This window comes from Tyto alba, unplaced genomic scaffold (genome assembly GCF_018691265.1).
Source record: "Tyto alba isolate M040663 unplaced genomic scaffold, T.alba_DEE_v4.0 Super-Scaffold_10, whole genome shotgun sequence".
In the NCBI taxonomy this organism is placed as follows: Eukaryota; Metazoa; Chordata; class Aves; order Strigiformes; family Tytonidae; genus Tyto; species Tyto alba.
Window position 1 is genome coordinate 28429058 of NW_024881262.1, and position 72089 is coordinate 28501146.

The window sequence follows — 72089 nt, forward strand, 5'->3', positions numbered from 1 at the left end:
GAAAGGTGACGCTCATAGTCTGACAAATAAATAAATATAGATACAGACAAAGCATTTTTATTTCAGGCTGGGCCTTTTGAGCCAGCATGTTCCATGGGGAGTTGCTCTCTGGGTGCTGCAAGCTCGATGCGGGGTGGGCATGGAAGAGCTGTGGAGATCCACCTCGGGTTGTCACAGGTGGCAGGCTCTGTCTCAAGAAAAAAAAAAAAACAAGGAGACCAAGAAGTGACTCCAACAATACCAGCTCCATCGGCGTGTCTTGTCTAGAACATAAATTTTATTCAACTGGGGTTTTTTTCCTGTTGTTTTATGGACTTCTTCCGCTCTGCTTCCCCAGATAAAGCAGCTGCTTGTGTACCTCTTTTTAGAGTACTGTCCTTTCCTTGATGACACCGAATTGGGCCATAATGTTGGGTACCCGGCATGAGTCCTGCACACACTGTCGCTGCCAAGTGCTCGTGCAGTGCTGCATGATGCTGCACCAGCGGACAGCAGCAGGGATGCTCCCGGAGCAGGCAGATTACTGCAGCCAGGGGATTGCAACACAAAGCAAAACAAAACAAAGCAAACAGAAAGCACACAGTGGAAAAGAAAGTCAGAAGTGCAAACGGGGACTCTTGCTCACAGCCAGGGTAAAATAGGCAGACGGGTGTCCTGATACTTCCTTCTCACAAAGATTTCTTTGTGACTGCATTAAGGAAACAAATTCGCCTTCTCCTGCAGCAGAACAAGGGAGCAAGAGCCGCCTCCAAAATTCATTTCCCTCGCCCTATAGAGATGAGATGCTGCAACGCCACAAGGCAACGCAACTTGGTGAGGAGCAAAAAGAGGCTGCTGCAGGCAGAGGTGGCCCCTGCAAACCGCAGGCATCCCGGCCCCGTGCTGCCAGCACTTCTCAGAGCCTGCCATCGCATCCCCTCCCTCTCAAGCCTTCGCACTTGCTCCTCAGGTGGAATCCTGCCCGCCGGCAGGCTGTGGCTGTGCACCGCCAGCCTGCTGCTTGCTAGCGGCTGGTGGAGCGGGCTCGGCCCCTGGTCCGCAGCACACACGCCTCTCCATGCTGCTGAACACACAACGGCTTTCCCTAAAAAGCTAAGAAGACCCCTGAAGTTTTGTTAAATGATGGAAGGTGCAACCCCAGCATCTTGGTGTGATGCGGAGGAGCGGGGCCTGTCCAGTACCCAGGCTTTTTCCTAGGCATGATTTTACCTTTCCTTCAGTGCAAGCAGCCCAGTCCTCACCCCTCTGCCCTGACCTGTGTCCCTCACCCAGGCATGTAACCCCATCCCTCCCATAACCAAACTGCTCCCCTTAAATTCCCACAGGACTTTATTTTCCTGCTCCTAATTTTTCAACCTTGTCTTCAGTTCAGCACAGCACGGAGGGTTTTTCCATGGTCTTCACCAGTTGTTGACACCTCGTTTCTCCTATCAGAAGTGACTCCTTTGGCCTCATCCTCTCTGGAGTCTCTGGGACCAGTAAAACAAGTTCAGAGCCAGGGAGGTAAAGAGCTAGTCAGTTTAATGAAGGAGAAACCACGCAAATGAGGATTTCCCACTGAAAAAGGACCTTTGCGCTGCCATGACAAATCAAAGGGCTGTTTTTTGCAAGCACCATCGCAGTGGATGCCTCACAGCCAGCTTCCAGCTTGCAGGTACTGTATCAGAGCCATCCCATTTAGGACATCCCTGGGGCGTGGGCATGACCCCCTTCCCATGGGGGCAAAGCAGCCCAGCTACACTGAAATCGTTGGTCAAGCCCTTGCCAAGAGTTTAATGCTGTTTGAGTCTCATGTTCTTCAAAATAATATATTATGTGTTTTGTTTTTCTCAATGACTTTTGTCTTCATCGGGCTCTGGTTATTGGTAATTCTTTCATAAAGCATGGATATGCATGGGACAATTCGTAGATATTCAAACCACAGCACTAACAATCTCTGAACACAGCGCAACTCTCCCAAGTAGTACCAAGCTGAAAAAAAAAAAATATAAAGGAAAAGAAAAATCCTATCAAATTTATTCAACTGGAATATCTCACCCAGAGAGCTATTCTCCTATAATATTTGGGGCAAGCACAGTGTCATAAATCTTAGTGCTATTAATCCGTAGACTCATTCATCTCTGTTCAGCTATATAAAAGCAATAACCTTGTCACTATAGGAAGGAAGATTGGGCTTTTAATTGCATATAGATTTCAGGAGAGTTCTTATCTCATAGTCCAATTTGTAGCTTCAGATACGTGTCTTTGCTTCCCCTAGTCAAAGTCCATGCAAATCTGCCGTGCTCTCACATACTTACAAATGTTGCAGAAGCTCAGAAAGAACCTATATAGAGCTCTTCTGGCAGATAATACACACAGCCTTTTCAGCGTTTGCTTTATTAGACAAGCCTATATTTAATTAGCTCCTCTGAAACAGGATATGTATTCTTCAGAGGACCATCAAATTTGTGGAAACAAAACCATTTCTGAGCGCAGGCACACATGCACCCACACACATCACCAATCCCAATTTCCCTGACTCATCTCCTCTGGCTCTGCAAGTGCTATCAAACGCATCCTTTGCCCTGTAGTTTATTATCAATAAAGGCAAAATAATTGGGGGTGGGGTGGGGGGTGGGGGGTGTGTCTTCCCTCCCTCACCAGTAACAATGGCAGGAGGAAACGCTGGATTTATTCATGGGGCCAAGATATTTGCAGTATCTGGGTTCTGGTTATTTCCAGGCTTTACTCAGCCAAAGACGCTGAGTGGAGGCACAAACCTCCTTGTTGCTGTGCAATTGGTCAAACCAGCAAGCCCGGTTTAACCCAGCAAATATTAAACTGCTCCTCCCAAACAGCAGCCGGGCAGGACGGTGATGGCTTTGCCCCGCATGCCTCGGTACAGCACCCTGCTCCCCACGAGTTTCTGCCTGGGGGTGACCGGGTGGGAGCCGCGTCTTGCTCCTTCGAGCGGCTGGGTTAGGCACGCACCACCGAGGTTCAGAGCCTAAATTCACACTCTTTAGGGTAAAGTGTCTCCCTGAAGTGCTGGGGGGGAGGGACCCAGGCATGGCGCGGGGTGCAGAGGCTGTGCTTTGGGTGGGTGGCCCCCAGGGTGCTCCCCAGGCAGCACATGGACTGGGTGTCTCCCCGTGCTCAGCACCCCGGGCTGTGGATGTGGCATGGGGATTTGTGCCCTTTGCACGTGGGCATTGGGACATAACAGCACGGGGACACAATAAGCTGCCGCCAAGACAACAATGGGACATCCAGGGAGAGGGGGCTTTTGGATCTCACTTTTTTCTCAAAGTCCAAGAAATAATTAAGGTATCCTCATATTTTTTTTTTTTAGCCTGTGGGGCTGCAGAGGAAAGCCTGGAAATGGGAACTTTGTTCTCCATAAATACCAAGAGCTTTCCCTTAGCAGGTGGTATCAGCTGCGGGGCTTTCAGGAGACACATCAGTTCAGCAGAAAAGGGGATATTTGTATCCATGTCCCAAGGCAAGGCAACACCAAGTGCTTTCTGCAGCAGGAACCGCAGCTCCGTGGCTGTGGATGCTGGTTCTCCTTATGCTGCCATTCCCTGATGCACAATGCTCACCACTCGTGGTGGTGCCCACCACAAGATAAGGTCCATTATATCCAGAGACAGAGGGGAGCAGCTGTAATATCAGGTGTTGTTACACCACAAACAGGATCATAAATAAAAGATTCTCTGCTTTGCAATGTGAATGTTTTTTCAGTGAAGTTTGCTGCATTAAAATTTTTCATACTGCAAGTTTTCGGCCAAGGCAAGGAAATGAAAACTGATGTTGGAAGATTAGAACTCCACACACTTGCACACATCAAAGTGAAACTGAGAGATAGCTGGCTCAGTGAGTTTGTCAGAATATTTGTGTTGCATAAAAATATAATGTAACTTTCAAAGGTGCTTCCTTGTGATTTTATATGTGCACTTCATTTTGTTCTAATGCAGTTGGAAACTTGTATTTCAAATATTTCTGTGTGTTTTTCTGTATTTTTCATTACCCCTTGTACCTTTACCTAACCACCACTTATGCATTTCATATCTAAATTAAACATTCCTGTTCTTTTCAGCCCCTTTCCAGTGGGTGCCCGCAGGAGTGAGAGCATACCAGCAATTTTTCTGCCCTCCTAAGAACAATGAAGTATTTAGAAGTGTTTAATTGCTACCTTGAAAGTCAGACAGATGCTGGCCTGACCAAAGTGGCCTCAAACCCCAAAAGAGCCATGTGCTTGCTGAACTGTACTTGGCAAGGCCAGAGTCCCAGCAAGGACCTCTAATTTCATTGCATCAGTTAGTCGGGGTCTCCTAATGCTTTTTCACCTGCTTTTCTGTTATTTTGTCTTGGCATATAACTAACTGTATCTTACAAAGGAAAAAAAAAAGCCTCATCTTCAATTTTTTCCCTCAACCATACATATTTGTCCATACTGCTTCCAAGAACCTGCAAGACCCAAAGCTGGTTGGTAGCTGCTGTTCGTGACAAGAAAGAACGAGTGAAAACAGTGATTTTGGTCTCAAAGACTTTTACTTTTTTAATATTCATGTAAAAAAAAAAAAATGCCAATAACAAACAACAAACCAAACAAACAAACAAAAAAGAAACCCAGTATGCAAAAAAGGCAGAAAAACTAAGTCTATACTGAGATAGGGATAAAGAATATTGTTATTTTTAAAATAGGATGGGATTTACCTCTGAAAAACTAAATTGTTCTCCTTTAGAAACAGATTCTTAGAACAAGTCCTTCACTAATACGAAAGGGAGAGTCAGCACTGACATCCAGCAGAGGTAGTGAGTTATCCCAGGTGGCAGCAGGGGACAATGTCCAGCCTGAGATGGGACCAAGAGCTCCTGTTGGATGGAAGCTCTTCCCACCTCTCTGCAAGGTGGTCATCTCCTCCAGCCACCAGCCCCTGGTGCCACACCTGCCGGGAATTCCCTCCTCCTCTCGCTGACCTGCCCAAGGTGCAACCTCTCCACATCTCCTGGACCCATGCTGGAGATATGCCTCCGTGTGCTGGGGGAGAGCTAGTGGTTATGGAGAGCTGATGGTTACAGAGAGGTGACAGTTATCGAGGTCTATGCTCACCGGGAGCACTGATGTTCCATTAAAAAGTCTGTCCCCCCTATTCATACAAGCCACTGGAGGTGCCAGCTAGACTGATAGCTTGACCTACCAAAGGCCCAACTCTGGAGAAATGTTCAGCTCTACCTCTGATCATGAAACTGCTCAGCGGAACATCAGCATTTCACCAAAACAATTCTGCCCGTGAACTCCTGCAGAAAACTCATAATCATTACAAGAGGGGCTAAAATGTGTCACCGATACTTATCAAAATGACTACTTTGGAGATTTTGGACCCCTTTTTTTTCTCTCTAAGTTGTCCCTCAGTACCCTCTGCTTTGCTCATAGGCGCTTTCCAGAGCTTCACTAGGATGTGCTCTGGAGCCAGGTGGGACGACCTGCTAAGGGCACACAGCTCTCCCTCCCACATAAGCTCTTGTGTCTCTTCCTCTGACCCCTTTGAACAAAATTCCTCTCTGATGGATTGGCTAGAAGAGGCAACGTTAAGGAGTTAATCTTCACATCACTGGGGGAAGAATTAACACAAGAAAGTCCTGATGTCAGTATGGAGTTACACATCTAATGCTCCCTGGGTTTTCTGCTCCAAATGCAACTCTAATTAATTCTAAATGAGAAATTCTTCTGGCTTCATTAAAAATGACATCTGCAGGAACACTGGTTGCACACAGAGGTTTTCAGCTATTACAGCAAATATCTAGCATAAGAATAACAATGGATTATACATATTCCCCGGAGAGATCAGAGGAAATAAATACACTTTGGTATCACAGGTTATAGTAAAAGTCTAAGTAACATAAACCAGATTAAATACCACAGCAGATCAACATTGTAGCACAACCAGCAAAGCGGAGTAGATAGAAACCTTCCCATTAGCAGGGAGACAGATTTTCTTTCCTTTTGTTGGTAATTTGTTTTGTTAGAAGGTTTGACCAAAACTATGGAGTGAGAAGGTATCCTTTCTGTAGGAATCTATCTGAGTAGAAACAGTCACCAGGGAGGAAAATGCCATGACTATGGGATCTGTATGCATTGGCCATGGCCAAAGGGACACAACTGAATTTGCTCAAAATATACAGCAAAATAATATAGGAGACCATTCGATTGTAATTTTCACTTTTCAACCTGCTCCAAACCAAAATTGGGTGGCAAAAACAGATCAACATCATTTCAGCAAAACACTTTTTTTTCTGATGAACAGAGGACACCAAGGTCACACGATACTGTTCACCTCTCCAAACTGAAAAAGTAGAGGATGACATTGCCTAATTTCGTGAAAGGATCCTCAAAGGGAAGAAGGCGATGGGGTATCATCGCTTTTACATCTGGGTTATTATTAAATGGGAATTTTAACCTATTAGAAGAGTTAGAAAAGGGCACAAGGCACAATCCTCATCCTGGATATCAGAGTTTATATGTAAAATATGAGCAAACTGTTCTACTCTGAGAGGATAAAAAGGCATTACTTTTGTTATAGACCTTCTTATAGTAGGCACACTAACAGGCAGTCGAATAAAACTGATGTTCATAACTAGCTAGGATACAACCTCAGAGTAGGGGAAACATGATAGAAAACACAATCCTATTTACAGACTGCTTTGTTTGCATATACTTTTTGCTTCTGAAGTTAAAAATATTCTATAAAAGATAGCGCAACTCAAGCCCAGAAAGTCTACTAGACATAGTCATATTTTGAAGGGTAGGAGCGTCTTCCATCCTCACTTCGAGCAGCTTCTTCATATCCTGCGCCCTTCTTAGCCTTCATTTCAGGTTCATACCCTGAACCAACCTTATACGGCCCTGTTCTGTAGGAGATATTCCTCCCCGACGCATTGTAGGACACCGCTTTGTAACTGAAATAGACACAAAAGGTGGCATCAGCCAATGGAGGGTCTGTGACTACCCAGTGTTGCACCTGGTGTTCCTGTTTGCTGTTGGATTTTAGGCAACTTTGTACTATGTCATCACTTGGAAGACACTCAATGAGCTCAGAGCCAACCATCCGTGGATGGGCTGCAAGCCTCTTTCATGTTTTTTCATAAACTTACACTTTCTTTCCCAGGAGTAAATCCTTGGTTGACTGAAGGACCCGTCTACAATAATCAGCTGCACAGTCATACAAAGCCCTACCTGGTGTAAACCATAGCTCAGATGGTGCAATCCATACCTGCTGATGATCTGCTATGCCATTTGCAATCAAAGCTGCAATTAATGGGCCTGAATTAGCCAGCACGTTGCAAATTTCAGATTTTAAGGTTGATCTCTCCTCCCCTCTTTGTTTGCCAGTCATGTAGTCAGGGAAGGGAAATGGTCACTTTTGACCCATGATACAGGGAGAAAAGGTGTACCATCCTGATAACTCTTTCAAGAGGGGTATTATGCATAGACATATCCTGTGGTGTGATGGCTGTATGCTAACCCAACACCTAGGGTTTCATGCAATAACTTCCCATCTCTACCTCAGACAGACTTACCGGGATTCTTCTGGAACCAGCCCTCTGCAAGCAAGGCACATCATGATCCCTCCTACAAGGGCCAGGCCACCTGCCACCCAGCCAACGAAGAGGGCTGAGCCAAAGGTGTACCTACAAAACAGAGACGTGGCTGATTAGTGCTGCGACAGTGGTCCAGTCTGATTTTCCCGAAATACACTGAACATTGTCCTTCTCCCTCTGGCCCTGCAGGAGTTCTTGTGAGCACCATCCCACCTGCAAGCTCATCCTCAGTGGGCTCTCAACCTCCTTCAAGCCGTGTGAACACAGACATCCCAGCCAATTTGCTTGGACAAATTATCTCCAGTGCAGATAAGAAAGAAACTCAGTAAACATTCCAAGTCCAGGTACCAGACTAATAGGGCCCCAGAGTTTGCCTTTGCTTCGGCTGAAGCACACCCTGGCCCTGAGGGAGATTTGCACCGTGGCGCACCCCGAGCCAGTTGACCACCTACCTGTTCTGGATGTTCTGCATTCCCTGGTACATGTTGGCTGTGGACATCCAGAAGTTTGTGACCAGCATGTTGGCAAACACAGACACTCCAGTGATGGCACACAGGCCTGAGATCAGAGAGAAGGATGGACAGACTGAGCCACACAGCACAAGCAGTCACCTTTGGCCTTGGGGAAGCACCTTACAGCTCTGGAAAGGTGGGTAAGACACTGCTTTGTGTCCTGGCATGTACCTTTGGCAGAAGTGGGGACCCACAATGTGTCACGCATTTCTGCCAGGATTTCTACACAATTACAATCCAGCAGCAAGAATACAACGTCACACTACAAAAATGTCAAGTCGTGCCAGCGGGAATCTTTCTACTGTTGTGTTTTCTCACAGAAAATGAGTTTAACAAACAGATCATTTTAGCTGCTGAAAATATCCGGTAGTTCAGTTTAAGGATTTGTTTTACAGTGAAAAAAAATGGGTAAAAGATTCCCTATCAGAATTTTTTTTTTTTTTTTTTTTTTTAATGGGAAAACGCCCTCTGTCACGTGAAAGAAGAGATACATTTGGTTCACAATCTGTTCCTCACCAGGCAGTGAGGCCTGCCTGACTCTGTAGGCAGCCTGGGAGACCAGACTCAAGAGGCAGGAACTTCTCCCATTCTTGATCACTGCAGTGCCCAGCTGTGACGAGCCCGACAACAATAGAACTATCATTCACTATTTCACTACTGCCCTCCTTAGTAGAGCAATTCATTCTAACAAAGGTCATCCTTGTACTGTACCCCACTGTGGAAGGAGGTACACAACACAGCTAAAGGTTGCCAAAATATATGGACTTCTTTGGGCATCCCAAATCCTATTTATCCTCACTACACCCACAAAGACCTCTGTGTCTTTCCTGAAACCCAATTACTCACGGCACTGGGGAGGGTCTGAGCAATCATGATGTCTCTGCCTCAGGTGCCCATATAGCCTTCACTATCATGGAACTTCAGTGGCTTTAACACTTCTGCCCTGAGAGCAGCCCTTATTTTAGGAAGAAACACAACCTCCAGCTCACAGAGGTGTGACCACGGGCCAGGTCCACCATGGCACATGGGTACCCAACTCTTCAGCTAGCTGAGACGAGGGACCTTGTTTTGAAATGGGTGAACTCAACCAAGGGATGTCCCATCCCAAGAGTCAGTCACATCTTTGTCTTAGATAGATACCCTCTCTTCAGGAATGTATGAGCGGTCCTTTCTAATATCCTTATTGGCTAAATTCTCAACCCACTGACTCAAATGAGTAAAATGATAGATTTTAAGTGCAAAATTAAAGCTGTGTTGCAGAAGGTGGTTTCCTCTTTCCAACTTGTACTTATTGTACATCTTTAAGTTGTTTTGTGTGTCTCATATCCCCAAAAAAGTGAAGTGCTGTTCAACTATAAGGATTTTAAATAGGAAATTCTCCTCTTCATTAGGTTATGGATTTGATTACTCATCTGCAAAAAACTGTGGGAAATCCTGTAAGTGATGTATTAGCCATCTGCAATTTCAATGTAGCTGGGCAACACTAGGCATTCCTGCAGCCCTCCCGATAACCCGCAAGCTTGGCTACCACAACCCTAAGAGTCTTCATAAAATTATTAAGTATGAAGCCTGAGACTCCTAAAAAACCTAATACATATAAATAAAGAATATAACAGTACATAACAACAGTATACATATAACAAATTAAGAGATGTATTTTCTTTTTTATCTGTGGACTGTTTTTTCAGCCTTCCACATTCTGTCCCATAACAACTTCTGGTTTTCTTTGACTAAGCAGAGTGAGAAACCACTTGACCCCAGGAGGTCAGGCTGGAAGACTAATACCAATAACTTCGTGCGAGTCTCAATGGTTTGGGTTGCTCCAGAGCATCTTCTACTTATGAACAGAAGTGCACAAAGACTTGCCCAGTCCTCAATTCCAGGCAATTGCAATGCCTTGCACATGAAAGACACACCACCACCCACTTACCAGCAACAATAAACATGATGCCGGAGGTCAGAGTCATGTTGGCTTTTGCAGAATCCTCCATGCTGCCAATACGGATGCATTTCAGAGCGAAAATGCACACAAGGAGGCCAAGGATGCCCAGGACGATACCCACGATCATGAGGGCCCTCACAGCCTGGAACATTGCTGCAAAACAAATTGATAAGAGACACCCTGAGTGCCTGAAAGGAGATTTGTCAGAGTCTGGGAGGTTTTTAAAGCTTGTTTCTGTATAAAAATAAAACTATTAAAGAAGAAAGCCTTGGAAAACGGGTACTGGATCTACACTCAGTACTATCTGGGGTACCTATGGAAATGTGGCTCTTTGTCTAAACTTCACAAGGAGCTTGATGGCTCAGACATAATTTTTTGTAAATGTTCATTGGCACCAGTCATGATTTATTCATCTGAAATTCATGGAGAGGAGTTGGTGTACAGCTGGGATAAGCGTGAATTGTTTCATAACTGAATTGATTGAGAAAGCTTTTTATTTCTCCCCAAGCAGCAATGAAAGCAGACAGCTCCAGCCAGTTATCCATGATATTTCCAACTACTGTGTGACTCAAAATGGAGTTCTGTGTGTTCCTGCTTTACAGTAAAATGCATGGCACAGCAGAAGAGGAAAATCACCTTGACAGTTACACATAGAGTAAGCGAGAGCAACAAACCTTTGGCAACGACCCCCTCCAGCATATCCTTCCCATGGTTATTTGTAATGTCAGTCCTGTATAAATCTGTCCATGTTCATTAATACAACACGCAAATACCCTAGCCCTGAATTTGTTTAGCAGGCTTCCATCAAGGTGGGAATGCTTGGTTGGAGGCAGGCTGTAATGCTGGTGGGTCATACCTGTGGGAGCTGAGTGCTGCTGTCAGTCAGCTGAAGATAATAAAAACCCTCGAGTCTCCTCTTGGCTGGAGTAGAAAAATAGAGGGAAAAGCAGAGGAGAAGTTGTACCATTTAAAATGGAGCAGCGAAGGGAAAAGGCCATGCATTTGAATCCCAAGGTGATTTTCTAATACGGTGGCACATATCCCATCTTGCCTGCAATTCAGTGCTGTTCCCAGACATTTCTTCCCCATTCCACCTGTGCACATGTCCCTGGCAGAGACAGGGAAGTGGCAGCGCTGGCAGAGCACTAGGAGGAGGTGGTTGAAAGTATTTCAAGGGCTGTTGTGTTCCAGCTGGGATGTTTTGTAGCCTCTTCTTGCCCCGCCATGAGCTCTCACCCTCCTGGGTTTGGCTTTGATGCTCCCCATGCGTGACTGTCCCTCTTCAGGGTAGATGATGTGGACTCATGGCCAACTGAAAAGGGCAGGCAACATATCCTACAGCCCCAGGGACTTCACTCAGCCTGCCTGTCACCCCTTTTGCTCGGCTGGCCCAGCATGACCATGGTGCCCAAGAGTCCCATATGGCCCTACCAGAGCAGGAAGCACTGGTACAGGACAGCAGGGAGCAGACCTTGCTGGCCTTGCACATACTGGGAGAAGGATTTATAAACCCTCTCCAGGAGGGCAAGGGTGGGTGCTGGGGTGTCCGTATGGGTCTTCTTGCTTGAGCAGAGCCATGCTGGCACCACAAAACACAAGGAAGCCAGTGGTCTGCCATCCAACAGGCTGGAAATACACCACCTTCTCCCATCTAGCAGTCCCCCACAGAGGCTGCTGCTCTTATGACTCAATTTGCCCTTATCAGCTGATAACAAGTGCTAACGAGCCTGGGATTTTCAATCTCCCATTCATCAGCCCCCAGGTGCAAGCTCATTAGTTATTATTCATCTGAGAACAAGAAGCTGGCGGATATGCCTTATCAGCCCTCAAAGGTTGTTCGTGCAGCACCTGATGCAAAGCAGAAAACTGCAAAGAGAAGAATATCACAATACTCATTTGTCTCTACAGTCACTTAAGTTTCTTTGCAACTGCTTTTGTTTCAGGGCAGGCAGAAGAGGCTGGAGTCTCTAGGGCAGCATAAGACACTATGGATCTTGATGGAAGGTCCTTGTTTCCAAGACAGTTCTTTGTTCCTGGAATGCTTCCTACAGATTTTATGGTTCCTAGGTGCCATCACTACGGTAGTCTCAACCCTTCAAGAAGTGACCTTAAGCTAAGACCTCACAGAGATACTGTTGGTTCCCAGGAGAGATGTTCACAGTGCCTTGGGTGACCATGGAAGGACACAACAGCCAAGTCAAGCAACTCCTGGGAAGTTGCACTTCTGCTGGAGCACTGAGGTCCAAGAGTGATGAATCTCCATTCAAAAGGAGCAATCTGCAGTTGTTGGAAAGGGGAGAGAGAGGAACACAGCAGGGCACAACACAAAAAATGCAAAATAGCCACCAGCAGTGATTCTCCTCTTCATGAGGGTGACACTTATGTTCCACCTCCACAAAGGGACAGAAAGAATAAAGTTCTCCCACGTCTGCTGCGGCATGAAGGCCTCTTGGCTCATGGGACTGAAAGCGAGAGCTGTTTGGAACAAGAGCACTGCAGTTTCAAGTGAATTTGGGCATCCATCAAAAGTCCTCTGAAAAAAGCTGCTTTCCAAAGGTGAATGACCTCCCCTAGAAGGAAGGAGTGGAAGGACTTAGGCAAACAAGGAGACTAAGGGGAAAAAATTGTACCAGGAGCACTAGGTAGCAAACAGCGCTATAGTTAAAGTAAAGCAGAGAAACTACCTGTCATTTTGCATACACATTTTGCATGAGGTTGGGTAACTTTGCTTCATACCTGTGCCCATATAGCTGCTCATTTTGCACCTCCTGATTTTCATGCAAAGAGATGGTGTGCACAGAAAATAGTAAAAATGCAAGCTTCTTCACCAAAATAAGTGTCAGTGATCTGAGACCAGTTTGCACCACTGTTTTTCAGATATAACTAAAACTGGAGAGTTGTCTTTCCCCAGTGTTGCTGCAAGTAGTGCGAAGCGAGTGAAGTAAAACAACTTAAAGTCATCTAAACTACCATCACCTGCATTTCTGTTACTAATACAAAATACAGAAGTGGAAATCTAACTTTGTGACTGCTTATGATTAATGGAATATAGAAAGCTTTTGGGAAAAAATGAGGCTTTTAAGTTAACCGAATTCAAGTAAGGGCATTCCTTCTTTATGTTTTAAGGTACTCATCAGCTAAACAGATGCATGAAGAGAACTAAAATGACAGAATATCTCTAAGACACAACAGAAAATGCCTGTGACTGCTTTGCACATTTCCTTATTGCTATATTATCTAAAAATAACATAAAAAGCAAAACCTTCATTATGATAAGTTGGCATAAAAATGATGGTTACCATTGCCTCATTGCTCTTTTAAAAACACAAGCACCTACAGCATTATAAGGATATGTATACATATTGATTAACATTTGTGTATGTAGTTTAATAAATATATATTTTTTTTTCTTTAAAACAAATGACCCCATAGGAGAAGTGACTCCAAACATCAGTTTTGCTCTTCCAAATGAAAAAGAAGTTGCCTATCAATCCTGAAGGTGGGCACACAGAAACACATTTGTTCCATCGCACCCCTCGGAACGATCACAGGCTTTTCTCAAAAAGCAAATGCCACAGCCAACACCCTGGTCTTCAGCAAAGCACTCCCTCCTGCCTCACGGTAGGGAATCAAGGCTAACATCCCTGAGGATGAGCCCACATCATGCTCTCTTCCACACCAATCAAGAGATGCAAAAGACCTATGTGTGGCAGTGCATGCTTGCACTGATTTGCAGTTGTGCATCAAGAGTGAAAAAACACTCTCAGGGTCATATTTATTGCTAGCTGGCAGGGCACAGGCAGGACAGGTCACAGGGAGGCATGGAGAGCCAGGCCGGCTGCTCCCCTCCCATGGGTCCTGCTAGATCGGGAGCACTGGCATACCCTCGCATACAGTGGGGTGGGAAAAATGGCCCTTTTTGTAAAGTAAGCAAGCAAATGAGAAAGTAATACCCCTCTGGAATCTAACTCTGTAACCACTAAAACTCCCCAGGTAATGTAAAGCAACAGAGTGCACCTTTCCCCTTCTCGACGTTCCTACACGTGCTGCTCACAGGTAGGTTTCTTCAATCCTAGTTTTCTCTTTGGGGAAAAACAAAACAAAAAAAAACAAAACTTCAATTGTTTTCTGTAGAAACAATTATTCTGATAACAATGCAAAATTACATGCAGCTGTTTTCCTTGTATTTTGACTCAAAGGGACCTAATACCTGTGGGTTTAAACATACTCACTCTCCTCACATCAGTGGAGCTGTGCTGATTTATGCCGGCAGCAGGGCTGAACCTGTGATGCTCATCCAGAGATCACCTATACATGCTCCAAATTGTAACCTCCTCTGAGTAAAGGTATTATTTTTGTAATAAATATGCACATATTTTTGTGCTCATAAGCTGAGTAGCCTGAAATTTTATTCCTCACAAAGTGCTTTAAGATATCCTGCTTTTGGATGGAAACTGTACAGAGCTACAAGAGAGCTCCTGGGTTAAACCTGGTGCATCTTTTGCCCCTACCTGGCAGCCCAAGAATGGTGAAATATGGCCGGCACTCTGTAAAGCCAGAGCTCTGCCGCACGCAGCTCCTCCACAGTCCCTGATATTGGAAGACGGCCGTGACCGGGTTGTCATACAAGTCCTGCGTGCTCCACATATCCATAGCAGTGGACACGATGCACCCCGCAACACCCAGCGACGAAACGATGAACCCCATCACCTGGCAGATGGTCGTGGACATGGTGTCTCCCCCGGAGAGAGGATGTGAGACAGCCCTGATGAAGCCGCAGACCTAAAGGGAGCACTGAAGTCCTCTTGACTGAGCCACCAGAAATGCAGCAGCTCTTATCAGATGCTTTCCATTGAGCGGTGTGTTTGCTCAAAGTGTTTTTGCAAGATAGTCCAGTTTCACTCTCGCTGGATAGGTTTGTGCTGGCAGGGCCAGCGATATGAGTTTTTGTCCTTTAGAAGTGCTTGTCCTTCCCCAGCTAAGCAGCCACGCTCTGTCAAGTGTTGGGCAACCCACTTGGAACATGCGCCATGCCCCCACCAAAACCCTTTGCTGCCTGTTGGGCTTCTCCTGCATGCTTGGCATGGTGCAAACGTTCCGAGGGGCAGAGGGAAGGACCATGTTGCCAGGTGAACTCAGCACCTAGCCCAGCTCACCACCTCCTTGGCCCTCGGCTTATGCAATGGGGGAGCAGATCTGTCATCAGACCAAGGGAGGGACTTCCCTACACCCGGCTACCCACGCAGGCATCCGCGCAGGAGGCACGGTGGTAGGTAGGGATAGCCAGCGGTGAGCTCTGCACGAGGATGCGGGGCCACCAGCTCAACCCAGGGAACTAACTGGGACGTGGCCACTCCTTGCAGCCACTTCGAGCATCACCAAGGTTGCCTTGGATTCTGACCACAGCACAACACAGGGCACCGAGCCGAGACTCCCAAACTGATCCAGCAAAGCTCCTGCAACTCTGTTCTCCTCCCACCCACCACCCCACCAGCCATCACGTGGCCCAACTGAAACACCTGTGGGGAGGAGAGCAGATGGCAGGGACTGTTTAGAAAGTGCCTTTTTACAGGTGCCTGTCTGTATTGGCTGGGGGGGGATGGTCCTGGAGAAAGGGGTGGAGGATATAAAAATTACAAAATTAGTTATCTCTTTGTACGATGGAGAAGTGCTGGGCTGAGGGGAGCCATATAAACTCGCTGTGCCACTCTGTCAACGGAGCGCAGTGAGTTACAAGGACCTTTCTAGACTTCACGCTCATCCATTCTCATCTAATACCCTCCTCCGACTGATTTACTTCAGCCCTGACCTAGAAACAAATTCCTGCTTTAACCAGTCCCGATACCGCTCCGTGCCACAGGCACTGTCAATACCACCACCTGTTTGTGAAGCCGGGCTAAAGCCACTAGGAAAAGAAGAGAGGCTGATTTCTGTGGATGGAGGAGTTACAGTGGGGTTATTACATGCTGGCTATTGCTTCTACCCTCTGGAGAATGACCACCCAGGGCATCCCTTTTGGTTTTGTGGCTGTGCAGCAAGCTGGTGGGCAGCAGACAGAGGTGTTTTTGCACTGGGCTCTGCTGTAGCAGCCAGAGCACAATTCACACATCCAGTGGCCACAAATCAGAGCCACCAAAGCCCTGCTGGGTCAGGCAGAAGATGTCCTTGCTTCCAGCAATTTTATTCAAATTTATGAATTTTCAGTGACTTTGGCAAGCTTGTATCAGAGGAAGGGCTAGCTCCAACATATCTAAAGGTCAGAATTCGCCAGCAAAAATAATAGCATGAACAAAAAACATAGCTGTGAGCCCTCAAGAATCAGAGGTGATAAGAGCTTCTTATCCTCAGCGAGCAAGAGGGCATGCTGCCTAACATTCCTCATCTTAAATAATGCTTCATGATAAATCAGGGCTGGATAGGACCTAGAAGCTGGGAGGAAAACAAGGGCTGGAGAGGACCAAGAAGCCAGGAGGACAATAGGTGCTAAAACAAGTAATGTGGCCAGCTCTCCATCCCATCCTTCACTGCTCCACAGCCAGAATTGTGACCCAGTCCAGAAGACCTGGTTGCACCCAACCCCTGATGCTCCTCAGCAGCTAGCTCTCCAGGTCTCCTCTCCTTCTTCATGCCCCAGGACCTGCCTTCTTGTCATCTAGTGGTAGGAGACCACATCACTTTTTCCAGAAAAAATGACTTCAAACCATGTCCCAGGGACAGATATTCCTCTGGGACATAACTCCTATTCCCACGGGTGATGTCACCCTGTATCATTAGTGTGCAACAGCTTAGAGGGCTGTACAGAAAAATGGGCGCATGGACTGGTCACAGAAAAAAGAAGCCCCGGGGGGGAAAAAAAAAAAAAAAAAAAAAAACAACCAAAAAAAAACCAGAAGAGGAGTGGGAGAGAGGGAAGGAAAACAAAAGGCAAACATATTTTTTTCCAGATTTTTTTTTCCAGAAATCTCTAACACTTTTTAAATTACTGAGTTTTTTTCTGATAAATTGGACATCTGGATGGTTGCATGGATACCAGTGGAGGTAGCCCTCCCATGCACCATGACCATGTGTTTCCTTTGCTGGAAGGGGAGCCACCACTCCTTCCTCTAACAATTTCTGCTGGTTTCAGCTGCATGCAGCTGGAGCAGCTCTTCAAGCCAATAGGGACCTTCTCTTCTCCTCCTGTCCCCCTCCACCATTTCACACCCTCAAGACTCATTGCTCCCCCCAATACACCTATTGGAAAGAGGACTCTGCCCTGGATTGCCCCTAATTGTGCCTTGAGCCAGAGTCTGCGACCTAGGCAGTGCTGTCTTGTTAACCTTTCCTTGGGGATATAGTTTTCTCCTGATGATGGGGAATGCTCATCATCCTTCTTACTCAGGGGCATCAAAACCCCAGAGCAATGGTGGAGGAAGCAAAAAATATCATCAATAGTCTCCAGGTGTGTAAGAAAGCCTGTGTGAACCAGTCTGTCTTCGATTTTGAGGGCCAGATAAAATCATGTCTCTGAAGAGGATAAACCAGAACAGGATTGCATATTGTCCCCTGAAACCTCATGTGTGATCCCCCAAAAACTGGAGCTGAGAAAGCAGCTTCAGCAATGAGGGTCATGCTGTAGTCCTTAGCTAAGAGGCAAACAAACACCCAACCATGCTCAGCACTCCAGATGTTGTAATCTCTGAAGGATTATTGTATTTTTTTTTTTTTGGGGGGGGGGGCGTTCTATTTGTTCATCCCTAAGAATATTGCCTAAGGTGCTATCCAGACATCCTAACATTAGCTGCTTGTTATTTCTCATGCTCTGATTAGTGTCACACTTGTAAACACTGGGAACTGAAAGCTCCCACAAATGCCTTCCTCAGTTGTTGGTTGAAACAAAGTTCTGAAGAAAAAGCACAAACTTGTTTCCATCCCAACCTTTCCCTCAGCCCATTTTCTCTGCCTTTCTGAAATGTTATTCAAAGCTTATTTTTAATGGCTGTTTCTGAGGAACTCATGATAGAGAAAAATATGTTTCTCTTTGAAAAAAACATCATCACCCCATTTTCCCAACACCCAGGCCAATAACAGAAGATCACCTGGGAGTTTTCTCTGAACTGTTAGCTCAGAGCACAACCTGAAAAGTAGCTGGGTGATAAGGATAGCTGTAGAGCACGTCTAAGCATCTTTACCACACCCTGATGCTCATCTCCAGCCACCTCTGGGAGATGTCTACAGCCAGGAGCCGTTGAAGGATGAGGATCTCTCTCCAAGCATGTGCCTGTTGCTCAGTCTCCAGCAAGGTGGTTGAATGTTTGGGCCAGGGGGTTTGCCACACCACATGGTAATGATGAGCAGTATCTAAGGAAGGGACCTGGTGAGGAGACAGCTCTTGCAAAGGCCAAGCTTCTTCACCAAGAAGCAGAGAACAGAACTTCCACTTTGAGTATTGGGACATCTCCAGCATTTTACCCAAACTAGGAAAAGGAAGGGTACTTTGTGACCGCTCCCCTCTGCAACCTTTATTTCAGCTCATACTTGCTTTATCTACCCAGGCGTTGACTCTATATTATCTCAAAACTGTTCACTGGGCCCATTGCAACTCCTGAATGTTATCACCACCTCTCCCATAAAAATCACCTACAGCTCATGTTTACTTTAAAATTTGCAAATATAGCTCACACCCTACCAGTCAATTCCAACTTGTTCAGACTGCAACAAAGCAAACCCACCTTTCTCTTTCTGTCCCTCCATTGCTGTGGGGACCACAGACTCCAGGAGTGTGTGGTCCACCAGTCCACAGCATGAGAAGGGTTGACTGGCCCTTCCAAAACTCAATGGGGAAAGGGGATCACGGAAGGCTGCCATCCCAGCTCAGACCCATTCTACCCCACTGGTCTTCAGGTGGTTCAGGGTGGCCTTTGGGGTCCCTCAGCAGAGCTGAGGTACATGAAGCTTCATCCTTCCCTACATGCCTATGAACTGTAGCCCAGCCCCACATCTTCACAGCGTCTTGCCATTTCCCTTGCCTTGCTCCTCTTTTGGCCCTCAGCCCAGCTCCTTTAGGATTATCTTTTACGTGTCTCATCCTTTCATGATGTAAAAGCACAAGATGGTAGCAAGGATGTGATGCACACAGCTAGGTTCCTGACATCCTCTCCAGGGCCCTCTGCCACCTATCCCGACCCTGAGTGTCACCAGGGATCAGGGTGCCCGAGACCTCCCTAATGGTCTCACATGAGCTCTTTCCCCATCCCCAACACCTCCTTCAGCTCCTGCTGTGAGTGCAAACCCACAGCAGCCTCACACATGCCCTTGATAGGTTACCTCAAGTCCCCAGCCCACCCGGGGTCACCTGCACACAGCTCTTCTGTGCACAAAACTTGGTCTCAAAACACTTTAAGCAGGTTACAGCAGTTGCCTGCAGACATTTCAAAATTTTGAGCTGAACTGACTGTGTTAAAGGATTTTAAGTGGCGAGCATAGCTTGGAAGAGACTGTGGTGGCCATGACCAGAGGAGGATCGTGACACAGCAATTAGCAGTCCCCATCCTTACAAATTTTAGGCATGAAACAGTTCCAAGTAGCAGAAACACTGTTTCCTTGGCCAGTGGGCTGCCCTGTCCCCGAAATTCCAAGAGCAAGGGTTTTATTAGGGTTATGCCACAAAATGTGTGCTGTTTGTATGAAATAAAAGAAAACCTTGTCAGAACATCGATACAGAAGAAAAAATTCCAGAGACACCAACATTAAGACTTCCCAGATATGAATCCTCCTCAGGGAACATCCACACACCTCTGCTACCCTGCACCAGCAAAACCAACAGCAGTTGTTTTATGCCAAAGTCTGGACAGTCATGGTTACATTCCCATGGGCTACTTTCACTCTGACCCCTTTAGCAACACACACCCTTTTACCAGTTGGAGTAGTTTAACAGGGTGATCTCAGACTTTCAAAGTTTGCTGTTGGAAAAGCAAAAATATTCTTATTTTTCAAGTCAGCAGCCTTTTGTTCCACAGAAGAGAGATGCCTCAGCCTTTCTGAAAGGGTCAAAAGGGGCTTTGGCTTGACAACAAAATGTCCTTTCAAAAATGGCTGAACCAGTCTAGTTGAAGAGGTCTGGAAATAAGGGACAAGACAGACAACAGGAAAATGCCTGCCCACATTATTGTAGTCTAGCAAACTTGTAAGCAACTGAAAGATGTTCCTCTTAGCAGAAAGTGCTTTGTGACTTCCGTACTAGGTGAAACTACCAGCCTTGTCAGAGCTCAGCTGTTGCTATTTGTCTCTTATTTGTGTGTTCAAATTCAGATCGTGTCCTCCAGACGAACACAGTAAGGTCCGCTGACACACCAAAGCAAGCAGCAAAAAATAATAAGAGAAAGCAAAATCAGAATAAACAGGCTTAGTTCTCAAGTGGCATATTTCACTAGAGACTGACTGTTTATAGCTGAGCAGCAAGGCTGAGAGTCATAAACTACCTGTGTTATTTCTCATTTTCATCTATTATCTTGATTTTTCCTCAATCTATTTGAAATTAAAATTCCCAACTAAATTGAAGATAGATGATGGTCAAGACAAGTTTAATCTTTGCTATGGGAGCGAGGGATTGAGAAAAAAAAATCCTCGGAAACCAAAACTTCATTGATGTACTCAGGTCACCTCGTTGCTTTGCTAGAGTCCTATTATTTTTATTCACTCCGGCACTATTGTTCCCAATATAAATTGCCATTGTCAGAATAATAAATAGAGGTTTATAATGGAAATGCTGACAAACCATTAACTATGGTGTGGTTAGCAAGGGGGGTTTAATGGAGATCAAGGTGCAGCAGAGTTAAAATAAATGCTGGGATGATCCACTTAATATCTTAGCAAATTAATAATTTGATTTTTAGCGTTGTTTTCTCTCCCCTCTGGTTGGGATACAGTTGCCCTTTGCTGGTGGTGGGTGGGAAGAAATGCCCGTAGGAGCAGATGAATTCAGAAACTGGAGCCAATCTACAAAGCACAGCAGCGGGGCGCTTGTTTTTGCACCAGCTTCTCCAGAGACTGGAAGTGTCAGACAATATATAACAGGAGGGAAAAGCGGAGGCAGGCGGGGGAGAGCAAGAGAGTGACTTCAGAAGAGTAAGCCCTGTTCATTAAAAAGAAAGGAGAAAAAAAAAAAAACCTCACTTTGTAGGGCAGTGCTGATAGCACTGGTCACAAAAAGCATCTTGTTGGGACAAAAGTACATAAAAATTAATTTATTCACCTACACACTGACAGGGAAGGCACTGACTCCAACACCACTGAGGGTGAAGACAGACATTTTGGGGTCCCATCCACCTTTATTTTTAAGGGTTGTGCTTTATTCTTCAGACTTTTTAAAATCCCTTTTTGTAGGTGACTGCAATAAGCCCTGCAAACACACGTGGTATTCCACTCTAAGATGACCAGTTCATTAGAAACCCTGACATTTAGGATAGAGTGCTCATTTCTGTCCACAACTGGGAGGGGGCCACAGAGCTTGCTGGATGTAGCTGGGGAGGGACAGACCGATCTCCCACAGCCTATCTGCTAAATGAAGGAAATCCATCCCCCCAACAGTGCTGTGTATTTCCATTTTAGGAAATTAAGACACCAGTCTGTAGGCCTGAGAATTGAAAAAAAAAGAAAAAAATTGCTAGGATTTTTCTGGTTAATGATGGAGGTATTCTGAAAGAACAAAAAAACCCCAAATCTCAAACATTCTGGTTTCTTCAAAGATTAAAGCAGTTCCCAGAGCTGAACACTTGGAAAGTTTAATTGCTTCTTCTGTAGAGTTACATTTTCTGTAATTTTAAGCTTTTAGAGCTGGAGAACTGAGGAAGCTCTGCAGTGTGTTACGGGTGTGCTGTGTGCGTGCGGAGGATTCGCTTTTTGCCCCTCTATTTATTCCTCGTATGGCAACTTTAATCTCTTTACCTAGAAGCAATTAGCCTGCCGGAGTTGAGTTTTACCAACCTGTCCTGCCCCTTGCTGCAGACATTTTCGCTTGGTGAGACTGCTCGGCTTTGCTGAGCGTGTGAATACAAGCCCCGCATAAACATCCTTCTTCGGATGTCACCCTTCATTCACTCGTACCTGCTGCTGTGGCACAGCTTTTGCTAGGGATCAGCCCTGTGTCCTTCTAGAAAAATGCATGCCCACCCCAGAGTCTGCGTGAACACGCTGGGGCAGTCAGAGCCGTGGCTCCAACAAGAAGCTGATGCTCACAGGCCTCCCTGTCCCCTGCACGGGGATATGGCAGCACAGCTAACGCCAGGCACTGGCTGGGAACCAGGGTCCAGAGATGAGTGACAAGGAAATACAGCTCAGGGGATGAAACACCTCTCCTGCTGGTGTCTGAGGCCACAGCCACGTTGGGTTATACTGGTTTGATTTGCACAGAGATAGACTGCTTGCGAAAGAAGCAATTTTTGTGCACAAAGCTTGTTTCCGTGCGTTTTGGAAATGCCATTTTGCAGAAGTTCTGCAATGATTTGCTGATATAATTGGCTTCTTCCCTCTATTCTTGCTGTGTCAAAGCACAGAGGCTAGATGGATATAGTAGTCTAAGTGCCTTTTATTCTCGCTGTATTAAGGCAAGAAGAAAACCCAGATAATCCTGTTGTAACCTAATTGTTTGCACCCCTAGATACTCTGGGCACAACCGGGACAGGAATGATGCCCGTGGAAGAAAAAACTGGAACCAAAGGAGAATTAGGGAGAAATCCAGCTTGGTGGTGTTAGCCCGTACAGAAATACAGTGAGCTGAACTGTGACATATCCTCTTAGAAAAGGATCTTCTCTGATGCCAAGAATATTAGTGGTTTCTGGTGGGAAGCCACGTACAGCCATGCAGCTGGGGTAGGAGTCCCAAGCCACCCACGGCACAGGGGACGAATCACCCCACAGAGCAGCCACTGCTCCGGGTGTATTGCCTGGACAACACCCCAGGAACCTGATGTGTAACCCAGCTGTAATGAATTTTACTGGATCTCAGCTTGACTATGAGTGGGGGGGGGTTTGGGTTGAGATACCTCCAAGGGACCTGTCAACCAAACAGGGTGAGCACCTGAGGTCCCTTTTGGCTAAAACTTGGGTTCCCTGCTCTGCATTGAAAATTACCCATCGCCACCCCTCGCGCACAGCTTCTGCCCTCCCACCCAGCAAACCCTACCTGGCAGCCCCAGGATGGTGAAGTAGCCGCGGCACTCGGTGAAGCCGGAGCTCTCCCGGACGCACGTGCGCCAGAGGCCCTGGTAGTTGAACACCGCCGTCACCGGGTTATTGTACAGGTCTTGGGTGCTCCACTGGTCCATGCACGTTGACGCGATGATGCCTCCTATTCCTAAAGCAGACACCACGAAGCCCATGGACTGGCATATCGTCACAGACATGGCGCCAAGCGCTCGGTAGGCAGGTCCTCGGCGCGCACAAGCCTCCACAAGCCAGGTCTGGGGCAGGCAGCCAGGACACAAGGGACTTTTAGCTGGAGGCACAGCCTACGTCACGGACGGGAGTCAGGAGAGGTCTGGTCTGCACCATACAAACCTACCTTTTCCCTTTATCTGTTTCGGTGAGATAATTTCCTCGCTCGGTACCAAGAGCCGTTTGTTACACACAGCATGAACGCCTCGCTCTCTGTTTACCTTCTCCTTCCAGGCAAAGGTGCAGCCGGTGTGGGGCAGACAGGAACCAGAAGGTCCCTCTGAAACAGCTGGGGGAGAGCTTCTGCAGAAACAACTCTGCTTTCTAGGAGACCAAGCACAGAGATGCTTAAATCGGATGAAACAGATAAAAATTACGGAGAGCCATATCATTTCCTGGCAGGGATGATGCTTCTGAGCCAAGTGGAGAGGCATTTATTAGCATGTCTCTATCGGGGGATGTTTGCTCAACCAAAATGTTTAAGCAAAGGACAGTGTATAAAAGAGATTAATGTACAGCAAAGGACAGTGCACTGATGTTTGGAGGGACTCTGACGCTTGGTGAGGTCAGGCAGGGAGCCCACGGGAAAGGCAGCAGTTGCTGAAGAGTGAATGGTGTGAACCTGCAGTTTGTTGTGGGAGGACCAAGTCTGGCAGGCAGACCAAGGGAAAAAATAAATAGAAGCAAAGATATATCCTCATTCACTACGGCTTTATCCTCCTCATCCAAACATGAATTTGGACTCATTTGGATGGACAGCGAATGAGGGCAAGGCAGACATGTTGCTAGGTGTTACTAAGACGAGCACCTAAGAGACCTGACTTTATCTCAGAAAGTCACTTCGTTGGGTAATGTCTTTTTTGCCCATTCTGCTACATCCCTCGCCACTTCTTTCCTAGCTCAGTTTTCCACTGGTGCCAACCTGTTTGCTGTTGGAGAGTAAAGGGGGATGTTGCTGGAGAGCTGCTCTCCATGGGAGGGAAGAGATGATGAGCCCTGTTTTGGCAGTGCCAGGCTCACACACGGCATGTGGAGGGTCCAGGAAGGGATCTTCGGAAGAAGTGGAGCCTGGTGGGGTGACATTTAGGTGGTGGAAGTAGAAGGTCATCAGGGAGCATGAAGACCACTATCATCTGGCTACATTCACCCTTGCTCCAGGGCCATTGGGTCTCTCCCAGGGGCTTGGTTACATGTGTAGATGGACTTCCCTGTGAAGCTGCTTCTAAAGAAGATCCAACATGTTGCTTGAATATAGCGGTTGGCTCCTAAAGATTATTTTGTTTCTGCATCTTTTTTGAGAGAATGAAGCGAGCTGGAAGGGACGTAGGAAAGTCACCCAGTCCATTCCCACACTCAAAGCAGAGCAACTCTACTTCTCATAGAGCTCTGACCTGCCATCTGAGAGCATCCATGAGGGAGATATCACTCACACTCAAGATAATTTATTCCGGAGTCTCAAAAATCAATTCTGAAAATTTTATGCCTAATACTAAAGTGTATTAGACTTCATCCACGAAAAGTAGTGCCCAAAAGTAAACGCCAAACAGGGAAAAGATAACTCCATGTGCCTCACCAACAGTCCTCTAGGTTAAACATTAAATGGTTACCCCATTTTTCCTTGTTTTCCCCAAAAGAACAGTCTTGGCGATTCATGTACACTTTCATAATTCAGTCTCTCTCCCAGTCCCTTTTTTGGACATAATGCTACCCAGCCCGGGTGACACACCCCACCGGCTGCACGTCGTGGCTGTAATTACTTCCGGTATCGGTCAACAGAACTTAATCACAGAAAGCCTTCCTGGTATCACATAGCTAAATATAGAGCCTAAGACTAGAGTGCAAATACACTCCCTGTGTTTGTCACAACCGGGATCACCTGGTGATGGGAAAGATTCATGACAGCCAGGGGTTGTTGTCAATAAATTAACTAAAAGGATAAATTTTCCTTGCCTTCAATCAGCTTGGGAGGCCTGAAAAATACGTCTCCATTTGGTACATCTCAATCCCCTGTGTGGGAAGTACTACATACATGCAAAGGGACAGATCTTGGCCAAATTATCACTCCATTTATTTCATATAACTGTGCCAATTTACAGCAGCCAGAAGAGTAGAGTCCTGGTGTGCGAGTAGTATCATTCACAAAGAGAAATTTCATAACTGTAACCAAAAGGACAGTTTTATCTGCTGACAGCATTTCACACTGAAAATAATCAAGGACTGAACTTCAACCACCCAAACTTACCAACTTGACATGAGAGTACCACTTATTTCCCTTGTTCAAAACTCACCAGCAGCTTTAACAACTGTTTCTCGTGTTGAAGTGCAATCTGTGACTCTCACCTAGGTCATCTCGGAGGATCAACCACCATCCTGGGCTCTTGCCTTTGCTGCTTCCCCTCCTCCGCCCACTTTTCACAGTGCCTCTCATCTGAGCAATTCATCCCTGATTTCCCAGCACTGAAGTAAAACGCATCCTGCCCTACTTAGGTTTTCTGTAAAAGCTTATTCCCAGGCTTTGATTTTTTTCCCCAGAGCAAGGACTAGTCCACCCTCCAGTGAAAAGTGTCAGAATAAGGTTTGGTATATATACCAGAATACAGGTGCTTGCAATAAGGTTTGGTATCTATACCAGAATACAGGTGCTTGCAATCAGCAGGATTTGTGCATTGCAAGGGAGCAGTTTTGGGGATTATTTTTTGGTTTTTTTTGGTTTTGTTTGTTTGTTTGTTTGTTTGTTTGTTTTTTAAAGGAGAGTGAAAAGTGGTTTATCTTCATTCTTTGATACTTAAATTAGTGTCTTAAACAGAAGAATTAATCTCATCCCAACCTCTTCCCTAGATCTGTTAAATTGCTGCTGAAAAACCAATAATTTTTATTATTTCTAAAAAAAATGAAAGAATGCCAGTGTAAACCACTTCTGAATAGCTTCCACCTTCAGTATGAAAAAAAAAAAAAAAAAACGAGATTAAAATATTTCCATAGGGTCAAAGATCTCACGGCATCTCATCTCTGGATAACAAGAACTGCACCAGAGCTGAGCTCTACAGCAGCATAGTTATAAACATATTTTTGATGCTACAAATAAGATTAAAGCATAAAGATGCGCCTGTGAATATTCCTGTGCTTGGTGCGCACCACCAAACCTCCAGCAGTGGTTTGATGCTTTTCCCCACCCTCTACCTCGAATAGACAGGGTGGTTCTGCAGACAGGAGACGTGGTCTGACTGGAAGGCAGCGCTCAGCCCAGGACGCCCTGCTTTCACAGTCTTTCCCTGGGTGTCAAACCCATGTGAATTTTTCAAACCAACAGCTTTAGGAGGAAGGATAAGAGATGATGAAGTTGAGGGAGATGTTACAATGGGCAGATGACCTGGAGTTTGTCTGTCTACAAGGGTTAATGGCCTTTATGCTGTGTGAAGTGTCGCATGAAGAGATGTGTAGAGAGAGCCAACTCACCCCTTTTCAGGACAATACCCTTAGATGGACCTTGGGAGAGACAGCCTAATGCTTGATGAGTGATGCTTGCCCGCGCTGCCCAGGGCACTGCCTGGATCTGCTTCTGCCTTCTGTTTTCTCTCAGACTGAAGTGGAACCGAGAAAACCTTCCTTGTGCTGATGAAACATCCCTGGAAGAAAACAACTTGCCAACACCTGCTCTCGACAGAGTGATTTTCAGCAAATGGTGGTGGTGGATTGGCTTCTTCTGCGAAATGGCCTCAGATTAGTTATGGAAAAATGATAAATAAACTGTAAAAATTAATAAATAATGGACTACATAAATATTGTACTTTTTCATTAGTATAATGCAGTATATCAATATCAATAAATTAATATAAAGAAAGAAACAATAAATTACACACAGCTTAGAAATAAAAAGGTCTGGGAGAAGACCAATGTAAAATAAACAGAATGGGAGGATGGAGCAATGAATTAGACCTGCAGTTTCACTTGTGCTGTGCCTAGAATTATTTCTATTATTTCTGGTAAAGACTAAATGGCATAGTCTCATCTCTGTCAGTCATCTCCCACAAAATGGATATGGCAAGGGCAAAGCCATCCCTGGGTGTTTCTCTAAGGGCCTCACCAGGGAGGATGCCACCAGCTGCTCCTGTTAGCTCCAGTCCCGCCAGCTGTGCCTGCCAGCTGTTCCCACTGCCCATCACCAATGCCCTGACTGCTTAAGTGAAAAATAATACCTGCTTGAGAGTAGAGTTTGTGTTGTCCTCTGTGACTTTGGCGATTTAGACTGGCTTTAGTCATCGCTACTATTCCTAGGAAGGAGACCCCTCGCGGGACCCTGCCCAGAGCCAGCAGCCCCTTTGTACCAGCCATGTCCATTCTCCATCTAACACGTCTCCTCACCAACTTCACAACCCCCATTGAACCTCCTTCTTCCAGCAGGGTGGAGAAGATTTCTCCTGAATGCGGGATTTGTCCCTTCCAAGGAGGATGTCCTGACTGCCTAATTATTTTATTCATAAGCCAGCCGAAATTTCAAAGGCATCTAGTTGACCTATCTAAAACTAAGTGAATCCCTCACCCCGGAGGAGACCCACTCTTCTTGATCCCTCCAGGGAGCCAGGGTTGGGTGGTGGAGGAGCTGCCAGGGGAGTTATGTGCAGCCGGACAATGAGAAACACATTGACAAAGTGTTCACATTATTGGCTGATAGGTCTGCATCAGTCACTCATTCACAAGCACAAGGTCTAAATTGCAGAACCAATTAACAGCACTAATAGCCCTTGCCTGAATTAATCTTTGAGACAAAAGAGGAGAGAAGTGGAAGAGCTATTAGCAAATCAAGCTGTACCATCCCTGCTTTATTGCGGGAATCTAAGTGTCTGTATTTGGCTATTATGAACTGACTGCAATTACAGCCCTCATTTAAAATGATTAAGTGGTTATAATTATTTTTCAATTAAAACTTAGATCTTCCATTTATACAACATTGCAGGCTTCAATTAAAGTCCTTTTTCCTCCCTTATTTTTGGAGGAAAATAAGTACCACTGTGCCAAAAGAATCTCGAATCTTTTCTACCCATTAAGAGCCAAATAACATGCTAATAACGCTTTTGTTTGCATCCCTCCTTCCTGGCCTCATTGAACTCTTACATGGTGAAGGAGATAAACTGCCAGGCACAGCACTTGCAGTACCTGCCAGAGGTCGATAGAAACAAGCTTGGGAAGTGGTACGGGCCTCGGCTGCTTCTCAGAGACAAGGTATGTCCGAGTGAAACCAGGGGTTAACCATTTTCAGGGCTAGGCACTACAGTACCATAAGTGTTATTTAGAAAAGGGTTCAGGTTTAGGGAGCTGGGGGGACTCAGTTTGTCTGGGAATTCTGCAGAGTGAACACAGCAGAAAACACAGAACTGGAATGAGTGTGGCAGCAGATGAGCTCAGGACAGGTTTCTTCCAGGTTTTAAAAACTAATCTGGGGAAAGAGAAGCATATGCAAATTCAGCAAAGTGAAAATTTTTTCTACCTTTCATTTCAAAATTATGTTTCTGTTTCTGACTTCACTTATAAGAACATAAAGAGATTTAAAAGAGGAAAGGAAAGGATGCAAAAAAGAGGTGGAGAAGAAATGCGTTGGTCCAGCCAAAATGTATTTTCCTATGATTATTTTTAGCCACATACCCCAAAAATCTATTCCTGCTTTTCATTACCTGTAGGAGGTTAGAGACCTCTAATGGTGTTACTTGCCTATGTCTTCCATTGCCAGGTTTGACTCAAGAGTGTTAGTCATCAGGCAAGAATGGCAGCTGCCATCAAAAAAGCCAGGCCACACCAAGAAGTCACTCCTTCCATCACTGGGTGGCCTCTAACAGGGGATGGCACAGTAAGCTTTGTCCCGGAAATGCTGGGCGCAGCAGGAAACTTTATATAGAGTACTTTTTGCAATTAGCCAGGAAGGGCTGGGTGGAGGGGGTGACTCAGAGGAGCAGGATAAGAAAGGGTTTGTAGCCTAGCAGGGCATGGGCAGCAGATCTGCTCTGCACCTTTCTGTTTCTCCCAATGTGTCAGAGCAGCAGCCACGGCTTCACTCTGTCAGGGTCTTCAAAGAGCAACAAGGAGCACTTGACCTCCAGAAGCTCATTAGTTCAACCTTGACACCTCCTTGTACATGCCCAAGCAAGGTGAGCTTCTCAGGACGGGTGAATTTCACGTAGTCTCCCAACTACTACACTCTTGCCTGTCCCCAGGAGGAGGAGGAGGAAACATATGGGCAGAAGAGCTTTTGTCCACCAAAAGTACTTCAGGAGAACTCATTGATTGCTGATTGTTTCGCTCTTTTGTGATAAGGAAACATCCCAAAGGAGCTAGTGTTTGAAAATGTAGGGAAACCTCTATTCCCACCCTACTTCAACTTACCTCTACAGCCTTCCTTTTTTCTACCATCAACTTTTTGGTCTTAAAACTAACCTGCAATGAGATGTCCCCAGACAAGGTTATTGTTAAAGAAAGCAGAAAGACCAGACCAGCAAACAGAAGCTGGGACTCCTGAGTGTGCCTAGAGGACAAGTGAATGACATTGCCCCTCTGTTACAGGGGCTGCAGTACCCTGTATTGGCACCTAGACAGCTTTACAAACACAGCTGGCAGGGCTTTTGCTAATAATTCTCTAGAATTATTGGTGTTCAGGCACAGGTTGTTTAAATCAAGTCCCTGGGGGACATGACCCAGTGAGCTCCATTTGGGACCCCAAGCAGAGACTTCTGCGAGCAAGGAAGAGCAAGCAGTAGGCTGCAGGTACAGGATCTTGTCTCACTGACACTAATACAAACTAAGCACATGTGCAATTACCTGTACAATTAAATACATTCCTGAACAGCAGATATTATCCCGGATCAGAGCTTTGCATGCAAGGAAGAATCTGAGAACTGCCCAAAATAATAGATATAGTTAGCATCGAGATGGTGGCTTTGAGTGACAACAGAAACCTGCACTGGGAGCCAAATGGCACAAGTATTCTCGGTGAAGCAGGTGGGAGTGGTCCCCCAGGACAAGCTCCTACAAGCACACAGTGCCTTTTCACAATGTACTTGTCCATAAATCGATGCTCTTGCTGACAGCCAGTCTTGGTTTCCTTTCTTTTCCAGGTTTGGATCGATAGGTCTTTTTTTCCCACCTTAAATAATTTCTTGATCACTTTGTGCTGTTCCCACTCATGCATTTGTATACAAATATCATGTGGGCCACTTTTGTTATCTTCCTTCTAGGTGGCACAGGAGTTATCCCTTCACCTCTTTACATGAATCATATTCTCTGATCTTGTACTGAATTTATTGCACAACTTCAGTCCCTTCCACTGTATCAATGTTTTTTTACTATTTTTACAGCTCACTACAGGCCCTTCCTCTTATGCTGTTACAACACTAAGGTTGAATATCTAAGTACTTAAAAGCCAAGAAAAGCAGAAACTGAGGTTAAAAGTAGAATAAAACTGCGATACCTTGTATGAATATTGTGACACACTCAGACCCTACAGTCTTCAATTAAGAAGTGCTTGCCTAAAAGGTCAGTGTGTTTGACATGCATAAGGACTTCAGAGGTGATGACATGCTGCTGCTCACACATTTCAAGGCAATATAATGTACTGAAGCCTGACACCTTCATGTATTTCTATACCAGAAGTAATCCATGAAAAAGTTTACTTGTGAGACAGGAATAATTTGCATACTATATGAATTGAAGTATACAAAACTGATGTGCAATAGTAAACTTCATTTACCTGACCAATCAAGACAATTTTATACACTGTTTTGGGCCACAGAGCAATGAATTTTTTAGCTTCTACATATTTAAGAAGCCATTAATGATTTCTCAATAATTGGTTCTGGAGGTCGATGTCGCCCTTTAACTGAGCGAGCACCGGATTGCAGAGAGGCTGCAGGGAGACCAGAGTGGGCATGTTCTAGTTGCCACATCCAAGGCACAAATAGAGCTAACACTGAACATTATCGCAAGGATGATGCTTTCGTTCAGTGGTTTCATAGTGCAAAATGGCTCTCTCCACCACTCACAGAAGGCACAACTTAGTGTTTTGTGGTATCTGCAAAAACCACGGTGTTTTTCAACCTCTTGATCACCACCAGCAGAAAAGCTCCACTTCACCCCCACCAGCCATCTGTGTATCTCAGGTTTAAAGCCCAATTTTAAGCCTTCTGGGCAAACCCTCTCTCTCCCCAAATCTCCCTGTGCAGCGTGGCTGCCCACCAAAGCAAGAAGTCTGGAGTGATGGAGGGGTTACCTGGGAGGTGATCCAAGGTAACTGGAGGGAAACCAGCGTGAGCACAACCACACCCCAGCTCCTCTCACCTATCTGCAAGAGCCCCAACACGGGGCAGTGTTCCCTTTTAGCCAAAAGCATCACCTCTGTGTGCTCCCACGTCGTATCACAGGGGAGCAGGCATGACCCTCTGCAGCTCCATCCCACCCACCGGGATGCTGCAGCTGCAGGCATTAGGTCCCTTGGACACAAGCAGGTGACTTACTGAAACATCATCAATGTATGTGCCAACCACGTCATTCTTATACATGGGAAAACCATATTAAACCTACTCCACCAGCAGCAATTAATTTTGAGGGGAGGGAGAAGGGTCATTTTTAACATCTAAAGACCAAACAGATGGTAAATTCCTGTTTCAGGTTTTGTGGCCAGAATCTAAAGGCTCAGACACATCTGTCACAAATACCATTTCAACTCTTTCTTCTCCAAGCCTTTGTTTTCTTCTCATTGCTTTGACACCAACAGATTCCCTCTGGAAATTCAGGAATTGAGCCTGAAAATAACACAGCCCCAGCTTTCTCAAGACCTAAAGCTTGGCACTAAAGAGAACACTTGTGTCTGTCTCCAGTTTCTTTGGAACAACAAAATTTACTTTGGCAAAAATTTGCTTTCTGTATTGGTGGGCAGAAAACCCCTAGGACACTCATTGAAATCATCCTCTTTTCTTTTTTTTTTTTTCCCTTGTGTTTACTTCTTACTTCCAAGAAAGCCTGTGTGGACCAGACTATAAGACCCCTCCAGGTGCCTTTCAGCCTGTTTTAGTGTCCTCTGAGGAGAGCAAAAGAAACAAGGAGGGGTTTTCACGAGTGTCTGATTTGGGGATGAATGAAAGAGTGAAGATGCAACATGTGAGGAATGAGGACAGATGTCCCTGCAAGGTTCCAGCAAAGTCCACTGGGGACCAGGGGCGAGGAACAAACTCTTCCACCATCCCCTGCATAGCTATTAAGAGTAAGGATTTATTTTCCCCCTCCAGGGCAGTTTTCTACACTGTCAAGGAATTCAGAAGGCATGGTTGTTCCACTGGCAAGCACCAGTGCTCTGAGGAAGTGTCCTTGCAAGGAAGGAAGAGAAGTCTCCAGCCCATCAGGGCCTGTGCCTGCAGATCCTACACATTGTATATTTGTATTTTAAATTCATCATTAATGATTTTTTTTTTTACTAAAAAGCATTGTTATATCCATTGACATTACATGTAGCTAGACAAGAAAGACACAAAGTGCAGTTTCAGTCTAGAAAAATACGTTTTTTTTCTCTGCTTACTTTTGTCATGTCTATATCCTTTGCTGTTTTCTCTTTCTCTTTCAAGGAAAGAAGATATTCTCTTTTTTGTAATAAAAGGTTCAATTTTCTATTTAAGAACTTCTTCAACTCAGTTTTTTAGGTAAACATTGTTGGAAAAGCAAATGATGGAGCTGGCACATAATTTTAGTATGCAGACTGTAGCTGTTTCTGTGCGATGACATTAATGTAAGGCTGCATGAACCCCCATTTCAGTCATAGGGTGTCTAATGCATATCTTGGGTTGATTTTTCAGGAAAAAAAAAAAAGATAGAAGCGTCAAGTTATTGCATTTGTATTGGCCAAACCTCCCCTCTTGACTGGGAATTTCAAGTTTCATGCAGAGCATCAGCCTGATCTCTTCCAAGCTACCTGTCTCCCATCTCCTCCTCTTCATTGGGCAAACCAGGGCAAAACTCCAGAGTCCCTGCTGGGTTTTCCTATTCTTGAGCTTAGCTTTTTTTTTTTTTTCCCCCCTTGTCATCTTTTTCACCTACATTATTTTCTCAAGTTGCCTCCTGATGTGGCAAGTAGTGAAACTGTTAAAAATTATCACATCCAAAGCAATGGCAAAGTTTAACATGCGTGGATTACTTTGAAGAAAAAAGTCTACAAATATTGCCACCGGCCATATCAAGAATATTTCCAGGGCTCTGTGTTTTCAAAGCAACTCACACACATTTGACTAATTAACGTCTACATGAGGTGCAGGCTGCAGGAGGAGATCCTGAAGACCCAGAGCATGTGGCATGTACCAGAGCCCCTCACGTTGTCCTTGCACCACTCTGAGAGCACCCTGGCCCTGCACTGGGTGCCCGGCTGGTATTGCCTTTAAATGTGTTGACAGGCCTATTGGTGGGAATAAACGAAAGCTCCAGGCTCTTGACCTGAATACACAAAGATTTATAATTACTACATCTTGTGGGGAGTTGTGCAATCTCAGGAGTTTTCATGGTTCTGCTGCTGCGGGAGTGATGGGAACACACCCACCCAACTTGATAAAAAATGGACTTTTTATGGGGAAGAAGAGCTCCCAGATTAACCCTGCAGATGTAAACCTGGGGAAAACTTTCACAACAAAGGATTTTGCCAAAAATGTCCGGCTGGCAGGGGAAAAGCATCGGGTGTTTGCATGCACATGGCAGGGAGATGCCAGCAGCAGTGCAGAGAGGAGCAGCTCCAGCACATGCTGCCGTGGGTGCAGGCAGCTTCCCAGGGGACACGAGGGACATCTGCTTCCACCTTGCTCAGACCAGAAAGCTCTTAAAAAGAGAGAAATCAGACTCAGGCAAAGCAACGTGGACTGTGGCCACAGGATGGCAGCAGAAACTCGGTGATCCAAGTGCTGGTTTGACTTCTTCTGCCCTGCTATGATGGAGTTCCTCTATTATAGGCAGTAAATTGAATCATTTTATTGTCTGGAGGAATTTTCTGTAGTTTTCCATTCAGAGACCTGCTTTGGTGTTTCAAGGAGATGGAGCAAAGATATAAAGGACAACGGCACCCGCGCACGTGTCGTGCCCTGCTGCACATGGGGTTTCCCCCAGTGGGACACGGGCACCCCTCAGGGCCATGGTGCAAAGGGCTGGTGGGTTAATTGATGGGAAACTCTGCTACTTCATCTGAGACATTGCAGAATCACCGAACACAGATTAAATAAAAAATATATATAAAGGCTGTTCATCCGCCTCCCTCCTCCTTGCCACTCCCTTCCTCCAGGCCACTGGTTAGCCAACCTTTACATACTTAGGCTTTTCAGTCTTTCCAGCTCATTTCAGGTGCGTTGTTGCTCTTCTTCATCTTCCCTCCTTTTTATTGACTTGTCGGGCTGTGCTGTCAATAGTGGCCGGTTGGCTGTACAGCCCTGAACGCACAGCCGGGCGCCTGCAAACCTGCTCAGGGCGCTGGAAAAGAAAAACACCCTCCCGCTCCCCGCTGCCTGTCCGCCCGTCCGTCACCCGCCGGCTCTCCTCTCGAAGATGGGGGCCAGCTTTTGGCCACAGCACTCTATCGATGTCTGACCTGCATTTTCTCCTTTTCCCGTTGCCTCACCGTGCAGGAACGGCTGGGTCTGAGCCGTGAGTGGAGGGACTTCACGAACTTCAAATCGGTGCTGCTGTCTCTGCCCCAACCTTCCTACCTGTTCTCTCCATAACGACATGATTATGGTTTTTCCTTTAAAAGCAAATATTAGATGTTTATGCAGGCAAATAAGGTTGGTAGCATTACAGCTTCTTCTTTTTTTTTTTTTTTTAATTTTCCAGGTTTTGGTGAACCTGATTGGCTGTCAGTGTTCAGCCAGTGAACTAAGACATAAATTATGCACACAGATTTCCCATGATCAGCCCCTAGACTAATATCCAGCCAGAGAGTTGGTTTGATTGTTTTTCTAGTTTAGCTGCTTCACAGTATTGGCAAAGGCAAGCCATGTGCTTTTTCTGAAGCTGGATTTGTTCTTTTTGATTAAAGACCTTCGCCAGCTCCACTGGGCCTCTGACACTTTACCTGGATGCACAAGGAGACAACAGTCTGTATCCAGCCCTGCTCTTCTCCAAGACATCTGCTCTTAAACCCAACCACTTCCCTCCAGCTCTCAGCATCCAAATCTCCAGGTCGCACTCGCAGGGCTTTGCAGAAGTGCACAGAAAACAGCATGGGAAAAGAGTCCAATGCGAGGATTTAATTCACATTTCCCCCAGAGAGGCTCTGGGTTCATCTGCAACATTCTGGCCATTCAGATTTTGCATCCAGAGCTGTCAATACTCCCAGCCTAACGTTTCTCATACTATTTCAATTCTTAAACATGCAGAGGCTGGAAAGGAGATGACAATCACAATTAAATAAGTTCTTTGGGCATTTTTTCCCCCTCAGTGGAGGAGTACTGCTTCCTCCCTTCCCAGATGAATTGTCCCCCTTTGAACTGTTTTTCCCATCTCCTTTTCCCATTCAATTCTTCAACTTATGTAGAGCTTTTAATTTCAATAGTTTGCTGCAGGTTTTGCAAAGAGACCGAGGAAACTCTTGGACCAAGAAGACCAAGGAAGCCTGAAGCAGACCATGGTTTTCTCCAAACCATATGAACAGCACCATGCCCCAGGGACACTGTGCCTGTACATCATCATTATCCCAGACCTCAGGGTCAGGGGCTGCAAATGAGGCTGAAAAGGGGGAATACAGAGAGCTGGTGGTCGGTCAGGTAGGGTGGCCAGAAAAAGGTTCATTCCCCCCATGCTGTCTACCTTAAATTATCTTATTCAGTGGTGTTGAGTAGCTGTAGAGCTGGAGGAGTGATGGGGAAAGTAACTGGGATGCAGCAGCACTCCCTGTCACCCTTAGAAAGAAGAAATGCCTCAATATTTGACAGCTGGGGTAGAAGGAATGAGCTCACAGCAGCCATCCCCCCTCTACCACCCAGGCTCCCATCAGTGGGTCCATAACAGCCCCTTCCCAATGGCGTGAAAGGCAGCTGGTGGATCCGAACCTGCCCAGATTGCTGCCAACCAATGTCTATCATCTGCCAGAGAGGTTTCTACACCGCTGTGAGCTGGTGGTATTTTCAACTCCCCATTAAGAAAGTCCATCCTCATTCAAATGTAGTTTAAATCTGTTTCTATTGAACAGGAGTCCCTGTGTCTCCCTAACCAACATTATCATCAGCAGAAAGACCTAAGACTGAAAGGATGTAGAGATTCAGCTAACCATGTCGCTGAAAAAAGTGGTCCTGTTGTGCTACCTTTCATTTGGCCCTAAGAAATCCCATCAAAAGATGTGCTAAATTGCTGGCTCATAGAAAAATAGAAGTCATTCTATCCAAGCTTTGGAGGAGATATATTTCCCCCTTCAATACTCCAGCGAGTCCATAATTTAATTGTTATGTTTGTAGATGAATATGATATCTTACCAATATTTTTGCCAGTGGTGGGTACTTTGAGCTTCTTTCACTTGCAGGATACAAAACCAAGCAACATCATATCGCTACACAGTTACCAAGGTAACTGGAGAGAATGATACAACCGGCTGGGGTTGCACACTTTGTGATCTCACTTCATTAGCTCATTTCTTTACATCAGCTTGCTTTTCTAGCTCCATTTCTCCCTTTGCCTTGAAACCATACAAGAACTGCGAATCCACTGTCTCTTATGAGAAAGGTGACACTGCTCAGTGGCTATTTTGTGAGAGGCAGAAAAACTGTTTGTGAGCCATTTGCCACCATGGTTTCATTCTGAAAGACATTACTTCACCTTGAAAGGGGAATAATGGGAAGTGTGCCATGAAGAAGGAAATGGCAATGCAGTTGTCCCTCTACCTTGGTGGCCCAAAATGTTGGCTCTCACACTCAGAAGACCTCCGTGTCCAGGGGTCAAGCCATGACATCCATCTTCCTCTCATGCCTGGCATTAATTAATTCTTGGGCTTGTGCCCTGGGGCCAAGCAAGAGCCGTGGGGAAATGGTCCAGATGGGGTTTGCAAGGTGGCAGCTGAGATTAACTCCTCAGGGATCACAGTGTGAGCAGCTCCCACAGAGACCTGTCACAGTGTTACAAAAGGTAGGTGCTAATACCAGTGCCAGAGGAAAATCAAACTGGGAATAGATCCTATATGCAGAAGAACACTGCATAAAGGTGCAGTGAATGCAACCGCTTCCTAAATGCAGCATTTAATAAGCACCCAGGTGCTTGCAATGTGACATAAATAAAATGCATTCAGGAGCATAGAGACGGAGGCTCAGCTTGCTTCTAACAATTTGGAAACAAGGTCCTTCACTAGATTTTTTTAATGCATTTGCATGGCAAAGTGTCAAGACAAGTTGATTTGTGATAAAATCGGTTCTGAAGTATGTTCAGCATAAACCCAAAACTCAAGCCAAGCCCTACTCTGAGAAGTCATACCACTAGGCTGGAGAGCTGTGCAGATGTAGACCAAAGACCAATATGCTGCTGCTGAGGCACAGATGTAAGACATCCAGAGATACAGACCCTCCTGCAGTCCCTCCCCACTGTCAGAGGGAGAGGAGGGTGAGAGAGGCAGGAGTCGGTGCAGGGCGTAACCTGTGTAGCATTCATGACCTCCCCCACGTGCAGTTCTGATGTTTGTCTTTCACTTCCAGTGCTGTAACTGCTCACCTACGTGCCTAGAAGCTGCTGGGGCAATGGCTTTACCCTGGCCTCCCAGCGCTCTTACCCTCAGGGCCTTGCACTGGTGGATATGGAAACACCCTGAGCCTTTGATCCTTTGGGGATCTTGCAGAAAGCGGTTGTCACTGACTTGCAAATCACCCTTACTTCCCCTATCTCACTGCCCTTTTCCATGTTGCCTTTAGTTCATAATTTCAGAGCCTAGTATGTAGTATAGTAGGTAACAGTAACTGCCGTTCAGACAGATGCTACCCAATACTGTACATGCACAAAACTCAATAACCAGTGTGTAACAGCCCATAGAGTTTGAGCAGGTCCTGATGAAAACCACATATTTACTGCAGGGGAAGTCATCAGGGAGGCGGGGTGCACTGGGAAGAAGCCCAGAGGAGGATGCTTGCCTGGGGACTCCCAGCTGCCATCTGAGCTACCACCCAAAAGCCTAAGGATGCGAGGGGAACAGCTCCAGCCTTTGTCATCTGCTAGAGTCCAAGGACTGGGGTGCTGAGGGTTAATTCCTCCTCCTTATCAACTTCAGTTCCACTTCAGCCATCTCTGCATCATGGATGTAAAGACTTGCTAGACGCTGGTGTCAGTAATAAGCTAGGCAGTGATTTCAAAGAGACACTGCTTACAGAGTTGTGTTTGCAATGCATTGCAGCAAGTACTGAATAGAAGCTTCCCCTGCCTGGCTCCATGCCCCATCAGGTATGTGCTAAATACAAAGCTCAATACATAAAATAGCCAGCCACAGAAAAATCAAGCCCAAAGTATTTCTCCCCCTCCCCAGTTTTACTACCTGTTTCCACTCCCAAAGACAAGATACTTCAATAAGCCTGGGCAATTTGAGCCATGGAAGATACAGGTCATAGGTATTCTAGACTAACCTCTGCACACACCTCTTCTTTACACCAAGCAGTTTCCACCTCTAGCACCTCATCAAGCCCTATGTGTGGTGCAGATGAATGAATCATCATCCTGGGGACATCACCCCCCCCTGCCAGCTTGTTAACCTTTCAGTGTTTGACTCATTTCAAACACACATAGCAGACTCAAGCCTTGCACAGCCTCCTCAGCTACGCACTGAAGCTTCCAGTGCCCAGGAAGGGTGTGCAAGCCAACAAGGACCATGCCACAAGCATGGGAACACATCCCACAGAAAGAAGGGACTGATAGCCCAAGAAAGACAATATTTCTGAAATAAGGGTTTGGGTTTATCCCAGTAGCATCTCCTGGTGGTGACAGCAAAGTGCTCACTGATCTCTTTTGTGGCTTCAGTATGTGTTTAGTTGCTCATGCACTGATGGGTCATTTTCATCCGGGTTGGTTTGGATTGGAGTCAGGCAATAGGAACAGCTACCAGTCTTCCCTACGCCCTGTTACACTGTTATGGCTAAAGGACATACCCAGGGGACAAATTATTTCACACAGGGACCATAGTCCCTCTAGTAGAGGCCTGAGGTACACTGGATGTGCTGTGGGGAAGGATATGGTCAAGCTGGGAATGGGATAGTTCTGCTATTACACCCTGTGCTTGTCATTACCTAAAAAAAAGGGTATCTGCTGAGTCTCGTAGCTTGTATTTCAGAGCACATCATCCTATCCCACTGCCTATTGGGAAGAAGATATATCTTGGCCTGGTTTCTAACTTTTTTTTTTTTTTTTCCTAATAATACTGCTTGTCTCCCAAGCTGTGCATTCCTGCTTCTCTTTCCATCTTCTCCCTTTGAGAATGAAAGCAAGGACAGGTCACTTGCCTTTTTATATGAGCATCTCTCTGAACATCTCCAAGAGAGGGAGAGAGAGAAAAGGAAACCAAAAACACAAAACAAAATGAGAGAACATTTTTAATTGGAAGTGTTTTGTTTTCACCAGGATTTTAACTTTAGAGAGCGCCTCACAAATACTCTCTCAGGGTCCACTGCTGAACGGCTTTATTCTGCCACAGGCAGGCTTTCATGGTGCAGTACAATAGCTTTTGTTTCAGAAGTGTAGGGCAATGAGGACCTTGAATGCCAGAGGTCTGTATTATATCCATAACTGTAGATTTGGATGGTGGAACGGAGGTTGGGGGAAGGTGAGAATGAAAAATTTCTCCATTGTATAGATGGAGTCCTTCCAGCAAACACTGGCACAATAGGAAGCACATTCTTAAGAGCTGAAGCAGACTCTGGATAAAGACTCACTCATTTTGTACATAATGGTCCCTGTGCTTTAACCTTGTACAGCTGCTATGACACCTGCTTTTCAAAGCCATTGTCGAAGAACAAGCAGAGCTTTGTCTGCTGTATACATTCTGCGCCACACATGTTAACATTTCTCTTTTTGTATTTACTTTTGTTTCCCCCACCTTCTCTCTCCCTCTTTTTTTTTTTTCTTTTTTAAACATAACAGTTATGAATGAATGGCTGAAAACTAATTTCAGCCTTGATTCCAGCAACCAGTCTGAAAGTCTCAATGTATTGTAATGCAGAATAAAGGGCAGATATTAGACTGGGGAGTACTATTTTCCTTTTCTATCAAACCACCGGTCTTTGTGTCTCTGCTTCCTCCTCTTTTTTCCCCATTTCCCTCTCTTTCCATCTCTCTGTCTCTGATTTGAAAGGACAGGCAGAACCCATCACCTCGTCTCCTCTCCAGCAGAAATAACTGGAGGACTCCATGGCACCGGCTCACTCACCGCTGTGACTCACCAGCACAGTCTGGGATGGATGGTGAGAAGTCCAGGTCACCAGTGCTCGTGATGGGATGGGAAAGGTTTGGGGCATCACAGTCTTCAGGTGGCCTTTCCTTGGGCAGGGATCCAACCCAAGACAAGAGCAAAGAAAGCCTGCAGCCCACAGGGTCTCTGTTATCTTCCTCTCACTTTGTAATCTGCAGTGCAAGTAAGATAAAGACATTGTGTCCTTCTGAATTACCTTAAAGCTTCCCTATTTTCAAGTTTCCTTAGCTGAGTAAGTGCTGGCTACCGGGGACAATGTGACTAAGAAAAACTGCTACTGATCTCTCAGGGAGTAAATGAATGATGACTTTGGACAATGGAGCAGGTAGAATCCAGGCCCCAAGATCTGATAGCAAATGATATAATGATGAGGTTATTGATGATACCCACTCCATGGAAATATCTGTGAAGTACTGAGTAATCTTCTGATGCCTCACCACATGGGTGATGACCTCTATGTCATACAGCAGATCATCTATGTAGGGAGGGGGATTCTGCTTAATTTTATTCAATGAGCAGAATCAGGACTGATGGTAGCCACCAGTCTGGGTCTGCTTCTTTGACCAGCACAGGTTCAGGCTTTGGCAGAGGCTTAAAGCTGTGGCAATGCTGTTAACTAAATCCTTTTATGAACACACAAACACCCACACACACACACCAGAGCATCAGAGTAGGAGTGGATGGCCAGAGGTCAAAATGGGTGATCTGCTCATGTAAGGTTGGTTACTCTGAGCATGTTGCGTTGCCCCTGAGCAGTACAAGTCAGCAGGTCCAAGGTGCAGCAAAACCCTTAATAACCACCATTAAAATTGTCTGGGCTTTATGCTTGCATTTGTTTTTGCGGCTTGGGAGGTTTCCTTTGGTTTGTGGCTACAAACCCAGCTCCACTCAAAGGTAGATTTTGAGGGCTACAGGGAAACATCTCCTCCTCAGCTACCCTCTCTTCCCAGAGCATGAGCACAGCTCCTGCAGAAGAGGTGAGGAGGATCCCCAGTGCCCAGGCTCTCCATCAGATTCAGCCCCTTTCTGCCACCAGTATTACCATGGCATGAGAAGAGACATTAACAACAGTGAGAAGTGTGGGGTAGGAGTGGTTCCCAGTTCTAGACACTAGATATATGGGTTTGTTTTTTCAAAGAAAAAAAATAAAAAATAAAAAAGAGGCCAAAATATGAAATTAAATGCAGGAGTCTGGTTTCTGAAATCCCTATCTGAGTTTCAGTTTTTCATGAGAATAACTCAGATCTGTTTCATGCTTGCTTTCATTTCTAATTATTGACAGGAAGTGCCTACCATATTCACTTGATCTTTAGCGTGTTCATACTTGCTGGGGAAGGGAAAAATCCGTGGATATATCCAGAAGACACCCACTGTCTTCAGAATGTGAGCAGCTGGCAGAACAGCAGGCAAAAAAGAGGGGCCAACTGGAGCTTCTGCTGGGTACAAATCTTGGATGCTGGGAGAGATTCATTGGCACAAAACCTGCCTGAGGACTGTGTTTATCAGAGCTGCTGCCTAAGATGGGAAACTTACACAGGACTCTCACGAGATCAATGTTATTTCTGAAACATCACATCCTTTACTGACCTGAATTGAGGCGTTATTTCTTTTTTAAGTATGCTTCTCATTCGACCGGTTTGGCATGAAACTTGGACGTGTGCACCTTTCAAGTCCAGACACTGAGAGATGAATGAGAAATAGTTGAAAGAGAATGATGAGAAATTAAACAAAACTGTTAAAAACAAGTCTCAAGGTTTTCATGCCAACCTCCTGAATTAAGCAGCCTAACTTTTAGCAAGGGATGTGTCAGACTGCTGTGCTATGCAAGTCCTTCCCAGGTATGTTGGAAGGGAGGAGTGAATCCCAGTGGGCTGAGTTTCATAATATCTATAGAAGTAGGAATGTTTCTTCAATACATATATATATATATAAAAAAAAAAAAAAAAAAAAAGCAAAGGAAAAGCCAGAATGGGTGTAACTTGCACATTCAATAGTCAGTTCTGTTTCATGTCAGACCCCCAAGATCAGTTCACGCCTCCATATCTAGGCTGTTAATAGAGCATGAGACAATTCAGGCGCTGAGCCATCCGGAGCATAATCCTGCCATTTGAAAGCACATAAAGGCACTTCATAGCAGCAAGTGTCAATAGCCACTCCCCTATTGATATAACATCCCTTCCCTCCTCCATAAACTCCATCTGGCAAAGAAAATAAACAAGGGTTATATGAAATCTAACCCTAGCATAGTTATAAAAGATGCTTCATAGAAAAAAGACCACCAAAAAAGTGATATTGAATCTGCTAATTCATGCTCACGTCCCTGCTCCTTGTTTAGGAAGTGTGTGCACAGAACATTTCTGATCAGGGCAGAGGGGAGAAAATACAGCTTGAATCTTCCACCACATAAGCTGCTGGGAGACCTGTCAGGCAACCGATAAAAGATCTAGTGGAAAGGGGAAGAGACAGGTGCTGAAGAAGCTCTTAATCCACAGTTTCATTGCAGACCATAGGACATCCCTGCATCCCATGCATTTTTTTTGCATCCCCACATCACTGGGGGACACTGAGCTGAAAAAGAGCACGGATCAGAGATGTGCTGCCAGAGGACTTTGGAAGGGAACCAAAACCCGACTTGCTGCAGACACGTAGCTTGCACCGGGGCTCGCCGCCGTCACGGCTGGGACCAGGCGGTGCTCAGCCTGCTGAATCTGCCTCTCACACCCCAGCGCCCTGTCCCGTGGGTAAAGGCAGTGCCGCCGAGCCAGCAAGGCTTCCTGCAACACCAGGCTCTGTCTGACAGACAAAAGCACCCCAAACACGTCACCGTCTCTTTCAAAATGCCCCGCGGTCACCCTGAAAGATTCCAGGTCTGTGCTTTTCTTGAGGAGCAAGGAGTGAGAGGCAGAGGGCAGACCTGAAAACCCCTAAGGAGTGATCAAGGAAGAATTGAGGCACCTTCATCAAGAAACATAAACCACAGAACTCTATTTTGGCATCTGAGTGTCTGCTAGCATCTAAATCCCTGCTAGACCACACATGGAGAGGTTCTGCCCTCACGCAGGGGCTGGCCAGTCAGGATGCCACACGTTCTCCAAGGTGCAGGGCCCGAGAGAAATATCTGGGCCAATTTCTAGGAGTGTCTCAGGAGAAGATCTAACCTGCTGGGCAGAGGAGGGCTGGACATCCCTTCCCCAGTCCCATCAAAATGGTATAAAAAAGGAGTGCATCTTCCGCAGTGTGCCAGCAGCCCAGTTAACCATGCCCAGCAACGTGTCTGAGATATGAATACCAGCCTCAGGGCAGGCGCTTATTCTGTGCTACAAGAAAATCCCTCTACCAGCGAGTTGTCTAGTCCCAGTTTAGGTGTCTCTTAGGCTTTTCTTACCGCTACACAACTCCATGCATTGGCTGCAGGGACTCTCTTGACCATCAGCTCTCCCACTCCACCCAAGAGTGGTCTAACCCACCCATATGAGTTCATGAAACCCATTCTCAGACCCACATCAAGCATGGGGACATGGAGCATCACTAAACCTGTGCCATTCTCTGGAACCGGGATTGTGATTTGAGAGAAGGGTCCAGACTCCTAAAACTTACCAACCTTTCCCACAGTCCTTGCAGGAGTTAAATCTCCCTTCTACCCATCATCTTAGGTTCCTGCAAGTTTTTCAGGAGGTTCTTTCCCTTTGTTTCCAGGAGCTGATGTTTTGGGATTCTTCTGGTACCAGTCACTCCCAGAAAGCTATGCAGGCAATAGAGCATTCTGAAAAAAAATTAAAAAAAAAAAAAAAGGCACAAAATAAGTGAATTACTGTAAAACTGGCAAAGGCACCTTTGCTGTCCTGATGAGGCACAAGGATGTACTTCACTCGCATGGAATCAACCAGAAGATGTAAGAAGAGACCTTCAGAAGCCAGAGATGAGGTGAAGCAGAGGTGACTTGGCTGTGTCCAGTTTTTGCATCGGTCAAATGAAAGATGATTTGCAAAAAGAGCGACCCTGATTGGTTAATGAACATCTCTCAATTTACAGCAGCAAAACGTTGGGTGCCATCAAATGCAACCCAAAGTTAAAGCTATGACTGCTTTAATAATCAATGACTGCAGAGTATTTAAAAAAACAGCTAAGCTTTCAGGGGCTTAAGACTTATTGCTTGCATTTTCTCAGCTTTCTTAAAGAAAAAAGGGGTGTTGTAGAAAATGGTCAAATTTATCATTTATAGCAAAATATTAATGTAGCAGCAGGAGACTTGATGTGGCCATCTATCTACAAGCATTCAGACTTCAAAGGAAGCATAAACACGAAATTAATGGTTTGTCTAGTGTAAAGGAAAAATAAATGCAAATGTAGCCTCATTAATACCAAGTGGGTGACTTCTTGGTTTATGGGGTTTGGATTGATTTTGTCAAAGGCCAATAGATTTATTAAAAATGTCTTTTAAATTTAGCATCCGTATACCCATTAGTTGAAAGAAATAAAATTCTCTGCAATTGCCACCACCTCTCCTCCTCCTCTCCCCCCCTCCCTGGATGTTGTTTTACCTAAATAAAGTTCTTGCATTAGGACTCACTTTCATACTGAAATATGTCTCTTGTAGGAGCCGCTATAAACGTCAGCATTTTCCACAGCGTTAGTTTATGGGCAGAGTGAATTTTAATGGCATCGTAATCTCGCTGCAATCAATTGTGGTACATGGGGGGGGGGGGGGGGGGGGGAAACCTTAGGGAGTGTCCATTAACCAGAGCTCTGCATCACTCCCAGTGCTCAGGAGCTTTCAAAGGGTGCTTGGAGGTTTTTTTTTCCTCTGCTTTTTAACACCTATTCACAAAAGGTTTGGTCTTTACTGTTTCACCTCATTTCTCACGACTCAAAGTGGGCTGAGAGGATCCTAATTCCTCTTCCCAGAGTGTGTTTTCTGGCTGGGACATCTCATGCCTGTCCTCTGCCACCCCTCCGACCCCCCAGATCAGGATGGGATGCTTTCCAGATGTCACATAGACCACGATGGCAGCTGGTGGCTGCATAATCATGGTGCACCGGCTGGTTTGTTGTTTTACCCAATTTAACATTCAGGGATCTGACGATAAACGTACCAGTTGGCATCAGATAGTGGCTGAACTGATCTAAGCCCTTCAACATGCACTATCCCAACGCACGCCATCTCCTGCAACAACAAGGCACTTGCCCAAAACCAGAGGTCAGCAAAATGTGCTTGTGCATCTCAGGCCCTCAAGCACACGGCTACAAAGTGGGAGAGCTCATCCCGAGCATCTGTGACCCACAAGGAAAACGAAGAACCTGAGCTTGCACCGTGTAAGAGCCCTTCGCCTGTGTCTTTTGACCCGTTGAAGCTGACAACACTGGGCCAGATTTCCACCACTCATGACAAAAAAGTCATGGAGCAAATCTGTAGGGTCACGTCCTCTGAGACAACCCCCTACCCCAGCATGTAACAAGGTTAGCTGATGCATAGCATGGGATTTGCATTAGGAAAATAGAAGGATACAACCTTAAAGTCCCATAACACACATTTTTGGGTTACTGCAGGAAAATCACTGGGAAGTTGTCCTGAAACATAATTCCTTGGTTAAAATTGGTTTGTTCAAGCCATTTTAAAAAAAGAACTTGCAGAGATATTGCTGGGCTCCCACATCTGTACAGGAAAATGGTACAATGTTACGGGAGGGAAAGAAAGAGAGAGACAAGAGATCTGGGCCCCAAGGATGTGTTGGTCAGGTAAAAGGTAAGATGAGGGAGACAGAGACAGCTAGGAGTGAATAAGCATAAACTCAGAAAAAAACTGAAAACAGCAAGTTTGAAACCCTTGTTAACAAATGGGGATGTAACGCAAGGGAGACACACATCTCTGTGTACATACAAAATTTACTCATTTTCTTCAGCAATAATAAGTGGGGATGTTTCTTAAGAGTAAACCTACTTTGAAGTTTACAAACAAAAATTATGACAGCTGCATAAGGACCATCCTTTCCCATATGTAGGTTATTTTATTTCTGTAACTCTGATCTAATTCTTTGTTTAAGTAGACAGCAAAAATTAAGAAGTATATCATGATCCTCTGAATCATCACATTTACCCTGTAGAAAAACATAATCTGATTTATATGGTCCTGAAAAAGTCAAAAGAAATTAAGTCATTGGATTTCCTGGGAAATATAGTTTTACATTCACCTGGATATTAGTGCAAAGATTGCAAAGGGATCCACCACCTCCCACTCTAGTACAAGATGTCACTTGGGTGCAGTGATTTGTTCTGCCATTCCTGACAATTCTAGATTTGCTCTCTCACTGCAGATTTTCTTTCCACCAGAAAAAGAAACCAGGATGCAAGTAGGTGTTTTGCTACTTGTTTCTAGAAGTCCATATTGCAGGAAGCAATCATATAGTTAGAGTATAGCTGGAGACCCCTTGAACCAGGTTCACCATGTGCAGGACCAGCTACATACACCAAGTGTGTTTGAAACATGTAGGCAGACACAGGCAACCACAGGTGTTGGGCAACAAATGGGACAATTTCCCATAAAAGCTATCAAAAGAAAAAAATGTATGTAAATGCATTTATTCCAAGAAAAATAATGAGGCTCCAGCTTTGGACTTCCATTAAAACCAGAAATGTTTTCAGTACAATGGACTCCCTGACTATCTGCAGCCCACCTAGTAAAATCTCCCATGCTGCACACCCCAACGTGCCTTTCACTGTTTCGTGTGTGAATTCCTATTTAAAGTGACCCCATCTGCTGTCACTATCAATGCATAAATCTCCAGGCTGACAGCGATTAGCAGAAGACAAACGGTCAAAAAAATGTAGCACTCTCCTTGACCTAGAAATCATCAATTCAGGAAAGCATCTGAAAACACCCTGGAACCTGTCAGCAGAGCTGGGAGGGGAGCAAGTCTCCTGACTCATTTAAATCTTTTAAATGCAAAATGTTTGTCCTATGTGGACAGGTCAAAATCAAAACCAAAATAAGAACAGAAAACTCAACACAAACCATGGCTTTGTGCACACAGGTGCTTTGTTTTCTCAAACCAGAAACAAAATATTTACAGTAAAAAAACCTGATTAGGCTTCTAATTTGCATCCATATCCAAATGCAAACTCTGCTTTAAGGGGAAAAGTGGATGTTTTAAACTGAAAATGCCATTTCAGCCACTGCAGCAATATTCCCAAGTCACTAACACAATCCAGAGTTCTCCCCTTCCACGGAAATCTTCATGGCTGGGCTTTTCTGAACATACAGAAGAGTTTGAGAAGAAACCAGCCATGTTAACAAAATGCAAGGAAGTCTGGAGCAGGTGGCTTGAGTCCTCTCTCGGACTTGGGAAACAAACTTCTGGCATGGTCAGAGCACAGTTTCCAAAACATGCGGAGCCACCAAGGCCTGAACACCGCCAGCTTGCATGCCAGGCTTACAAGGTTGTGGGCGGACATGCACGGTGGAGAGGACAGGGACTGACAACGAAACAGAAAGATAAAGCAAGAAGCTAAATAAAAACTGGGGCAAATCTCACCTCCTACCTACCCCCCCCTGAATCTGTATTGTTCCTCATACAGACAGCGGGAGATTTAGGGTGTCTGATGGTGGAACAACTCAATTGCGAGGAAAATCTGAGCACACATGGACGTGCCAAATCCCCTAGGGGTAACCCAGCAAATTAACAGAGATGTGTAGAAATGAAGAAATAGGTGGAACAACCCCTCATGGTATATTAGTTGATGTCTAGGACATATGCCGGGTGGGAGCATCACTTAACGGCTCAGCCTGCCCTGGGGGTGGCCAAGTCTCCAGAGGAGGACCCTGCCTCTGGGGTCCCAAACGTGCCATGCCATTAGCACTCAACTCACACATCTCCCACTTCAAACTTCTTAAGAAAAAAACTATTACATTTCAGGAGTTCAGGGCAAAGCATCCCCTGTACATAGACCTAAGCATTAGGAGCAGAGAAAGTTGGACTGTGTTGTCCTTAAATACCTTTCAGGGGTGGGTTTCAGGAAAGCAGCCACCTCCTATTGCTGTAGCACAGAGGCAGCTCATTTCCTCCTGATACAAAACAGGATTGTGAACCAGATCACCTGGATGTATTTGGATTCCCCGGCACCTACTGATACAAGACCGCCAACCCTTGCAGCCAATACTAAACCACTAGCCAAGACTTTCCTCGTTCCTAGTTCAGGATGGACTCAACTGTTTGCACCTCAAAGCAGGTCCAGACCCCGAGACAACCCTCGGGTGATCCTGCGGGTCTGCCTCTCCCTCCATCCTCTGCACAGCCTCCCCTGGAGCCATGGTCAGCCCTTTCATCAGGCACTGAGCAAAAGGAAGCTGCCCAAACAGTTGTCCTTAATGAAAGCTTTTGTCTGGCTTCAGAAAGAGCCAGTAAATACATCTGGCTGCTGCTTCTCCTCCTTCTTATAAGTGCTTCAGGGCCATTCTGTGTTGCCCATGCTGATATCAGACAAATAGAGGATTCAGCTGGTTTTCCCTTTCTCATTTCTTCTTTCTAATAGGTCTGAGGAAAAAATGATGAACTACTGCAGTAAGAGCATTTATGTTACATCTGCAGCATCTACAATATTTTGGCATGCTTGCAAAGTGAGAGAGACCTCTGCTATGTTGTGAGCATCCAGTTGGACAACCCCTTGAGACTTGTTTACACTGATGCCGTCATTATCCTCACTTGACACGTGGGGACAAATCCAAAACACCAGAGTAGAGCCAGTCTGTGGTGGGAGAGATCAGCTTATACAGCATTCATTGCACAGGTAAGGCCACCATGTAAGAAAAACAAGATTATGGATGGTGTTTCTTCTCTAGCCTTCAAAACTCAGAAAAAAAGGTAAGACATGATTAGGGAAAATGTTCTCAGTATATTCCTTCTTGCACCTTTCTTTTCATTTTTTAAAATTAAAAATGGAACAATCCAGGGTGTTTTTTTTTAAAGATTATATTAAAATGAACATATTTTTGTAAAATTCTCCCTCTTAGTATGTTTAAATATAGTTTTCATGCTCTGAAAAATCTCAGCAAGGGGAATTTATTTCCGGTCCTTTTTGAGATGATTCTCTGAGCAGAGCTATTCTCAAGCCTGGAGTTGCAGAGAGCTGGGTGTGAACTTGCTTTCTCTCCTATTGGGAGTTCTTTTCAAGTTGATAACATGCTCTGTGGGGCAAGATGAGGAGAGGAAGATGAAGTTTTTTCCTGGAGAGTGATGCTGTTAATCTTTCTTTCTTCTTATTTCCTTAGTACAAGTGAGCTCGGTGCTTTCCAGCAAACCAAAGTATGCCAGTCCAGTCTGAGACTGGAAACCCTCTCTTAAGCCTACCTCCAGCAGATACATGTTTAGGCCCCATGACAAGGCACAGTCTTGCCTGGTGCCAGTTCACCTCTGCTACCATCTTCCAGGAGGTTTTAATAGTCTTTCCTTGCTTTGGTGCATTTGTATTGCTCATGGTGGAGTCTCACAAGGTTTGAATCTGCCTCCCCCCTCTTTGAGCTAAACAAAATCATGTTTCTTATCCAACAGCAAGTCCCAAATCCATCCCCCAGCCTCACAAGAGTCTGGGCATTCAATTAAGCAGTCTGGCTGTCCTATGTTACTGCAGCTTAAACAATTCCTTATAACACTCCAATATGTGAAATTAAAATTTTCTTCCTTCTATGTCATCTGACAGGCAAAGTTTTAAGGTTTCGCTCCCTCGTACACACACTCTTTCCCAATGTCCCTGGTCAGGTAGCTTCAAACCTTCCTACCTGATCGAATTGTCTAAAGTGTCCCTTCACATTTCATGTACCAGCTGCTTAGGAAAGCAGGTCTTCATCCTGCATGTATCAACATGAGCCTTAGATAATAAACGGAGGACTAGAAGAAGAGAGAAATCATCAGGGCTGTTAATTTGACACCGACTCTTTTGATCTCCTCTTTAGATCATAAGGAAAGGGTAAGTGTGCTTCCTTTTAATCTTCACTCCCGCACTTTAAAGGCCTCAATAATGTTCCCACCAACCAGATCATTTTCATTTGCAACTCTAATTAATCTGTGAATAAATATGCTTCGGAGAGGTGGATTGATTTAAATGAGGGCTGTCTTTTCACCTTTAATCTATAATACCGCATTTCTCTCTCTTGAGAAAATAGCTTCTAGCTTGCACTCTCTCCCTCTCTCCCCAAGTTCATGCAAGGCTCTTTCTCCTCTTTTTTATTATTATAAAATAATGGCTTCAGCAGGTGAATAAAAGGTTAGGCAAGTTTGACAAAAATGGGAAGCTATTCACCCTTGCTACCTTTAATCTACTGCATTCTCCTCCTAATGAGTGTAAATTACCCAAGCTATTTCACAGAGTCTTTATATGGCATAATACCAGCCGGCAGGCCATTCTCAGAAGGGCGTTTTTATATTATTAGTATTAGTATTATCTTTAATCTTTTGTGGTGTGAAGAATGAGGACAACACAAGGATCCACACAAAGCAGTAGGAGCCAGGCAGAGAGGAACCTGGCAGACCCTCCGGGGCTGTGTGAAGGAATGGGTCCTCCATCACAAGGATCCAGCAGCCAAGTGGCATCCTTGTAGGATGGAAACCCACCAAAAAAATCCATCCTCGTTGGCTTTGCAAAGCTTGGCTAAAGTCACATCAGTGTGTCTGAGTTTTCTATACCAGTCATAGTGGCTTCTGCCAGGGTTAGGAGAGGAAGAGATATCTGGCCCCACAAACTCCACTGTATGAAGTTTTCTAGTGCTGGTTTGCAGAACCAAGATCTAGACATAGACACAGCAAAGATCTGCCCCTGTGGCAAACTGCGTGCACGCGAGCAGTTCCATCTACCTCCATAGCAGAGACGTCCAGAAAAATCCCATCTCTCACATGAACAGAAAAGCTCTTTCTCGGATGGTCCCATTTCAGGCAGATGAGAGAGCTGGGAGGTGGAGGAGCCAGCCCACTCATGGGGATGTCAGGTAGCGGCTGCGTGCATCCACGGCACGAGGAGCAGCACTAGAGGAGCAACCCGGAGGACAAACTCACAAGGTCTGAGGACAGAAGGGGTGAAGAGGAATGCTAAAATAAAACTTGCCTCTCAGCCTTTGGCAAACAGCAAACTGAGGGGAGATCTAAGTGGAAAACCTTGCAATGTAGGTCTCAAGCCAGCGAATCCCACCAACATAAAGAAGTAACTCTGAGAAGAAACCAAACTAGGGTTACATGCAAAGGAATGCTTCAGAAGTGAGTTTCAACTCTGCACTGATGATCTGCAGGAGGCATTTAAGACATTTGTCCTGGAGGTATTCAAGTCAAATCAGAAGCGGCTGTGAATGACGGTTACAAAGGGGCTACAGCATAAAGGATTTGGTCAGGAAAAGTGCAAGATATCTCACTGTTGGGGTTAAATATCCTGCAACACTCATACACAATGCAAAAAGGAGCCTGGGAAGCTACAGCGTGGGCAGTGACTTTGCCTTCAGGTGAGCACTGTGTTAAACCTGCACTCACAATAGAATAAGGAAACAAGAAACAGACAATCCACAGGCAAAGAAAGGAGACAGATGATCCAAAAGCAGTCAAGTTGGCTTAAAGAATTGTCACCGCTCATCTGAGATGCTGTAATAGTCTGGGAAAGCAGGACGAGAGCATTTGCTGTTTCACAGTGATGTGCATTACTTCCCACCGCCTACGGAGAGTGCTGGTAACTAACTGGGAGCGTTACCGTTTTTCAGTGGGAGCCCACCGAGCCTGCCGGATCCAGCAAGCCCGGGGATGAGCATCAAGCCTCATCCCTTGCTAGCGTGAACTGATGTGACCACAGCGTCACTGGGTGCCACCATCCCCTGGCAGGCACAGTGCTGGAGCCAGGCTGCACTGCAAGGAGGGCGGAGGGAGGACGGCGTATGGCTGGGTAGCAGAACTGAGCTGAGAAACTGTCCCCCTCCCTCCCAAATTTGGCCAGCGGTCTGGGGAAGAAGTGGAGTTTAAACCTTGGCAAAGATAATAAAACATCAATAAAATCCTCCTGGAGCAGAAAGAAAATCTCAGCTTTGCTGCAAGCAATAACTAGGCCGTTCATGAGCCCAGCCTATTGCTAAACCCCTTCAGTCATTTCTCTCATCTCAGGTTGGTTCAGGTCCCCATTACTTCTGTTATATTATATGTCTTCCATTTTTTTGAAATTTGCCACTTGTGATTATTATTCTCCAGTCTGAGAATGCCTCATATTCAGAGGATCCTTTGTTTCACTCTTATTATGCACACCATATATGTTCAAGGTCGCTAGTTAGTCTATTATTCAAGCAGGCACTTTTTTCCTTTTTTATTCCCCCCTCCCCATAGAGGCTCAGTTCAAGGTCTCACATTCTCCGCTTTCTCCCCTAAGTTTTACCATCTCTTTTTCTTATAAAAACATTTTCCCTTGCCTCACATTCTCCAGTAGCTTCCTTTCAATTCAATCCCTGCTAATATATAACCACAAGAAGCCCAGGACAGACCCCAAGTCAGCTGCTTCTGCTGTTTTAAAAGAACCAAAGAAAGCTCTTTATTTTCTTAGACTCTCCAGCAATTTCTTGAGTTGCAAACTGATATACAAAGCGTTCTTAGAGGTGGCCAGGAGATTTTCATATCATTTGCGGCAGTACTGACTAAATATCAGGCTGCTGCATAGGAACTTGGGTGATAACCACCCCAGGAAATGAACACTTACAGTCTTAGCCACTAGACATGAATTTTAGCTGTACTGCTGTTGTCTTGCTTGCAAACAAGAGGTAAAACAGCAAGGGATCGCCTAGCAGGCTGATGTTTAATTTTGGATGAACAATGGAAATATGGCTTTAGCCCACTACAAACCTACTTGTTTGTCAAGTGACAACATCCTCAACAAATCTGCCTGCATTATCAGTCATCTGATAGGTATATTTATGTACATTATCCAGGTATATTTATGTACGTTGCCTGTACAGAAAAAAACACCTAACCGCTTTATGAGCTCTCCAAGGGGGAGACTTGTAACACCCACTCCCTGTGAGCGTGAGGTGCGGTTGTGATTTCACAGCATGCTTTAAGACAACCATCAAAACAAGGAAATTCAGGCTGATCCACTTGAAACAGGAGTCGTTAAGGCAGTCTGTGCAGTACGGGAGGAGTAAGCTGCACTTTTATATGCAGGATAAAGCTGTTGCCCTTAGGGAGAGGGAGCCGTGAGGAGGAGGAGGAGGAGATGCCTTCACCAGGACAGACACTGGAGCCTGCTGGGGCTCCTTGCTGCTGGACACACGGATGGAGGAGTCTGGCTGTGAATCACAGCAACCTCCTGATCAGCGCCGAAGAAAAGCTGCCAGGAAGCAACGATCTGAGCAACTCATTAAACTGAGCTCATGGCACCTCTGTCAGCAATCCCAGACCGTGGGGTGGGGGGCATGGGAAAGGTGTGTAGAGGACACCCCATATTTGTAAAGGTTCCTAAAGACCATTTCCTTTCCTTGGGCTCAGACCTGCATATCAGGTGTTAAACCTTTGTAACACACATGCACACTAGATAGCTGAATTCGATTTTTCCACCAGGTCACCAGGAGCACTTTACTAACACAGGTGACTTTACTGAAGTTGGGAAAGCAGGAGATGAGGTCTTCTGTGCACCCCCATGCCTGCATGTGGCTCCACCCAACACAACTGGCAGGCCAATACAAGGGATATTCTGCCATCTCTTATGCACTCGGATGTGTTTTCACTTCCAGTTAGGAGCAGAAGGAGACCACCTCCCATCCTTTAATCCACGACATTTCTCAAAGCCCTCATGCCCCAAGTCACCATCACCACCAGGAACAGCGCTTTTTTTATTTTTAATCTTGCTCTGCCCCCTCCTCCTCTTCTTTTTCTGCTTTTTTTTTTTTTTAATATTTTATTTTTTTTGTTTACCAGGCTCAGTTGCAGCACAAGGACATGGGGAAAGACATTCTTTCAATTCTTCAGGCATTGTGGCTGACTGAAATGGGAAACAAGACAAAGCCAGAGAAGAAAAGCTTATTATGGGCAGCCTAGTTGGAAGAAAATGAATCACCCAAACAGATAGGTTTCAATGATCTCAGACGAACTACACTCTTTATTCCACACACCCGCGTCTAATTGTTCAAGAAAATGTTCATCTGTTTCATAATGACAGTCATAATGGAAGTTATGTGAAATAACTAAAAAAGTTTATTCAAGGGTCTGCTTCTGAAAGTACAGCTATAATACACTTTCTTCTGGGGATTTAATAGAATTTCCTCTCATATAAATTGGATGGATAACAAGTAATTTTTTTTAATTTGAAAACTATGTTAGCTAGAAGGCTTTCCTGACATTAGATAGGACTTGTGGGGTAAAGGGACAGGGCAGTCGGGTGTTATTAAAGAGGGAACAGGACGGGAAGACACAACAGCAGCATTTGTCTTGCTGCCCATGTCTCAGGGCCCCTCGTGCTCTGCCCAGCTTATGTGGTGGGATGAGGAAACCAACTGCTCTTGTTTGTCTTTAGGACCTAAAAGCAGGACCAGAGCACACACCTCTCAAAATCCCTGCCTAAGATACAACTAAACTTCAATGCTCTCCTACTTTTGGTGAAAGGTGGTATAAACAGGACACATCTGCATGTTTTCCCTGGGCAGAAACAGCAGGAGAAATTCAGGCTGTGCGCTGCGTTACATGTGGAGGCTTCAGCAGACATCTTAACCAAGACGAGCCCAGAAGGAACAAGAGGAGAAACCCAGTGTCTACAAGGAACAGGACAAAGGAGCTCACTGGGCTTCCTGGAAGATGCTCAAGACTTAAGCTGAAACGATGAGAACAGCTAAAATTTCCTTTAGAAATTTAAAAGCACCAGAGGGAGGCGACACTGAGTGGTGTAGGTTTGAGTTTACAGTCTAGTGAAAACCTCCTCTTGGTCCTGCGAGTGCATTTGATATTAGCTGATGGTGCAGAAGGCAAAGCAGTCTCCTCCTGGCACTGCAGCCCACTGAGGGTCATCGTGCAGCTCTACTGCTGATGAAGTGCATCAGCTTTAACAGACGATGGAAAGTTTCTAGCTTAACTCAAAATCAAGACTTTCTTAACACTGTCTCTAGTACCTTTCCAAGACTGGGAATAAAGGTTTAGGCAAACTTAGGTATGCAAGAATATTTGCACCACTTGGGCAGCAAGGTGTTATCAAGGCATTGAGAAAACATTTTTTTAAACTAAAAAAATCTTAAATTGTTTCCCATGTGAAATGTTATGAAGTACCTAGCACATCTTTGTACTTCTACTTGACAAACAGGACCGTAATGCAATTTTCAAAGCAGAACGTTTTGACATGAGCTTGGGCAGGAGGCAGATCTTGAAGGCAGGATGGTGAGATGCTGAAGAACCAGCCATCTGTTTGACACTAGCTCTGCTTCTTCATCCTTGAGCCGGAGGGAAGGAAAGGCTCCATTCAATTCAGCAGGACCCTGAAGGATGTGACCAACTTAGAAACCCATGAGTCATCCAACCAAAACCAGGCAGGAGGAGAACTCGTGCAATTCAAGTTAGAATTGTGCTGAAGTATTCCACGGAGCTGTGTCCTGAGAAAACAGATTAGCAGGTGCAATTTCCACTCTGGAGAAATTATAAACCTCTTTTTATTTTTTTATATATATTTTTTTTAAGGCAAGAAAGCATTTTTATTCCACATCTTTCTTGCCTAAATGTCTCACTGGGCTGTTCCTTGTCTTGCTCTAATGTCAGGAGCAGTCATGGGGGAGGACAGAGGATCGGGAGCAATAGGAATTTGCAGAATTTAGGGGATTCCAAAAGAGTACAAGAACCACCAGCAGCCAAAAAACACCCAGTGGGTATCTTACAGCAGGGCTTCCCAGCTCAGCAGCATAAGACAGCTTGGGGAAATGACTCACCTGCACCCCTGGACCTCTCTGCAGCTCCAGGCAACAGGGCAGGTTGCTCAGCAAACCTCCCCCAAACCCTATTTCAGCTTAGTCCTGCACAGGCTCCTGGGTGGTTCAGCAAAGATGACTACAAACTGAGCCCAGCTCTTGATGGGAGGAGGCTGGTTCTTGCTGGAAGAGCCCTCAGTGGAAACAGAAGGCAGTGTTACACCTTCCGTTTTATATACAGAAACCACTGTATGTCAGGCTTTTTGTCTGAGAGCATTCCTCTGTAAGCTGTTTTCACATGCAGGCTTTTTGAAGGAGACACAATAAAGTTTCTTGGAAAAGCTTCAGCTGGGAAGCTAGTTGAAATGTATCCGATATTTACGTTTAAAGTTGTAATACTTCAAGTTTCATGAAAGTAACAACCTGGGGTTTCCCAGGGAGCTAATTGCTCGACTCCCAGTGGCATTTCAAAGAAAATTTCAGGAAATAGGCTCCTGATTACCGGCACCATTCATAAACCAGCAAAGAAAAACACTTTCCCCCCACACACCCATAATGTAGCATCATCCAAAAAGGTGTCTGTTGTCTAATTAGAGACCTTTTGTTCTAATTGCACTGGCCAGTCTATCCTGGAGCAGGTGTCCTTGGGAGCATCCACTGGCAGGACTATGCTAGAGGCCAGAAACCTTGAAGGTATTTCCAGCATTTCAGCAAAACAGTCACCTGAGTACAGACACTTCACAGAACAGCACCAAGGTCTGATGAGGCTCTTACGTCGGTGGAAATAAAAGTTAAAAAAGGGTTTATTCCCCTTTGTGATTTTACACACATAGCAGAAAAACGAGGAAGCATTTCCACAGCCACTTTCTGTCTCAGCTCTGTTTTTGAAACAGTCTGTGCACAAGGATGGGTGCTCTGGTGATATATTTTCTATCTGGCTTTTAAGCCTTAGGCAGGTGAAATTGCCATCAGGACCTCCAGGTGCTGAGGGCATTACACAGAGTGGAGAAACAAACCTAGAATTTGGGGCAAGAGTGAGCTTTTTTATAATCTAAAGACACTTGATAAGGAAATCACTGAGTGAATCCCACCATGAAATCATCATCTGAGTACCAGGAAGCGGCTGCACTTTGAGTTGCTCATGGCAGTCACTAGAGTGGAGAAAAGAGCAATATATGCTTGCCTTCATCACCAGGGCACCAGAATCTAAGAGCCTGCAGCCAGCCCTGCTGAGTGCAGAACAGCTCTCCTCTCCCTTCCCACTCAAAACAACACCTCAACTGCCCAGGAATATGAAAAAGAGATACAAAGCTATGCACAGCACTGGAATTTGATGCCACAGAATACCCAGGCTGCTCATCTGAGCATAGCAGGGTTACAGTGGTTTCCACCGCGAAAGATCTAGGTCTACTCTTTTACCACGAACAGCTTTTCCCATCCTTACAAGAAGCATAGCTCATCTCAAACAATGTTTGCCATAGACTATTCAACTCATTAAGACTCTCTTCTGCTAAGATGGTGACTACCAGATCCTCCCTGGAGAAGTCTCCCATGTTGGCCTTACCCTGCACAAAGAAAAAGAAAGAGAAAATGTGATACTTGATTGCTAGACAGAAAAATAAGTAGTTACTCCATGCCTGCATAAAGAAACACTCAGGGCATACAGCAGAGACCATCTTATCTCCAGGAGGGATCCATCCAGCACCAACAACATTCTCAAGCAAAAAAGAAGGCAAGATTTGTTGAGACCCTGTTTAAGTCCATTGGAATCTTGTTGAACTCCCTCCATCTGTGCCACCTGCACCCTGCATCCTTCATCAGGCCCTTTGCTCAGTTCACATCACATTCAATGCAATGCAAAGGTTTGTTTCCTCCTAAGATATAAACTGCATGTGTTTTCCAAAGAGTCTTGAAGTACAGAGGTCAGGTGAGTGAGGTGCTCATGCATGAGTTTCAAGCCTGCACCTATCCCTGCAAATGGACATTGAGTGTTGGACGAAACCTCTTGCTGAATCAGGACTTGGATTTGACTTCTTTAGACCTTCTCTAGCTGCTTTGGGATCTGATTTCTTTAGACTGCTTTGACAGACTCTGGACCAGGGTCTTGAGGGCTGCATGGATCCCACCCCGCCACGGGTCCCAGGAGCTCCCCATGCCCACAGGCACAGCAATGCCAGACCCCTGCTCCCTTCTCCACCCCTCTCTTCCCGTGGGAGTTATCAAAACCTTTTCCAGGTGAATCCCTGCCTCTTGCTTTTGTTTTTTCCCCACCTTGTTTCACTGGAGCCCGGTGTAGGTATTCAGGGATGGTTTTTCTGGAGATGGCTCTCATTGTTGCTTCCCCCGCCTTCCCCCGGCCAGGCCAAACGCATGGAAGGTCAGTTAGAAATGAAGCTGCTTTTATCTGAAATCTCCCACCAGCCCTAAGCTGGGTCCCCTTTTTTCACACTGAGGCCTAGCCAAGCATGAAGGAAAATAATTTTACCCAATCTCTCTGCTCTAACGCACACCAACCCCCGCCCTCCTTTTTCTGCAACTCCCCACCAGTCTAAAGGGGAAAGAATTAAAAAAAAAAAAAAAAAAAAAAAAAAGCCCTTTCCACAATGAAAGCACAACTAGATTGAAATCTTGGTGAGGCACCACTCTAAATGTGACTGCAGCTTTCAGTTCATCCTCACTCAGATATCACCATCCCCACTGTTTAGGCTCCTGGTATAAAAATAATAATAATAAAAAATGGTAACCTGGTGATTACTCATGTTCCATATAATTGCAACAGGCAGAGGAAAGAGGAGTGATTAATTTGCCTTGTGAATTATGCATTATTTTCCCTGCCTCCTTCCTCCCCCCTCTCTAGCTTCCAAGCACACTTCTCCAAAGCTTTATTATGTATATTTCTTGAATATTGTCGCCTGTCCTCTCTTTGCTGCAAAAGCTGTTGTCAATAAGTATCGGTTAAGGCTTGGTGTTTAATCCGCTATGAACACTTAGCCAAGGCACCCGGGTTTGTTTACTGCGGTCGGCGTACGAGCGAGAAGTGAAAGCCCACCAAGCCAACGCTGAGTGCTGGCCCGTGTAATTCCCCAGGACCAGCTGCAGGATTTACGGAGCCAGACAAAACTAACTCGAACAAATGAAACAAAGACACTCGAGGCAGAATGAGCAAGCTGCTCTTCGCGTTTTAAAATCATAAGTGGAAGAGCCCTTTCAGTTCAGCAAAACGCTTGGGCACGCTCTGATGTCTAACGTCCATGGGAGCGTCCCTGTGCTGAAGTTAACAGTCCACAAGCCTGTTGTCTTGAGGAGTGGTGTTTTCCTCAAATCATGGCATAAAGAGGTTTATAGGTCAAGTGTTTGGGGTGTCCTTGTGTCAGAGCAGATAGAGTTCAAAATTCACACCCCCTGCTTGAGTATTCCATCTTGGTTTGGTGATGCTCCAGACCAAGCTGCAAGAGGGGTCTGGAGAATGAACCCCACTGCCTTGGAGATGCATCGGTGTGCAAGGCACCAACCCTCTGCCTCCCAGTTGACCATAGATGATCTTCCATCTGTGGCACCTTCATCCACCCTCTTAGTCTAAGTCCATCATTTAAGGCCCTTAAGGAACGAGCGAAGTACTCAAACACGTCCTTCCTTTCCAGCTTCTGCACAGCTGCTCGCAGGCAGTTTTACAGCCTGACAACCCACGTCGTGCAAGTATTCTTATGATTATAGTCAGTCATCTCTTCAATAGAAGCAAAAGTTATATATGCTTAAATCTTGCAATGTGCTAATCCTGGTTATAGCAGTACCCAATCACCAGACAGCTCAGCAGTCTTACATCCCATCTTTAGGGACTTGAAGAGTGGAGGGAGAAAACACATAATATTTTGTCCCTTCTGGCACAAAGCGGCAGTTTCACAGAATGCCAACCTACTTCAGGAAGGTCTGGCTCTCTGTCTGCCCTCCTAAACATGGGTTATGTACTTCCAGGAAGGAGCAGACGTGTTATGACTTTTCTCTGGAGCGAAGATGAGATTTCATGATTTCATGACCCAGGCAGTCACACCAAGTCCATCAACCCACTCCTGGAGTGCCTCTAATCAGCAGATATGCAACACGTACGGCAGCACCAGCTCTTAAATCTACTGGGAAGCCACCTCCTGCAACCTGATGGCTGGGGCTCCCAGTAAAGGGGACTGATTCAGCTTACGGGGAGGCACTCCATAGAAAAAGCTGGAGTCCCCCCAGTTTAAATCCTCAGTGATACCTGCAGAACTATGTGACATATTTTCTGGGGCAAAATCTCCTCCCCCCCAAAAATCCCATAGCTTCGGGCCCTAGTAGCCCCCCTTAATGGTGCTCTGGGGACAGCGGTGCTTCTCTGAGATCTCCTTGTTCCTTCTAAGGAGAGGCTGGAGGGACAAGGCAAGGAAATGGAGGAAAGCATAAATGAACCCCTCACTAGATCTGCCTAAGGTGATTTTAGAAGAGATCACCTACTAAGGAGAGGGAAGATAAAAATTTTCAGGGTCTAAAAGCTGATTAAAAGCTCAGATAAGGTCAGATTTTTCAAAGGTGTTGAAAAGCTGCTTTTGAAAAGCCCTCTGGTTTCCTCTGCTTCTTCCGTACCATTCAAAATCCCTCTCTGGGTGCCTGAAGGTGAAAGGAGCTGAGCCACAGCAGCCACAGAGGGATGCCAGCGAGGGACCGCTCTGCGCCGGGCTGCTGGGTGGATTTGTTCCCACTGTTTTGTGTCTGGATCTCAGCACTGCAGCCCAGACGACGGGCATTCAATGCCCCGAGCCCTGGGGATGCCGCTAACCTTGCATTGCCATCAGGTGCATACAAAACCCGGAGCCCTTCTGCAGGAGGAGAGCGGTGGAAAGCTAAAAGGCGATTATAATATTCCAGGGGGAACTTTTTTGCTTAAAATGAAAACAGACGGAACTGAAGGATTACAAAACCAAACATGGAACATTACATGAAGCAATAATTGCCTCCTATTATTTCTCTGCACTCACCAAAACATCTATTTAGACAAACAAAAGAGCAAAGAAAGGCAGAGACCAGTACTGAAAGTTGTTTTATCTCTACTAATCCCCACTGCTTTGATAAGTCTGTAATAGGATCATTTGGCATCTCCAAAGTGCAGTGTCTAAGGAAATTCCTCTTTGCAGGCAGGTTTTGCCCAGGTGTCCGTTTCCACCTCTCAGCGATGGGGAGATATGGGGACTGTTAGGCTCTGGGCACACAGTAGTGGAAATAAAATTCCCCTGTATTTTGCATGTGTGGAGACAGGCAATCTTGTGCTCTTCCTTTAGCTGAGATTGCTTCTAAATATTATTTTATTATTGTTTTATTAGTCTCTCTTTTATGTTGTTAGCAGCTTAGTCAATGTGAATGGTCTTTAGTCAACTTCGGATGCTTTTGCTCATATTTAAAGTAGCTTATTCCATAAATGCTGACATCCAGCTCACCTGGACTGTGTTAGAAGTTGGGATAAAAGAATGTGCCAGGCATCAGACTTGTGCTACCCCATCCCCAACTGCTGGAAACAGAAAATGTTGGGGTTTATCCTAAGACTACAGGAAGCTCTGCTCATTACAATGGTTTGATATTTTTAGTATTCACAGTGTCCTTTTCCCTCTCTAGATTATCTTGTTTCGTACTCAAGATGCTCACACAGTCCATTTTTTATGTACTCTAAAAAGCACGAAGACCATGTTTGGTCCTCAGCTCATGCTCTTTACCCATCTCCTCCCATCAAGAACCATGTTGCAGTTGCTGGTGGCAATGTCCCCCTCTCCCACCTGTTCCCCTGACCCACATGGCACAAGCAAGAAACTTTAATTTGCCTCCAAAGCAAGCTTTCCATCAGAAATGCAAACACGAAAGAGATCCAAAATTGTCTGATAGCAACTTCCCAGTTAAATCTGCGATCTAAACTGGTGATAAAATCAAGCATACGGTCTTGGTTTCACCTACGTGACTGACCCAAGAAGAGAAATTCCTCAAGGCTAGTCTATGTCATTTCTGTTCCACTTCTTCCTCAGAATTAGTTTTGCTAATACGCAGTGCTAGAAATTTACCTTTGTCTGGAATCTATCCACACCGTCCTATTTTTTTCTTTGTTGACTAAGATTTCTCTTTAAAAGTAAAACATGACCTGCCTACACAAAGTCGGCATAGATGGATACCTGGAGTCGATTTGGTGGAACGTGGGGGGTTTGGGTACTTTTTTTAACGTTGGATTTAAGATCAATTTTAGCCATTATTTGCCATATCAAAGTTTATGAGCTGTGCACAGAAACTTAATTGCATCAGATTTTTCTGTCAGGAGCTATGCTTTTCTGTCAGATTTTATCTTACAACAAAGAATGGTTCATGCACTGCTGCTGGCACATAAGAATTCATGAGCAGCTGCTGGGGGATAACATTTTCTCCATAAGCTGCTGAACTTTTTACCTGTACAGAGCAGTGCTACCATTGTGCTAGCACAGGAGTAGGGCAGAAAACACCTGGAAACGACCCCAAAAAATCTCTGTTGCGCAGAAGTAAGATTGCGCTGTAACTGCTCTCTGTCTTAGGCAACTACCACAAAAAGGAGGTGAAAATAAGCTTCTCACTGTCATATATCACCGGTGCTCCCCTACCAACGTGGTGCCGTTTCTGCAGGTGCCTGTCTCTGCCGATCACCCATTTGCAATATCCCTTACACAGAGAGAACAACCTCCTCGTTACTATCCTTTCTCCTTGGACACAAGCAACTGCTGTACTAAACCTTGAATATCAATGCATCAAAGTGAAAAATAAAGCAAATATTGCATGCAGCAAGTTGTCAGTGATGGGGGCTGTGTAGGAGACTTGCTGAGATGGGTTGGGCTTCTCAACAAAACACACACTGCATGAACATGCACCATACACCCAAGCAGAAAAGCAGTATTTATTAGGCAAAGTATCCTGCTTAATCATTGTGGGGTTTCCTTGGGAGTGGAAATGGAGCAGTGGGGTGGTGTGTTCTCAGTGTCATCCGAGAAGGGAAAGGGAGCTGCCGGTGGAAGGAGTATTGTCGTTATGACTCCGTCCCAAGAGCAGGAGGAACCATGTCTTCACACCAGGCACTGCTCAATGCATAGTGCAAAGGGCAGTTCCTGCCCCAAAGATCTTACAGTCTCATCTCCTGGGGTTGGAGAAGAACTCTTCCAAGGCTCTGTTTTGTATTTACAGGGAACGACAGGGCTGTTCCCAACAGTGTATTCCCTGTGGATGTCTCAGAAGATATATACTGGTGACTGTTCCTATTCATAGCAATAATATGAACTGAAATGAAATATCAGCAACCCATCTTATTCAGCATATCTCTATTTCAAATCTGTATTTTGTAAAGAATATTGAAAGCATAATACAGAGCCTTCAGTAACCTGCTCTGCTTTATTACACAATCCGCACAAGTTTTCCATTTTTTATTGAATTGGTCACTCAGTCATACTAAACATGGCAGAAAAAGAACAGGAAATAAAATGAACCAATAAATAAAGGCAGGGTTTCCAAAGCTTTTCTTACGGAAAAGAAAGCTGGAGCGTTCTTCAGAGTTTATCCAGGAGAAAACCACCTTAGTTAAAATAAAATTGTTCAGTGGAACAGAAAATAAGATGTTACTGCAAATGAAATGTGTTCTTCAGTAGCAGAAATTAAAGATGTCTTAGAAGGTAGAACTGGCCTGTGCCCATCTCACCCAGCTCTTCCCTGGGAACGATGACAAGATGGAAAAGCATGACCAGTTAAACCCACCCATCGAGGGGCCAGGCAGGACTCTGTGGTCACTTTGCCACTAGCCCATCTCTACTCACCCCAGAGCTTTTTAGTATGTTGTGAAAGTGAAGATGTTTAGTTTGCCGTGACATCTTATTTTCTGTTCTGCTGCACAGTGTTATTTTAACCGGAGCAGCCTGCTCTCCGATAAACCCAGAGGAACTTAATACCTGCAGAAAATCCTGCATTCAAATGTGTGTGGGTGTGTGCATGCTGGGGAGACAGGAGAGGCTTGTGACTTGCTGTATTTCTCTGTGATGTTGCCCCACTTGGGTCTCCCCTGTGCATGCAAGGAGGATTCATGTATGTTTAATATGCAAGTTAGAGTGGCATGAAAATGAGCATCCTTCCTAGATGCATGTGCTCGGGTAGAAATACACATCTCATTTAAATTAAGGGGGTCTGTGAGACCAAACAGTTTGGAAGGAGGGTTGTTTTGTGCAAATCTCCACAAGGTCTTTGTCTCATTGAGGCACGCAGCAAATGTTCGTTTCCTCCCACACAAGTCCATTCACCAGGCAAATCATGGTGGATTGGAAAGGTGCTGTTTAAATATCAGTTGCCACGTTGCCTCTGAATGCAGCACCCTGGCCAAAGACGCGCTTCAGCAGATCGTGCAAGAGCCCCAGCAAACAGCTTTGGATTTCTTTCATCTCCAGACCCTGATATTTGAACTGCTATTAAAGGTCTCCAACATTTAGACATCACACACAGTCATAAAATTGTGCTCGCCTGTGCATTTTCAGATCAGTTATTGTCACCAGCACTGACAGCTCTTAGTGTGCATGGAAATGTTGCATCACCTCCCAGACCTTACTCAGTTCTTGGCCTCGGTAGCTCCCTGTACAAAGGACTTCCTTGGTTCAACACCCACTGTATGAAAACTATTTTCTCTGATTGTTTGGATCTCTCAGATAGCATTCATTCTCCAGCAGTTATTTGCATTAGTTCTTCCATGACATTTTTCCCAATTCTCCATTCATTGTGCAACAGATTTCCTGGGATGGTGGAACAACAGAAGCTGTCCATGACATTTGGGGAAAAAAAAAGTCAACATGCAATTGTCACAAAAATATCAAGCCCTCCTTCATATCAGGAATGAAATGGGTACTAATTAACAGTCACTGTTCTTAGGATCTCCAGTTTCATAATTAGGAAATGTTCAGCCTCTCAGCTACTTGTTCAGTCTCGGAGCAGAAATCAGTGTCCCTCCCTTATCTACCCGAGTTATTTACAGGTGCGTGTTAAGGTTTGGCAAAATGGCCACAAGAAGCAGCCTCGAGTCCTCCTCCCTGGCCAGCTGTGGGCCCCGGAGCTGTGAGCACCAAAACACTAAATCTGGAAAGGTCCATGGTCCACCTTCCCCAGTGTCCGACAGCGGTTCAGGTCTTCCTGAAGGTGGTTGTCCAGGTTTCGCATGGCAGCTAAGGACCTCTCTGGTTCATAGGCCATATTTCAATTCAATTACAGGCTGGATCAGGAACATTTCACTTGCTTTCACTGTCAAAATTGGGTAGATTTAAATTTTGGTTCTCTGCCCAGGAAAATATATTAGTAATGTAGTGATAATATTGCACAATTTAGAGAAGTCTTCCCCTACCTTCCTTTAAACAAATGATGACAAAGATAGACAGGCTTACAGACACAAAGAGATAATTTGGGAATTATATGATGGGATTTGTCTCCAGCCCTAAGTCAAGGTCTCTAACCCCTGTACCTTGCACATCTTCAGATGTCTTTTCAGCAGCTGTCTAGGTTGCATCTATTCAATTGCCTGTAGATTAAAAGCTTTGCTAAAACAAACAACATTCACCCAAGCACCAGACTCTTGTCTGGGACAATGACAGAACAAATAGTCCCCTCCAGGCACACTTTGAAGCCTAACTTTGGATCTTCCTCAAAGTCCCCAAGCCAAATGTAAAAATCTTTCTGAAACAGTATTTCTGAGCTAATATAACATGAGCTGACTGGCATATCACCTCCATCCCAGACAACTCCCAGGCTCTACTTGTAGCAGACTGGCAGAAAACACTTTTGGTTTAACTTTGGCTTCTTTTGGCCAGCTCCAAATTGAAAAAGTTCTGTATTCCTACAGAAAGGATGCCTGTTTACCCCACAGTTTTGGTCAAACCTTCCCATTAGCAGGGAGACAGATTTTCTTTCCTTTTGTTGGTAATTTCATTTAGGTTTCACTTGATCCTCAGCTAGTGTTTGTAATGCAAATGGGAAACTTTTCATTCTGAAAAGACCAAAAGGAAACATCTACCCTTCCTGGGTGTTTCCTCTCAGACTTTTTCAGAAATACCATTGAAAGTTTACAAGTATTTCTGGTCAACCAAATGCCTAAGAAGTTCTAAGTCCTTTCACCACTTGTAGCCATTTAAACATTAGGTGCCTCATCCAACCACATCATCTGCACTTCTTCCTTGAGCAGCAGGGCTTACTGGCTCCACCAAGGGATGGTTTGTCCTCTCCAAAAACCAGTGTCTGTGAGTGTGGAGTTGAAGCTGTTGCTGTTCTTCAGTAGAGTACAGAAGCCTGGACAGTCAACCTTACTTTTCAATAACTATGGGTAAAGAAAAGCATCCCTCCATGGTGCAACTCACCTAGAAACACGAGACTCCCCTTCTCTTTTCATCAGCCAAACCACAGATATTATAAAACCACCCCCATTTCTGTGAGCAACATCATCCCATTATTGAAAAGAGGGTGGATGTGGCCTCCAGCCATGAAGTTACTTCATGTTGGACAGGCAGAAATGCACCATGGAAACCACAGACCCACACAAAGGTGACTAGGCTCTTTGGAAATGGAGGAGCACTCTTTGCAAGGTGCCTTTTTGCGTAGCCTGGCTTGCTGTGGCAGGAGAAGGTCTAGTACAGTGGCTTCATACAGGATATACTGAGTTACCAGAGTGTCTTTCACCGGGTCTACACAGCACTGGGACTGCAGAGGCAGGAAATCCAGCTGCTGCTTGTGTGACCCACACATCTGCCTGATAATCCAGATAGTTTTCAGGAGATTCCTGCTTTCCCCTCCCGTGCCATCCCAGGAGCTGTGGGATGGCTTGTGAATTAGGGGTGGCATGTCTCACAGGCTCCATTTCATCCGCTGCACTTGGGTCTTCTGGGTACCTCTTCTTTGTTCATCACTGTGCTTCATTGCAGGAGGAAGTTCAGCCTTTTAAGAACAACTTCTGGATGGTATTTATGTTTCTCCAATGGCAAACACTGCTGAGGCAGTTAACATGTGGCAAATCTTTGTGACTGTCCCTCAAAAGCTACAATTAATATTAATGACAAATCAAACACCTTCAATGAGAATCACTCTGGTGTGACAGGCTCAATTTCCAGCCTATAGCATCTTCCCATTCAGCACATTAATACCAAGCCGACCTTTCGAACCATCTCCATGAGATCAGTCTGGCAGGATGAATAATGGAAGAGCCCAAGGGTCACCCAGTTGTCTGCACTGGCCAACTCAGAGAAGGTCTGGCCATGGGTGGCTGAGGCCACACTGGCTGGCCATGTCCTTTCAGCTCCCCGTTGACCCCAAGGACAGCACAGGGTGAAGCACAAACCAACACAGCCCTTCCTGGCTCTGACATGTGGAGCAGCCTCCACTCCAGGTCTCTGCTCACCTGCACATCCTGGCAGCTCAGAGCAGCACAAGAAGCTTGTCCTGAGTCCCAGGCACCTCAACATATCGGATGGCAGCCATGAGGAGGTTCTCCAAAGGTCCTGCTGTTGGGAGTTCTCCAGCAGAAGGGATGCTCAGCAGGACAGAGACCCTGGATGTCAAGGGAAAACACGTATTTCGGCAAAAGGAGAAAAGGGGGTGGAGCTCTGCAACTCTCCCTCACAAACCATTCTGATGGAAATCTGTGCTTTCTGTGGCAATGTATGATGAGGACACAGCCCCGAAGACTTTCCTCCTACTCTAGCGTAGCTCTGGCCATGCCATGCTGCTTCCTCTCTTGTTTTGTCACCTGGTCTCACTGCAAAAGTGGCAGTTTCTTCTTCCAAATTCTTTATAAGCACAATTTCATTGAAAGTCAGGGGACAAGGCCAGACTTTCCCACCGCAAAGCTCTGCAGTGTGAACCGGAGGACACAGCACAGAGTTTGCCCAAAGGACTGGCTGTCTGACATCTTTCTTAACAAGGCAACAAATCTGCTCAGCACCTCTGAACATGGGGGCATTTGTTGGCTTTTGTATCGGCATCCCCAGGAGTGTGACAAGAGGGAGGTACAGAGATGGCATTTTTCCCTTAGCACATAGAGCTTGGTGAAAGTGAGAAGTAGAGAGGTGGAGGATCCCCATGTTAAAACTCCAACGTTTTAATAACCCATCATCCATCCTGACTACACCAGCCACATCCAGTTTCTTCTCGAGCTGTCTGCCTGGGAAGAGGAAGCTCTTCATTATCCTACATGCTCCCTCCCCCCACACCCCACAAGAGAAGAAACAGAGGAGAGATAATGCTTGAAAAACCACTAGAAAAAAAAAAAAAAAAACTAATATGGAGCTGTCTCCAAAGAGCTGCTTTCCCTGTGTGGCAGGCGCCTCATGGATTAACCTTTTGTATATGCAGAAATAGGAAATGAATAATTGAGCAGCGCACAGACATCGCAGCATTCCCTGTCCCGCACACTGCGCTGCTCAGACTCGATGGCTCACTTTACAAAACCCTCTTCAATGGCACCTTTTAATTGAGATGTATAGAGGGTGGGAAGCAAGGGGCAATGAGCATTGCTCATCTCATTGTGCCTGGTGATATGCCTGGGATCACGTACAAGCCAGTATAATTCTGTCAACAAAATTATACGCAGTGACAAATCCATTGGCCGAGGTGTATCTGCTGGTATCCACAAATACACACAGATGGTGATGCAGGAGAGAACGGGAATACACCCCAGCCTCAGGCCACCAGCACACATCCAGGAAGAAGCCAGTCCAAACAGATATTAGTAGTCAGATCCCTTTTTGCAGATCCAATTACAAGATGTCGACTTCATTCATTTCTTTTCCCCAGCTAAGACACATCACCAAGGAATATTGCTTTAGGCCCTAGCAGGAACTTATTTCCTTGGGTGCAATCCCATTCACACAGAAGTACTTGCAATGGACGACCTGTGAGCGCAGAAAGTCAACCCTAGGAGAAACCAAATGAGAATGACTCAGAAGAGGCAAACCAGGTGAAGGCTGGAGACACTAGAAAAAGAGAAATCTTTCAATTCCTATTCTACTGGACTTGCCACATATATTCTGGCACCTTTCCATCAGGGACTGCCACACCACCAGGCTCATCCTTTGGGTTGACAAACTGGATGTGGGTACATTTCACCAACCCCTCTGAGCACATGTCTAACATGCTTTTCCACTGGGCTGCTAAGTGATGCTGTTTTTCATGAGACCTTCCTTACTCTCCTGAAGGGTGGGAAGAAAACATGAATAGAGTCACCTACTGATGGCAGTGATGATGGAGGCCCCACACTGCCCTGGAGATCTCCACGGTGAGTGCTGCACTGGGCACAGCAGTATCATCTCTCTTTTCATGCACAAGCCATCACAATTTATAGATTCCCAGTGCTCTGGCACTAGGGGTTTGGGTTTGGCTGCCTTCCTTATCCCAGTAATTGCAAAGGCTGTGCCTGAGCAAACCCATCACAGGTATTCAGTAGGAGGTGTCAGGAATGTCTTCATGAAGCGTCACAAATCTCCGTTTGTTCTAATTCAGCATTACCACTTTGCAGATGGGTTTAGAAGAAGGGCAAAGAAACCCTGTGCTACATCTATCTCCACAGTTTTTCCTTCAGGCAGACTCAGGCATGCGCCTGTGGGATTTGTAGTTGCACATCTGAGCATGGATCCCCATGTCACAGCAGCTTTGCCCTCTCACTGATGGCCGTACCCTTTCGGCCACTGGTGGCCTGTGCTTTCCTGAGGATGCATAGGTAGGTCCAGCTCTAAGCAGATGCTCTGCTGTGGCAGGGCCAGCCTTGCTCCTACAGGATAAACAGTGTCTTTCCCACCATTCCGTTTCAGGAAGGTCCTTTCCCAGTGCCATCATGTGTGATCACCACGTTGATTGGGCTGCACAGACGGCACTGCTGCTCCTTTGAGGCTGACGTGTCCAGCTTCCTTGCTGGCTGCCTATCCCAAGAGACCTGTAAGCTCCTGACATGTTCCTAATTACTGTGGCGACACATCTGTGACAGTGTCTTTAGCACTGTGAGAGTCTGGTTTCTTGATATCTTAACAGAGCTCCTGGGCCTGGCCTCGCTTTGGAGATGATGGTTGAGAATGATCCCATTGTTTCCCGGTCTCTGCTATCTGCTCCGTTCTTCGCCTGTCCCTTGGGAAGCATCTGTGAAGCTCATCAGTGTGTGCAAGCCTAGTGCTTGCGTACACACAGCCCACCCCTGCCCCCCTAAATCCTCTGGTAGGTCTTTAGAGGGTCGTGGAAGTAAGATGTGAGTGCTGATCCAGGATGTGGACATGATGAATCCCTAAACAACTGTCCTCCCATACCTAGCTGATGAATGTGTAAATGGCAACTCCGAAAGGACCAATAACATGGAAGAAGCTGGTTTTGATGAAAGCCAAAGTGCTTCTTCTTGCCCTGGGATACTTGGCCCAGAGAGAAACCCTGGGAGATCAAGGGACGTAGATTATCATGACAGGTGGATGCAGCCTGAATGCAGGTAGGAATCAGGCTAAAGCTTTTCTGATGCTGGATTCTCACAGAAGATGTCTAATAAAGATACAGGAAGCTTTACCAGCTGAGAAGGATCTATAGAGCCTTCAACATTCCTAGGGTATCCACCTTTGGAAGGAACATTGCTCACATGTTCACAGACTTACTACTCCGCATGTTGGCTGTGAGGAAGATTTATCCACTAATGTCTGAAGGTTAGCTGAGTCCTCAAAGCCTTTTCCCTGGTGCTTATAACAAAGGAGCTGTGCTGAAGATGAAGATGAGTGAAGCATAAACTTCTCCAAAGGCAGTCCTGGTGGTTGGACTCATACCAGCAATGAGGAAAAGAGAGTGGCCCTATAAGGTCTTCACCATCCAGCTAAAATTCTTTATATTTCTTTCCTAATATTTGTCATTTCAATGATGACTAGTCCACTTCACCAGTGTCAACTCATTAGACCTGATAATGACAAGTCTTTTTTTTTTTTTTTATTCTCTAATGAATTCTGTTAATCTCCATTGTGATCAGATTCTGTTTATCCTTGGAAATTATTATAATGGTTTACAGTACTCCTAGTGTGTCTCTGGACTCTTCTTTCTCTAGTTGTTGTGTTTTGGTTAACATAGTAGAGATTTACTTTCATACTTCTGTATTTCTAGAATTAGTACAGATATAGAAGAAAGACAGAAAAGGAAGAGATAGGACGTAAGCAAGGAGTTTCTGCCACAGGTTTTTTGATGCTCCAGCAAGTTAATGGCCTTGCTTTCCACCTCTGCAAATAAGAACTAAATCCTGGTATGTGTCACAACTGAAAAAGGTTAAGCAGT

The 72089-nt window shown here is 45.4% G+C and overlaps 1 protein-coding gene across 2 annotated transcripts; it reads right to left on the bottom strand.

Annotated features, from left to right (window-relative positions):
• Window positions 1–6764: 6764 nt before the first annotated feature.
• CLDN18 (claudin 18) lies at window positions 6765–23420 on the bottom strand. Of its 2 annotated transcripts, none has more exons than XM_009967753.3 (5): window positions 23201–23420; window positions 10027–10191; window positions 8037–8142; window positions 7564–7674; window positions 6765–6942 (listed from the first exon to the last, which is right to left on the bottom strand). In XM_009967753.3, the coding sequence occupies exons 1-5, from the start codon at window positions 23418–23420 to the stop codon at window positions 6765–6767; spliced, it is 780 nt and encodes a 259-aa protein (XP_009966055.1). The 2 variants fall into 2 exon arrangements, with proteins under 2 accessions (XP_009966055.1, XP_009966054.1); XM_009967752.3 differs by lacking the exon at window positions 23201–23420 and adding an exon at window positions 14550–14769.
• Between the last annotated feature and the right edge of the window lie 48669 nt (window positions 23421–72089).

What these genes read in the sequence shown, in the direction of transcription:
- CLDN18 (XM_009967753.3), bottom strand. Translation starts at nt 23,420, where the DNA reads ATGTCTGTGACGATATGCCAGTCCATGGGCTTCGTGGTGTCTGCTTTA. An exon ending in CACCATCCTGGGGCTGCCAG is followed by an intron (nt 10,192 to 23,200) that starts GTAGGGTTTGCT and finishes TTTGTTTTGCAG; the next exon opens with CAATGTTCCAGGCTGTGAGG. An exon ending in ATGCAGAACATCCAGAACAG is followed by an intron (nt 7,675 to 8,036) that starts GTAGGTGGTCAA and finishes TCTGTTTTGTAG; the next exon opens with GTACACCTTTGGCTCAGCCC.